The following is a 72,089-nucleotide window of genomic DNA, read 5'->3' as shown; positions in this document are numbered from 1 at the left end:
TCCAATTTTTGTTTTCCTGCCCAAAATTTTGTTTAAAATATTTTTAAATTTATAACCTTTTAAATTCTTTTTATTACTAAACAAAATAAAAGACTGCTAAGGATACCCTGACAAACCAGGTCAAAGCAGACTGAGAGCACTCACTGAGACTCCAGCCCCCACCCCAGTTGATGAAACATCTCACCACTGCAGGTCACTAAGCCATTGGGGAACTCTGCCTACACAGCAGTCTGGCCCATTCTTATATTAGGTTAAAGGTAGTCACCTGAAAGAATCCTAAACAGTAACACAGCTAAGGTTACCCTGGTCTCCCAGAAGCATGGGGCCTATGAAATGATCAAGGAAAAAAATCAACAGACCACATCACTCCCAACAAAAATAAACAGACACAAAACATAGTGGCAGAGATAACGTCTCTCATAGAAGAAATAGATACAGATCTACCACAGAAGGAAGTCTTCAGAAGTCTGCTCGCAGTAATACAGGAGCTAAGGGAAGTAACCCAGAATAAGGATGAAATTATAGAGGAGATGAAGTCCACAATAGAGGGGATGAAATCCACCCACCAAAAGGAACTGCAGGAGCTAACAGAGGAGGTAGCAGAAGCCACACACAAGATCACAGACTTTATGATTAGGCTTGAGTATGCAGAAAACCGTATTAGTGATCTCAAGGACACTCAAACAGACGTAAGCAAGCGAGAAAGACAGTCAGGAAAATTAAAGAAACAGAAGACAGCCTGATATCAATGACAGATGCTATGAAGAGGAATAATATTCGAATAATAATCTACCGGAGCACAACACAACACACAAGTTGACAGCCAAGATAGCAAAGGAATTTCTGGATGAAAATTTTCCCACCCTAACAAGGGAAAACCAGACACTCACACAGAAAGCAGAAAGGACGCCAACTAGACTAAATCCCAAGAAAAACACTCCAAGACATATAATAGTAAAAATATCCAACTTAGAGGAAAAAGAGAAGGTTTTATGAGCAGCAAGAGAAAGGAAGACAGTTACTTAAAAAGGAGCACAGGTAAGTATATGCTCAGACCTATCAGCAGATACCATGAAGAGGAGGAGAGAATGGAGCAACATTTTCCAAAAGCTGAAAGAAAAAGAATGCCTCCCCCAGAATCCTGTACCCTGCTAAGTTATCCATTAAGCTAGATGGTGAGATAAGGGTCTTCCAGGACAAGGAAAGACTCAAGAAATATTCTGCAAGTCACCCTACCCTGCAGAATGTACTCGCTAACTCACTATGGCCAGAGGATTAACCTCCACCAACAACAAAGAGGAGACCACCATATAGCCATCTCCATCTAGAAGCCCACCTGCAGCAACAATTACCAGGACAACAGAGTCTCAGACGAAAAAGAGGACAAGATAGAAACTCTCCACTCAGCCACAGCACAGTGATATGAAGGGAGAAAAGTAAAAACCCAAGACACAAAACAGGGTATGGAAAGTATGGATCCAAAGATAGTGACAATTACTGACTTCCAATAGACTCAATTCGTACATTAAAAGAAAAAGGCTTGAGGACTGGCTCAGAAAACATAATCCATCAATATGTTGCGTGCAAGAGACACATCGTAAGTGCACAGACAAGAATATACTAAGAATAAAGGGTTGGCAGAAAGTTTAGCAATAAAATGGTAACTCCAAAAAGGCAGGGGTGGCTATCTTAATCTCTGACAAAGTTGAACTCAAGATCCAAACCATAAAAAGAAACAAGGAGGGACACTACATAATGCTCAAAGGTTCAGTAAACAAGGAAGCACTTAGCATATTGAATATTTACACTCCTAATAATGATGCAGCAAATTTCATCAAACTGTTAAAAAGATGAAAAGAGAAATCATGGAATCAACCAAGTAGGTGACTTTAACACTCCACTATCAGAGAAAGACAGATCACTGAGAAAAAAAGCTCAGCAAAGAGGCCAGAGAGCTAAACAATGTAATTACGCAACAGGGTCTGATAGACATTAGAGCTTTCCAGCCAAAAGGGTTTCACATTCTTTTCAAATCCACATGGATCTTTTTCAAGAATAGACCACATGCTGGGACACAAGTCCAGACTGAGTAAATTCAAACACACAGATATTATCCAGACATCTTTCTCAGATCACCATGCCATAAAGCTGGAGATTAATAAAAGGATGTCCAGAAAAGCAGGATTAACCAATTGGAGAATGAACAACGATCTCCTGTGACATCAAGGGGTACAGACCTAGATCAGAAAGTATATTAGGAAGTTTCTAGAAACTAATGAGAATGACAATACAACGTATCGAAACTTATGAGACATTGCAAAGGCAGTTATCAGAGGTAGCTTGATATCATTAAATGCATACATGAAAAAAAGAAGAAAGGCATATGACAGATACACTAACACAAAACCTCCAACAACTAGAACAGCGTCAGCAGAAGAACCCCTCCAAAAGAAAGAGAAAAGAAATAATAAAAATCAGGGCTGAGTTAAACCAGTGGGAAGACAAGAGAACAATGCAAAAGAAAAATGAGCCTAAAAGCTGGTTCTATGAAAGATATAACAAAATGGAGCAAACATCAAAGCCAGGATGAGGGATTAATCAGGGGCAATAACAACAGACCCCAGTGAGATTAAAAAGATAACCACAAAGTACTATGAAGGTCTGTACTCTAATGAATTCAGAAACCTGGAAGACATGGATAAATGTTTGGAAAAACAGTCTCTCCCTAGATTATCTCAGACAGAGATCAAGAATTTCAACAAACCCATAGTGAAAGAAGAAATAGAGAGGGTCATCAAAAACCTACCAACAAAAAAGGCCACAGGGCCAAATGCGTTCACAGAATACTTCTACCAAGCATTCAGGGAAGAGTTGACACCAATCCTCCACAAAGTATTACATGACAGAGAAGAGGATGGAAAACTCCCAAACTCATTTTACGAAGCCAGCATTAATTTGATACCCAAAAAGGACAAAGACCCCACAGGTATAGAGAATTAGAGACCAATATCTTTAATGAACATAGATCCAAAAATACTTAACAAAATATTGGTCAATAGAATACAAAAGTATATAAAACAGAGCATCCACCAAGGCCAGGTAGGATTCAGCCCTGGGATGCAGGGATGAATCAATATTGTACATCACATCGAGAAGAAAAAGGATAAAAAAAACATCTGATAATATCCATAGATGCCGAAAAAGCATTTGACAACATCCAGCACCCATTCCTAATCAAAAGACTCATGAAGATAGGATTGGAAGGTATGTTCCTCAAGCTGATACAAGCTGTCTATGAAAGACCAAAGGCCATGTGCTCTGATCAGAGCACACGGGAGCAGATGAAGGGGCAGGAGGAGAGAGTGGAGCACAGCCTGGCCCACCAGGCCGTGATGATGATGTTCCTGAGTAGAGCAGCCAGTCCACAGAGAGAACAACATGGCTGGCCCTACTATGAGACATGATGCCCCTCAGTGACTGAGGGCGATACAGGGGACAGCACCGGAGACACAGTGTGGGAATTGCACCTGACCTGATCCCACCACACCGAGGCAAATCACTTGGGGAGTGCAGCGGAACAGCAAGGGAATGGAGTGGCAAGGTCCCCAGGGAATGCTGAAAGTGGACTTTGGGGCCAGGGCGTGGTGCCCCAACAGACTGGACTGGAAAACGCTCCTAAGGGCCAGCAAACGATCCCTGAACTAACTACAAGCTTTTCTCTTGTGAAAAAAAAAAAAAAAGAAAGACCAAAGGCCAACATCAGTCAATGGAGAAAAGACAAGAACAATCCCACTGAAAAACGGTACAAGACAAGGATGCCCCCTATCCCCACTTCTTTTCATTATCATTTTGGAGGTTCTTGCTAACAACATAAGACAGCGGAAGGTCATCAAAGGGATCCAAATGGGAGAGGAGGAGGTGAAACTATCGCTATTTACAGACGACATGGTCCTGTACATTAAAAACTGCAAAAGCTCAACAGCTGGAGTACTTACATGGATAGAGGAATATGGAAGAGTAGCAGGATATAAGATCAATAAACAGAAGTTGGTAGGTTTTCTATACACATCGGAAATTACCATGGAAGAGGGGATTAAGAAGGAAGTACCCTTCACAGTAGCTAAGAACAAACTGAAATACCTAGGAATATATTTAACAAAAAATACTAAAGACCTATATAAGGAAAACTATAAGACCCTACTACAGGAAACGAAAAGCAACTTCCACAAATGGAAGAACATCCCCTGCTCATGGATTGGAAGGCTCAACATGGTAAAGATAACTCCTTCCTAAAGCACATTAGAAGTTCAATACTATACCAATTTAAATACAATCAATCTTCTTCAAAGAATTGGAAAAATTAGCCACCAATTTCATAGGGAGAGGGAAGAAACCCAAAATTAGCAGAGAACTCCTCAAGAAAAAGGACACAGTTGGAGAACTCACCTTACCCAATTTTAATGCCTATTACACAGCTACAGGGGTCAAAACAGCGTGGTATTGGCACAACGACAGGCAGACAGGTGGAAAAGAATAGAAAGCCCAAGAGTAAAATCATCAGCATATAGACAACTGATCTTTGACAAGGGTCCTAAAACCATTAAGTGGGAAGTGGATGCCCTTTTTTTAAACTGGTGCTGGAAACAATGGATATCCACATGTAGAAAGATGAAACAAGACGCTTACCTCACCCCATGCACAAGAGTAAACGCAAAGTGGATCACAGACCTACAAGTTAAAGCCCAAACCATCAGGACCATCAAGGACAGAATTGAAACTAACCTCAGAGCACTGGCCCAGGGAACTCAGAGGCTCACTGCAATAGGGAAAGGTACACACACAGTGAACTGGAAAGCGACAAATGAGATTTAATAAGAATAAAGCACCTGTGCACCTCGAAAGACTTCAAGAAGAGGGTGACAAGACAACCCACAGACTTGGAAAGGATTTTTAGTAATGACACATCGGACAAAGGGCTCATTACTAAAATCTACAACACCATCATGACCTGCAAAAAGAGGAAAACCGTTAACCCCTAAGGAAGTGGGCAAAAAACTGAAAAGAACTTTCACTAGGGAGGAAACCCATTTAGCTAATAAGCATTTGAGAAAGTATTCCAGGTCCTTAGCCAAAAGAGAAATGCAAATAAAACAACCATGAGATACCACCTAACACCCCTGAGGCTAGCCCAGATCAGCAATTCAGAGAGCAACAAGTGTTGGAGGGGCTATGATGAAGTAGGTACCCTCCTCCACTGTTGGTGGTCATGTAGAATTGTACAGCCACTGCGGAAAACAACCTGGCAATACTTAAAGAAAATGGAAACTGATCTATCTTATGACCCAGCCATCTCTCTACTGGGCATATACCCGGTGGAAGCAGCAAATAAAACACGACGAATCATATGTGCTCCAATGTTTGTTGCAGCACAATTGGCAATCGCAAAGACTTGGAAACAGCCTATGTTTCCATCTATAGATGAGTGAATTTGTAAACTCTGGCACATACACACAATGGAGTACTATGCAGCACTGAAAAGCATGGACGATCCCATGAAACATGTTTCATGGGAAGAGCTGGAAGGAATCATGTTAAGCAAGGTAAGCCAAACTCAAAAGGACAGGTGAAACATGAGTGCCCTAAGGTAAGTACAATTAGCGTGTCAGGAATAGGAGAATAAACAATTATCTTGCAATAAATAGGTGGAAGCATAGATATTTGGAGTGAGGGCAGGCCACACCTAGGGAGGTACAGGAGAGCCCAACATAACGAAGAAGGAAGTGGGGCAGGTGAAAGGACAAACTGGGTGGGAAGAAACAGAGTGGATGGCATGGGGGGAACAGGGCACTAACCCACCTGGGGGAGAGTATTGGTTGTGTCCCCCACGGAACTGGAACATGCATACAAACCCCACCATGACACACGAAACCAGGAGGGCAACGTAAAGCGTGAAGGAATACACAAAGAGACAGGACAATACACCGGCCCTAACTAGAATTATCCTGATCACCACCACCAAAGGGAGTAGCACAGAAAATGAAAAGAGATTGTCTGGTGTGGGAAAGAAACTGACCTACCACACCACACCCAGAAAGAAGCTGAAGCAAGTGAAGGAGGAAGAACGGAGTAGAGCACACCTGAGAACCACCAAGCTCAGAGGACAATAGGCCAGCTCAAAGAGCCCAATGTACAGAGAGGACCATATAGCCGGCCCCACGGTGAGATGCGTCATCCTGCACTGACCCATGCCCTACACGGGACAACATAGTGGGAGATGTGCAACTGAGCTGACCCCACGACAATGAGGCAAAACACTGGGGGCATGCAATGGAGCAGCGGGGGAAGCAGAGAAAGGAGGTCCCGAGGGAGTATAAAAGATGGACTTTGGGGCCAGGACATGGCACCCCATCAGACTCATCCAGAAAACACTCCTGAAGGTCAACAAACAGACCTTGAACTACTTAACAGGCTTTGTTTTTTATTTTTTGCTGTCTTTTTGTTTTGTTTTTCTTTTTTTTTCTCTTCTTTTAAATTTTGTATGTCAGTAGCTTTTTGTTTGTTAGCGTGTTGGTGTTGCTGTTGTCGATGCCATGTGCTTATGTGCCACTTTGGTGCTCTCAAAGCCATCCGCATTTTTATGCACCTATTACCATATCTACAGGTCCACCTAGATAAGATAGGCTGGACAAACAATGTGAGAAGAAAATAATAGGGCCAATGGTCCTGGAGGGACATGAGAGTGTGGGAGGTAGGGAAGGGGAGGAAGTGTTGGCCAACCCAGGGACAAGGGAACAAAGAATGGTTCAAAACCAGTGGAGGGAGGGAATGGGAGGACTGGAAGGGAGTGACCAAGGGCAACGTAACAGAGGAATTACTGAAACCAGAATGAAGGCTGAACATGGTAGTAGGACAGGAGGAAAGCGTAAGGAAATAGAGGAAAGGAGTAGGAGGCAGGGGGGCATACATAGAAGCCTAAATACAGACATGTACATTTGTAAATATATTTATGATTATGGAGGAAATAGACCGATGTGCCTATATTTATAGGTTCAGTACTAAGGTAGCCGGTGGACATTGGGCCTCCTCACGGGTACTCCCTCAATACAACAGCACCTTGCTTAACTACACGGTCATTCCATGACACCCACCTTCCCAACATGATCGCTGAAGACAGACGTGTGCATAAGCAAACATGGTGAAGAAAGCTAATGGTGCCTGGCTATCAAAAAGATATAGCATCTGGGGTCTTAAAATCTTGAAGGCAAACAAGTGGCCATCTACCTCAGAAGCAACAAAGCCCACAGAGAAGAAGCACACGAGCCTAAGTGAACACGAGATGTTGAAGGGAGCAGGTAGCAGACACCAAAGAATAAAAACCATCATTGTGTGATCGCCTTCCCCACATAAACACTGAAGGCAAATGTGTGCATAAGTAAGTGTGGTGACGAAAGCTGATGATGCCCGGCTATTGAGAGATATAGCGTCTGAGGACTTAAAGGCTTGAAAGTAAACAAGCAGCTATCTAGCCCAGAAGCAACAAAGCCCACATGGAAGCAGCACACCAACATGTGTGATCATGAAGGGCCGGGGGAACCAGGTTTCAAGCCACAAAGGCAGGGGAAAAAATCATATCATTGTGAATGAGGCAAGTGCATGATGGGGACCCAATGCCTATCTGTAGACAACTGGACATCCCTTGCAGAGGGGTAGTAGGGAGGAGATGAGTCACTTAGTGTTCAGTGTAGCAATAATGAAACCCACAACCTTCCTCTAGTTCTTAAATGCTTCCTCCCCCCCAACTATAATGATCCCAATTCTACCTTGTAAACCTAGTTAGACCAGAGGATGCACAGCGGTACAGTTGGGATCTGGAAACACAGGGAATCTAGGACAGATGAACCCCTCAGGACCAACGGTAAGAGTGGCAATACTAGGAGGGAAGAGGGATAGAAAGGGGGAACCAATCTCGGGAATCTACATATAACCTGCTCTCTGGGGGATGGGCAACAAGAAAGTGGGTGAAGGGAGACACCGGGCAGTGTAAGATAAGAAAATAATAATTTATAAATTATTAAAGGTTCATGATGGAGGGGGGAACGGGGAAGGAGGGAAAGAAAAAAAGGAAAATGAGCTGCTTCCAGGAACCCAAGCGGAAGGTGAATATTTAGAATGATGAGGGCAACAAATGTATAAGGGTGCTTTACTCAATTGATGTATATATGGATTGTGATTAGAGTTGTATGGGCCCCAATAAAATGATTTTTTTAAACCATTGTACAATAACAACCTTGACAAGGTGGATTGACATGGTGGCTTTCACAGTGGGCTCAAACATTAAAAATAATTGTGAGGATGGACGAGGCTGTGTCTTGTTCTTTTATACATAGGGTTGCTATTGTTTTAGGGTCCATAAGAGACCCCCTTAAACATAATTTAAAGAGAACATTTCTTAAGTCTTGAGGCAAAGACACAGGCACACTATCCAGATGAGGAAAGCCACCAACACAAGGTCGAAATGGCATCCTAAGGTTCATTGAAATATTGAGCTTTTAAAAGGGAATGGGATTGTGTTAGTCTGGGTTGACTGGAGAAACAAATCCAGGGACGCTCATATATGTGTAAGAGAGAGCTTTATAGAAAAGAACAATTGAGAGAACATCCCGGCCCAATCTGGATCAAGTCCTCAAGTCCAATAGCACATGTAATGATGATGAATGCAGGAAGAGCACAGGCCAGTGAGTGAAAAGTCTTCTGGATCCAATGCCGGTGGAGGCATCTCTCCACACGGGCAGAGACCTCCTAGGAGGAAGGTGAACCAGAGAGTGTGGTCCACCTCCAGGGGTAAAGATAGGAAGTTCCCAGCATCATCATGATAAGGCTATGTCCACAAGGAGCAGCATCAGGCTATGACCTGATTGACAGGATAACCTCCACCCCTAAACACTTAATATTCTCACATTGATGTGAGATTATGTAACTATCACAGGAGGGCAAAGGAAACTCTCACAAAAGCATGTTGGGGGCAGAATACCTCCCAGTTACTGGTGAGATGACAGCAGCAGGAACAGGACCTTGATTGGGACAAGGGATTACAAGATTGCTCTAGGGCAGTGGTTCTCCACATTCATCATGGTGTGACCCTTTGATACAGTTCCTAATGTTGTGGTGACCCCACCCAACCATAAAATTATTTTCTTTGCTACTTCATCACTATAATTTAACTACTATTATGAATCACCATGTAAATATCTGATATGCAGGATGTATTTTCATTGTTATAAATTGAACATAATTAAAGCATAATGATTAATCACGAAAACAATATGTAATTATATATTGTGAAATATTTATTTCTAATTACAAATAAATGAAATTTTGGCTTGAAACATAGTGTAGCATGGGGAAAAATCTTCATGCCAGGTACTCTTATGGGGCATATCTGCATGTGAGCAGACCCACCTAGAGATGAATAGAGGATCATTGTCTCAGTTCCTAACATCTAAGACCATATGTTTTCTGATGGTCTTAAGATACCCCTGTGAAAGGGTCGTTTGACCCCCAAAAGGGTCACGACCCACAGGTAGAGAACTACTGCTCTAGGGACTTCCAACCAAGGCAGACAGGGCCAAACTAACTGATAGAGCACGACTCATAACTATTACAGTGAGCTCCATCAAGGACACACCATGAAAGCAACTGCCCCTCCCTGAGCTGGCTAGACAGGGGTGGAGGCAATCCACTCTCCAAGGCATTCTCCTCCCTGAGAGCAAGATTATCAATAACCTGGATTAAAGATCAAAAATCTTTCAGTGGAGGCATAATTTATGCTGGAACTCTGCAAATGGATTTGGGGCTTTCACTGCCATTCACACCATTTTGCAAAACAAGGTGCTCAAAAATGAAGCTCCAACACACTATCAATTGGAACCAACTTGATGGCATCTAACAACAACATCTTAGAATAATCCATCGTTGAACTATTTGGATAATCTACAGTCTTCAGCAGGGGCTTCAGCAATCTCCACTAATGACCAGTGCTCAGAAGTGGTCTTTAGACTCCTCATAGGATAATGGACGCTCTTGGACCCCATCTTTTGATATACAGGTAATGGGAAATGGCCAGTTAGCATTTTGACTCAGTGATGGGAAATGGTAGATTCACCCTGTGATATTTCTTTACTATCCCTGGTGTGAATGGTGGTGGCATCTATTGGAACTATCACTCATTGCCAGAATCATGGCTATAACAGACTTACCTGTATGTAATCTGTCATTAGCATTTGTAAGAGAAAATCTAAGTATAAAAACCTTGTTGCTTTATATAAAAAAATAATAAAAACCTTGTGGAAATTACCCTCAGTTATTATGAGAGCTTCTTTCCAGCTAGTGTCTAATAAATTCAGCTTCACTTTTCTCTCTGTTCAGCTTAGGGTGACTATTGATTGGATTCATTCATTCTTGGGCAAGGACTCTATATTTAGAGGTAATGATAGTGTGGATAAAACTTAAATATTATTGTGGTATGTGAAGAAATTCTACCCTTTTATTTTGCATGTCCTACATAAATAGTGACAAAAGACAGGGAGTGACACACAGCAAGGTTGTGAAGCTTTGGTGAAGGTATAGCCAGCATCTCCACCTCACTCTATTCTGGTTTCTTCACCCTACTGTTGGCCAGACAGAACTGGGAGGAGGGGGAGACAACATGACAATGAAAGGAATCCTAACACAAAAGGGAGGTGGAGGCTCACATCCTCCTTCCCTTCCCAGCATACAGAAAGGGGAAGGGCAGATAAGAGGCATTTCCTTATTAATGAAAAGACTGAGAGAATGAAACAGTATGGGCAGGGAATAGCAGGATATTCACACTACCCCACTATAGCTAAATTGACCCTTGGTTTCAGGGGGTGTAGGGACAAGGACACAGCATGAACTCTGAGGTTCAAGGGTGCATGTACCTGGAAAGAAGAGGTACACTACATTCAGTAGCAGAAGACCCACCAGGAAGCCAGTAAATTGTGGACGTCTGCCATTAGCACGATAAAAACCTAGCTCTCCATTCTAAGTAAGCCTCAGATTAACTGGGGGTTCTTTGGTGTTTTATACAGATAACACTGCTCAAGCTTCAGGGAACCTTCTGGATCCCTTTCTATTGCTGAGTCAGCGCCTCAAAACAGAGGCACCATGACAGAGCCTTGATTACATCCTAAGCCTTAAAATTGGTCCAAATGCCACCTAGAGTGTCCCACATTCACTTTCTGACTACCAACCTGCCAAAGTGAAGTCCAAGGAGAGAAGAAAGGACAGTAGCCCTGAGCAAACTCATGGGCAATCTAGGAAGGCAGGCAGGAACTGGTTTCTTTAGGGAAAGATAGATGAAGGAGCAGCATGCCTCATGAATGGACAGGAATATTGACAAAGAATAGATAGGCAAAGGGAGAACATACACAAAGGGTAAGCTTAGATCTAAAGAGGTTCCCCCTCAAAACCAAAATATTCAGATAGGAGAGAGCCTTCTCTTTTGTCCTCCCCAACTTTGGCCTGCTGGGTCAGCAAAAGACCCCTCCTGTTTTATCAGAAAGCCTTTGACAATGGCTTTGCAGAAGTTACTGTTTATGTTACTCATCTGTTTGAAAAACTGGACCAACTCTTCATAAAAGACCCAGCTGGGTCTACCTTCCTTTGGCACTCAGTCAGAGGAGACCTTCATGGGCTGTCAGTCTTTCTTTCTCCTTGACCAATATGCTGAATAAAATTCTCTTTTTTCCTCACCATTATAATCTTATGATAACTTTCCTCTAGGATAATGAACCTTAAGAATTTTCTATAATCATTTATAACATTTTCTAGAAGTCTCTCTTGCCAATGTGTCCATTTTCTTGAGTATTTACATTTTATAACTCTTATTCCTTTTGGTTGTCAATTTTTAGTTTTAAGTTCCTTCTTGAAGAGTTTTTCTCTCTCTTTTGCCTGCCTTTGAGACTATGTTTTTGGGAAAGCTCAGGAGCTTAATTGTCCCAGAGGAATGGAAACTTCTCAGAATTCTCTTAAGCGAATTCTAATTCAGGAATGTTTACATTACAAACTTGGAAGTTAGAAATCCACCCTTGTGCTACACGTAGTCATAATTATTGTATAAAATTTTACAAAATATCTTTATCCCGTTATCTCATTTCATCCACATAGCTCATGTTAGTCCTATGGGGAACACAAGACAGGTGAGCATCTGTTTGATACTTGAAGAAACTGGAATTCACCAAGCTCTTGCTTCTAGCACATGAAAATAATCAGGCTAGACCCCAAGTGTCCTATGTCTCAGTTGTCCCTCTTTACCCGAGGTCATCCATGGTAATAAAATGAGTAAAGAATCTTCCCCACCATTGCCCTGCCTACCCTAGGCCTATTTCAAAAGTTCCTCCAGTTGCTTAACTCCAACCCTGGTTGTCCAGATACGTAGATCTTAGTCTGAAATGATTTCTGGTTGTACAGTGAGTTAAGTGTTGGTGAGCTAACTCCATACTTGGCATTCCAAACTGTTACCTGAACATGTTTGCAACCAGCCTGATAAGCAGGTTTATTGGATGGAGAAGCACATTGGCAGGGGTGGGATTGGAATGGTGTTTTTTGTTGGGCGGAGAGGGGATGCAGCTGAATCAATGCAGACCACAACTCTCCCAACAAAGGAAAAGGGGAGGCTTTCAGGGGAGTCTAATTGGATAGAACATTACGTGTTTTCATAAAAACTCACTGCCATTGAGTCAATTCTGACTCAAGCAACCCCATAGAACAGTAGAACTACCCCTGTGGGCTTCCAAGACTGACTCTTTTTTTTCCCATTTGCTGAATTTATTTAAACAAATCAACTTAGAAGAATTACTGAGTTAAAATAAACTTCTGGCATGTAAACATACAGCCATGTTCCTGAAACAGATGTTAACACTCAACATCACCTACAGCTGAACTTGAGGTGCCATTTATCTCTACAAATATTCTTTTTTAAATTTTTTTAATTACTTTGTGAAACTTTTTTTTACATTTTATTAGGGGCTCATACAACTCTTATCACAATCCACACATACATCAGTTGTATAAAACACATCCGTACATTCTTTGCCCTAATCATTTTTTTGTTTTTTACATTTTATTAGGGGCTCATACAAATCTTATAACAATCCATACATATACATACATCAATTTTATAAAGCACATCTGCACATTCTTTGCCCTAATCATTTTCAAAGCATTTGCTCTCCACGTAAGCCCTTTGCATCAGGTCCTCTTTTTTTTTCCCTCCCTCCCCGCTCACCCCTCCCTCACGAGCCCTTGATAATTTATAGATTGATATTTTGTCATATCTTGCCCTATCCGGAGACTCCCTTCCCCACTTTCCCTGCCGTCCATCTCCCAGGAAGGAGGTCACATGTGGATCCCTGTAATCAGTTCCCCCTTTCCAACCCACTCACCCTCCACTCTCCCAACATCGCCCCTCACACCCTTGATCCTGAAGGTATCATCCACCCTGGATTCCCTGTGCCTCCAGCTCCCATATGCACCAGTGTACAACCTCTGGACCATCCAGTCCTGCAAGGTATAATTCGGATCATGGTAGTTGGGGGGAGGAAGCATCCAGGATCTGGGGGAAAGCTGTGTTCTTCATCAGTAATACATCACACCCTTAGTGACCCATCTCCTCTCCTAAGCCTGTCTGTGAGGGGATATCCAGTGGCCGACAAATGGGCTTTGGGTCTCCACTCTGCACTTCTCCCTTTATTCACTATGGCATATATAGATATATGCACACACACACATTTTTTTTGTATGATGCCTTATACCTAGTCCCTTTGGCACCTCGTGATCACACAGGTGGTATGCTTCTTCCATGTGGGCTTTGTTGCTTCTGAGCTGGATGGCCGCTTGCTCACCTTCAAGCCTTTAAGAGCCCAGACACTATCTCTTTGAAAGCCGGGCACCATCAGCTTTCTTCACCACATTTACTTGTTCATCCACTTTGGCTTCCGCAGTTGTGTTGGGAGGGTGAACATCGTAGAGTGCCAATTTAATTAAAGAAAGTATTCATTCATTGAGGGAGTGCTTGAGTAGAGGCCCAAGATCCTTCTGCCACCTTAATACTAAACCTATAAATATGGACACATAGATCTATTTCCCCAACCTCATATATATATTTGCATGTACATGTCTTTGTCTAGATCTCCATAAATGCCCCTTGACTCCTAGCTCTTTCCTCCATCTCCCTTGACTTTCCTCCTGCCCTACCACCATGCTCCGTCCCCACCTGGGCTACAGCTATCCCTCTTCTCTATGCAACCTTACCCTTGCTCATTCCCCACCAGGCCTGCCACTCCCCCCTCACTACCAAATTGGTTCCCATGTTGTTCCCTTGTCCCTGTGTTTGTTGACACCACTTCCTTCCCCCTCTACCTCCCCCCACCCCAAGTCCCCCAGGAACTGTCGGTCCCATTGTTTGTCCTCCATATAGTTCATCCAGCCTGTCCTATTCAGACAGACCTGTGGAGGCACTAACATGCACGAAGCCAAGAGATGAAAACAAAGCAATAGTATATAACCAGACAACAAAACAAACCACTGACAGAGAACAAAACAAAACACCTCACGAAAGAAAAGCTTGTAGTAAGTTCAAGGATCATTTGTTGGCCCTTAGTAGTGTTTTCCAGTACTGTCTGTTGGGCACCACGCCCTGGCCCCAAAGTCCACTTTCAGGATTCCCTGGGGACCATGCCACTCCATAACTGGCAACAGTAAACAGAGAAAGGAGGGCATATTGGAGCAATGGTTCTTAGAAAGCTGAAGTTTTCCCTTAAAAATCATAGCAAATCCTGTTTCCTAGTTGCAATGGATAAATATTCAATGGTCCACCCAAAAGTGCCCAGTTTGAACCTAGGAGCCTCTCAGAAAGAAACAGATAAGACCGTCTGCTTCCATTACAACTGCAGCCATGGAAACCAGGTGAGGTGGTTCCACTCTGTCCTGCAGTGGTAGAATCAACTTGACAATGATAAAGAGAGGCTATTCCATAGTAGAAAGAGCTCTGCTGGGCAGTGGTTAAAGCACTTGGCCATTAAGCACAAGACTGGCAGTTCAAATCTAGCAGCAGCTCCAAGGGAGAAAACATTTCCATTTGCATCTGTCAAGTGTACAGCCCTGGAGCAATTCTCTGTTCTATAGGCTCACTCTGGGCCTGGACTGACTGGGCAGCACCAGGCTTGTTCGACAGCAAACACATATTCCCAGTGATAGAAAATGATCTCCTCTAAAACTGACCCCTCAGGAAAACTTCCAACTTGGAGGTTTGTGCACCTCGCGGCACAACATCACTGCACGTGAGGGGCGCTGAAAGATGCATGCAGTCTCTCAAGAGCTAAAGTCGCGGATTACTGTTCAAATCCTGAGGGACCAAATTATCAAAAGATTGAACGAAACCCCAAGGAAAAAAAATAAGAAAGTCCTGAGGGAAAACAAGGAAAGTTACAGGAGACATGAACATTCTCCACTGCGGCTAAAATGAAGCATAAATTGAGGCTAGATCATCGTGGCGATCCACTTTATGGGGAAAGTGGCTGCGAGAACCTCAGGGAGCCGGGCAGGGAAGTAAGATAGGCGTGGAGCTCTCGCGCAGGGGTTCACAGGAGAGCCAAGGTCTTGGTGACGTCGCTATGGACTCTTTTCAAGTTGAACTAGGAAAGCTTCCAGGTATGCAGGGACATCGCTGGTGGCCATGGCTGCTGTGATATAGCCCAGGCGAGCCTAGCCCTGTGCGTTTGATTACTCAAAATGCTCAAGAGTTCAAACGATACTGGTTTCCCTTACAGCTACATAACAATTTGTTGTTGTTGTTTTAATTCCTCCAAGTACTTAAGCCACTCAGCAATTAACACTCACCAAAATAAGCACACTAGAGGGAGCCAACACATTCCCCCAACTCAGGGAGCCTCCGAGATACCAGAAATGATCTGATGGTCCTAGATTCTTGAGCAAAAAGGATGAAGCTCACTCTGTCTACTGAGATTGAAAATGAAGAGAAAATTGGAATTTGTGTCTTTGTTTGTTTGTTTCCTCTCTCCAGCTTTCCCCCTTTGCCCATTGTATTCCTCAATGATACTTTCTATTGAGGTGACAGAAAAATTTGCAAAACATTGACATCAAGCCTGAGTAATAGGTCTATAGGGTTATATGTTGAATATATTGGGAACAGTTTCCTCCAGGTAAATTGGCAATTGTCTGTGAAATTCATTTTATTATGCTCCCCCTGTTTGCTAATAGTTTTCTGGAAGGTTGTTTGTATGTCACCCAGAGTGGTCACATTTTGGGTCAAAGTCTATGACCCTAAACTCAGGATTGTTGCTTAGGCTGCTCTGTTCCAGGGATAAATGATTGTTCACTGTTTCTCAATCTGGTTAAGAAGTTGAACTTCTTGCTTAGAAAAATGAAGAATGCATGCAGCTCCTGTAGTGGGGGACGATTTTTCATGAAACTTCACCACAATGATCATCAAGACAGGTTACTTTACTGTTCATGAAAATCCTAGTCTAAAAAAAGGCATTTTGAAACTGAGGGAAAATTAGATTGACTGATGATCGATAAATAGACAAATAGAGACAGATAGAGCATTGATAGATAGATACATAGATACATAGATGTATAGATACATTGATGTGTGTGCATATATAACCCAAACACACATATATAATTACAATCTTCCAGTTCCCTCTTGTTGGTTTCTTGCTCACTAGACCACAGCCCGCTATGGCAGAACCAACACAGTAGGAAGGGTGTGTGTACTTTTAGAAATATGTGTTAGTAGCTTATAAATTACTAATTTGCTGCGCCTGCAACCACTATGTACAGTATTTCTTATATTTCATGCAACCACATTGAATAGAATGACTTTTTCCAATTTGACTATTTTCAGTGAATACTATTATTTATATACCTCCATTCTCTATTCAATACAGGAAACTACATTAATGTATTCACAGAAAAGATACTACTTCTCTGAGAAAGTTTTGAAGGCAAATTTTCCCCCCATAGGCATCGCCTGGGAAATTTCTCTTGGTCACAGTGAGTTTTATATTAAAAGCAGTTTAATTCAAATCTTTTCTTTTCTTTTTTTAAATCATTTTATTGGGGCTTTTACAGCTTTTATAAGATTAAATTCATCAATTGTATCAAGCATATTTGTACATGTGTTGTCATCATTTTCTAAATGTTTACTTTCTATTCGAGCCTCGGACTAAAGTCTTTTTTCACTCCATCCCCACTCTCCCACCCTCATGATCCCTTGATAAATTATACATTATTGTTTTCATTTCTTACACCAACCACTCTCTCCCTTCACCCATGTTTCTGTTGTTTATCCCACTGGTGGAGGGAGAGGGTTTTGCATCGATCATTGTGATCAGTTCCCCCCTCCTCTTCTCCTTTCCCTACATTTCCCAGACCCTCCTATTATCTCCACTCCCATTTCTGTTCCCCAGTGGTTTATCTGACCTGGATTCCATGTGTTGTGACCTCTTATCTGTACCAGTGTACATGCTCCGGTCTAGCCAAAACTGAAACTCAGAACTGGGGTCATAATAGTGGGGGGGTGAAGAAGCCTAAAGAATCAGAGAAATATTGTGTGTTTCATCGGTGCTATACTGGGCCCTCATAGACTCATTAATTCCTCGTGACCCTTCTGTGAGAGTATGTCCCATTGTCTACAGATGGGCTTGGGGTCTCTGCTATGATCCCCCTCATTCTCAACAGTATAGTTTTTTTTTGTTTGTATGTTTGTTTGTTTGGGGTCTTGCTAGTGCCTGTTACATTATTCCATGAATACCTCATGATTGCATAGCTGGTGTGCTTCTCCATGTGGGAGTATTGCTTCTCTGCAAGATGCCCCCTTGTTTAACTTCAAGCTTTTAAGACCCCAGATGCTACATCTTTTAATAGTCGGACACCATCGGCTTAATCCTCCACATTTGCTTATGTGCCCATTTACCTTCATTGATTGTGTTGGGAGGGTGAACATCACAGAATGCCAGGTTGTTAGAACAAAGTGTTCTTCTGTTGAGGGAGGCCTTGAGCAGAGGCCCAAGCTGCATCTACCTCCTCAATGTTTTGTCTTATAAACATTTGTACATATGCCAATACCTCTATTTTTATGAATTAATATGTTTACATGAGGGCACACTTATGTTTATACCTATATCCATAGTTTTGATTCCTAGATCTTTCCTCTGTTTCGTTCACCTTCCTCCTTTCTGACCATCATGCTCACCCTTCTTCTGCCTCTTAGTAATTCCTCTCAGCAAGATGGCTGTTGCTACAATTCCCCCAGGATCTCTATGTCCTCTGCATTGCTGCCTTTAATTCCCTACTTGTTCCCCTGCTTTTGGCTTTGTTTTTCACCTCTCCTTTCCCCACCACCTCCTCCCCACACGTCCTTCCACCATGGGTTATGTTGCTTTCTCCTCGGGCTTGCTTCCCATGACTATCTTATATAAGTAGGCAGTCTACCAATAACAGAGAAAAAAGAAAAGCTTGAATTAAAAGGAGGGTAAAAATTTTTTTAAAGTAGAAAAATCTAGCAAAAATAAGCATACATAATTCCTGGTCTGCCCAGTGACCTTATTGACTATCTCCCCAATGGACCTGAGGGAAGAGGTGGTTCTGAATACTGCCCCTCCTAGCCTGAAGGCTAATTGTGAGGCCTCTCAAGGGTCTTGTGGCTTGGCTTTGCTCCTCTTGCTGATCTTTTATGTTGCATTCTTGTGAACCATATTTTTTAAGAGAACAGTGTATGGCTATGAAATTGCTTCCTACTCCAGAAAAATGCCGCAGAAACTCTAGTGATGATAAATGCAACTTACAAGGACAGAACTATGGGAAAAACTCAAGTGGACAAGTGGGTTTCTCATTTCAAGGAGAGTGAAATGTCAATTGAAGATGTCTGTCAACTTCACCAATGGACAAAAATGTAAACTCATAGTGCATTTGGAGTTTGTTCCACAGGGTCATACTGTTAATCAAGCTTTCTATTTAGAGGTTCTGAAAAGATTGTGCAGCAGGGTGTGACAAAAAAGACCTGGTTTGTAGCAGACAAGGGGGAAACTGGTTTCCCACCACCACAATATACCTCACGCAGCTATCTAAGTGCACAGGTTTTGTGCAAAATACCGCACGCCTCTCTTGGCCCACACACCTTACTAACCTGAACTTCCTCTGAGTGACTTCTTTTTATTTCTGAGAATGAAGAGGGACATGGGAGGACAGCGATTTGATGACTTAGAAGAGGTGAAGAAAAAAAAAAGAGGTGCTGTCAGCCATCCAAACAGATGAGTTTGAAAAATGTTTCCAAGAATGGCATCACAGATTTAACAAATTTATTAAGTGCAATGGAGAGTACTTGAAATGTGATAGGGTGGTTTGATTAAAAAAAAACTAAAATACATATCTTTGGGGGAAAGAAAATTTTTTTGTGTTTTCGTGTGTGTGGGTGTGTGTAGTGTGTGTCCGTACATTTGCCTAAATGAATCAAACACTCTGTCATAAAGAAAGTTTCAGGCTGCCGCAGCAACAAAGTCAATTGTCATTATCTATCTGTCTTTTCTCCACAATCTGAGAGCCATGAATAAGTCAGAGGTATCTACTGTAACACACTTTGTCCTGCTAGGCTTTCCTGGCCCTTGGGAAATGCAGATTCTTCTTTTCTGGATAATTTTGTCTATCTACATCTTGACTCTGACTGGGAATATGGCCATCATTGGTGCAGTGAGATGGGACCCACGACTCCATACTCCCATGTATGTGCTCCTGGCCAACTTCTCCTTCCTTGAGCTTTGTTATGTGACCTGCACAGTTCCCAAGATGCTGGCTAACTTTCTTTCCAAAACCAAGACCATTTCGTTCTCTGGCTGCTTCACTCAATTTTATTTCTTCTTTGCCCTGGGAACAACTGAATGCTTCTTCCTTTGTATAATTGCTTATGACCGGTACCTGGCCATCTGCTACCCACTGCATTACCCCTCCATCATGACTGTGCGGCTCTGTGGTATTCTGGTGTCTCTTTGTTGGCTCATTGGTTTCCTTGGACATTTAATTCCCATTTCATTCATTTCTCAACTACCTTTCTTTGGTCCTAATATCATTGATCATGTCCTATGTGATATGAACCCATTGATAGCTCTGTCCTATGTCCCTGGACCCATCATAGAGCATGTATTTCACTTTGTGTGCACTCTGTTTATCATTGTCACACTTTTCTACATCCTTGGATCCTATGTCTTAGTGCTCAGATCTGTACTTCAAGTTCCTTCTTCAGGGGGTCGGCGAAAGGCCTTCTCTACCTGTGGATCCCACCTGGTGGTGGTGTCCCTGTTCTACGGAACCATAATAGTGATGTATGTGTCTCCCACTTCTGGCAATTCAGTTGCTGTACAAAAGATCATCACACTGATATACTCTGTAGTTACACCTGCTTTAAACCCCATAATCAACAGCTTCTGAAACAAGGACATGAAATCTGCTCTCCATCATATAATCTGTGGGATGAGAATGATCCAAGGCTCATAAGTAGACTTTCTATAACCTAATGAATCTATAACTCTAAATGGGAAAACAATTCTCTTTCTCCAATTCAAATTAATTTTGTTTTATTGACAACCATCACAGAAATTTAGTCCAAAACAAAATTTATCATATATTGATCACATGTTGATGTCCTTTTAGTTACAAAATCATGTTTCCATGGGGAAAAATACTAGTTACATAAAAGCATTAAAAATAACTCTTTAAAATCTTAATATTTACTTTCAGAAAGATTAAAAACAACATGAAACATTAAAAACAGAAATTAATCAAATCAATTATTTTCATACATAGTTTTCTATCACTGTTTTAGGAATGTAAAAATCTGCCTATTGACTTATATTGGGGGCTGAAACTCCATACATCAATATTAAACATGTTGGAAGATTACGAATTGGTGTCACCAATCTTGTGGTAGTTACATAATCTTGGGTCAGCTTGAAGGTATAAGAGTGAAGGGGTGGGCTATGATAGTTGGGTTTCTTCTGCCAACATGGCTGCTGTAGGAATATGTGGACAAAGTTTAGCCTGTGAATCAGGGTGAAGCTTCACTGGACGTCTACTGAGATTAATGGCTCTTCGAGGCCTGACTCTTCCTCTTTCTCCCTGTAAGCAGGCTGCACTCTCTCTGCCTTCACCTTCATGTTGACACTGCCTGGAGACCAACGAGAGCCCTCGGGATGCTTCCACCACCACTGTACCCACATGACTTTGCACCCACTGGCCTGTGATCTTCCTGCATTTCACATCATTGCATGTGCTGCATGAGTCTAAACAGGGATTTATGGACTTGTATTGGACTTATGTGCTAATATTGGATTTATGGACTTGATCTTGACTGTGCTGCAGTGTTTTCTTAATATACAATTACTCTTTCATATAGATCTCTTTCTTATACGTATATGAATGTCTCTGAATTTGTTTCTATAGTCAACCCATTGGAAGACAAAAGTCTTGGCTTCTCATCCCCCTCAGCAAGAATATTTTTGGTGAGAGTTGTTAGTGTGCTATATGATGTCCCTAAGAAATGTGAGCAGTGCACAAACACACACACTTGACCTTGTTCCCTGGAGTTTGTGGGATGCTTTAACTCCCTGTTTTCTATTTAAGGAGGAGAAATAAGTGTAAAGCCTAGTGTGGAACTGGCTCTGACAGCACAGCAGGAAAAGATGGACTATAGCAGAAACAACTGCAGTCTGTCAAGAATAGAGCAAAAATAGAATACCTACTTACAGTCTAGGTTCACCCATGGTAGGTGATCCATTTGAGCCATCTTAAAAGAGATTTCTTCAAAAAATACTATCAGAAGTACAGCAACCCCAAAAGAGAGTCTGTGTGGAGTAGATCCCTGGACAGGAATGAGGAGGGAATCATAAGTAGCCAGCAGGAAAAGCAATATCCACCTCAGGGAATTGCAGTTGGGGCATTCCTACCTCGCTAGCAGTACACACACACACACACACACACACACACACACACACACACACCGTACTATGTGAAAGAAAGCTCAAAGTGCACTTTAGAATGTTGCCGCCACAGTATATGACTGGATAGTCCAGGGAAGAACATTTCAGGCCTCGTTTTCTGAGTGGCAACAATTGGAACAGCAAATGAAAGAAGCAAATCAACCCTGAATCAGACCTACTAACAAGTTTCATTTTGATAAAAAATTACCATTTGGGATTTAGGCTGTACTGGAATTTCCAATATATGAATAAGGAGATTACATATTAATAATAAGACACCAGAAAAGCTATCGTATTTTCTAAAAGTAGAAACAAATAGGAGATCAAAAAATGTTTGGCATGATCAGTACAATGAATTCCTTTGTTTTTGCACGCTACCAACACCAAATCACCCAACAATGCAGTTGCAAGTGAAATATTTAAACATTGCTATAACTTAAGAGTTGAGCCCTGGTGGTGTCATCGATTACGTGTTGGGCTGCTAAATTCGGGCTTAAGAGTTCAAGCCACTAACGCTTTCTTGAGGGAAAGATGACGATTTATATTTCAGTAAAGAGTTAACAATCTAAAAACCCACAGCAGCAGTTCTACTGTTCTATATGTCCCCATGAGTCAATTATAACTCATGGGAGAGCGTTTACATTGTTATTACCCAAGTGAGGATGAAAACCCTCACCTGGAATACCTAGTACTGCCTTGTGGAGTTCCCCAGGCAACAGGAGAGCACACTGCCCTTCAAACGGTTGCTATTGCTGCTGCGGTTGCAGTTAGGTGCTATGATTAGACAGGGACAAACTGTCCCGTAGGGGTTCATGAACTGTAACATCTGCAGGAGCAGATACCCAACTCATTTTCTGCAAAGTTATTGGGTAGGTTCAAATTGCCAACTTTTCAAATAGTTACTGAACACTTAACTACTGCATCACTGATACATCTGACTATGAGGAAAGGAGGTCTGAAATCCAGCTTCAGAAGATACTCGAAGAAACCTTGAACGATGACCATATTTTTCTGCCTGAAGTCAGTCTTCATGCCTGAGTCATTCAACAGAAAAAAACCACAGGAAATATTTTGTATATAATTCAATAACTAGCATATGTCCTACTATTGTAACTTTTAACTTTGTAACTTCTAACTATGTAACTTCTCCTGCCAAACACCTACTTTTTAATTAAGATCCAACTCAGGAATCACTTCTATCAGAAAGCCTTCCTAAAACCTGAGGCTGAACTTGTGTTTCTCCTTCATCATAAGACTACACCAAGTGCATATTCCAATCATTGTGCATATAGACTCTTAGATATGAGTCTATGTCCACATCTCTTCCCCTAGTTTATGAGCCCTTGATCCCTTCCTTTTTTCCAACAGTCTAGCATAATGTCTGACTTGCAGTAAGAACAAGGAAAAGAAGCATTTGTAACATTGGATGAATGGGCTAGGTCTTTAATCCTGGAGCCCTGGTCGTGGCATACTGGTTACACGTTGGGCTGCTGTCCAAAAGGTGAGTGGTTTGAAGCCACCAGCCACTCTGAGGAGAAAGATGGTGCTTTCTACTCCTATAAACAGTTACAGTCTCAGAAAAACACAGTTTTACCTGTGAGCTCCCAAGGTTTCCTGTGAGGAAATAGCAGTTCTACCGTGCCCTATAGGGTCACAAGGAGACGCATTCGACTCTATGGCAGTAAGTTTGGGTTTCAGCTTGGAAATTATATATATTTTAGAAGATGTTAAGTGATTATTTATTTTAAATATTGAATAAACGTACCTATTTTCAAACCCGCATTTTGATATGTATCTTATCATAAAAGGAGTACATGCTTTGTATGATTTCATATATATATATATATATATACACATATATTTATTTATTTATTTATTTATATTTCCAACCAATAGTAGGGTTGTTAACAAACCAAGGGACGAGGGAACACAAGTGATACAAATCGGTGGAGAGGAGAATGTAGGAGGCCTGGTAGGGCGTGATCAAGAGCAATGTAACCAAGAGGAATTACTGAATCCCAAATGAAGACTGAGCGTGATAGTGGGACAAGAGCAAAGTCAAAGGAAATAGAGAAAACAGCTAGGAGGCAAAGGACATTTATAGAGGTCTAAATAAATGCATGTACATATCCAAATATATTTATTTATGAGAATGGCAAAATAGTTCTATATGTATATATTTAAGTAACACAGGAAATTAGGCCTCCATTCAAGTTTTCCCTCAATGAAAGAATACGTTCTTCTATTAAATTGGCATTGTGTGATGCTCTCCTTCCCGACAAAACCACTGAAGAAAAAGTGGGTAAATAAGCAAATGTGGTGCAGAAAGCTGATGGTGCCCAGATTTCAAAAGATTTAAAGGCTTGAAGGTAAACAAGTGACCATCTAGCTCAGAAGCAACAAAGCCCACGTGGAAGAAGCTCACCAGCCAGTGTGATCACGAGGTGCCAAAGTGATCAGTTATCAGGCATCAAAGAACAAAAAATCATATCATTGGGTGCTCACCTCACTGATACCATCACTGAAGACAAAGGAGTGCATAAGCAAATGTGGCGAAGAAAGCTTATGATGCCCAGCTATAAAAAAATATAGCATCTGAGATCTTAAAGGCTTGAAGATAAACAAGAGCCCATATAGCTCAGAGTCAGCAAAGCTCACGTAGAAGAAACATACCAGCCTGAGCATTCACGAGGTGTCACAGGGATTGAGTATCAGGCGTCATCAGAACAAAAAATTATATCATTGTGAATGAGGTAGGAAGTGCGGAGTGGAGACGCAAAGCCCATTTGTAGGCCACTGGACATCCCCTTACAGAAGGGTATCAGGGAGGACACGAACCAGTCAGGGTGCGATGTAGCAACAATGAAACAGACAACTTTCCTCTAGTTACTAAATGCTTCTTCCTCCAAAACTATCATGATCCCAATTCTAACTTACAAACCTGGCTAGACCAGAGGATGTACACGGGTACAAATAGGAAGTGAAAGCACATGGAATCCAGGTCGGAGGATCCTTTCAGGACCAGTGGTATGAGTGGTAATAGTGGGTGGGTGGAGGGAAGGTTGGTTGGAAAGGGGGAACCAATTACAGGGATCTACATATTACTTCCTCCCTGGGGGATGGACAACACAAAGTGTGTGAAAAGACGTTGGACAGGGCAAGATATGACACAATAATAATTTATAAATTATCAAGGGTTCATGAGGGAGGGGAGGGGAGGGGGAGGGGGGAAACTGAGGAGCTGATGCCAGGGGCTTGGGTGGATAGCAAATATTTTGAGAATGATGAGGACAATGAATGTACAAATGTGCTTTACACAATTGAAGTATGCAAGGATTGGGATAAGAGTTGTATGAGCACATAATAAAACTATATTTAAAAAAAAAGAATTAAGGTAGCAGATGGACATTGGGCCTTGACTCAAGTACTTCCTCAACACAAGAGCAATTTGTTCTAACAACCCGACATTCCGTGATGCTTACCTTCCCGACACAATCGCTGAAGCCTAAATCAGTGCAAAAGCAAATGTGCTGATGAAAGCTGATGGTGCCCAGCTATCAAAAGAAATAGCATCTGGAATCTTAAAGGCTTGAAGATAAACAAGCGGCCATTTAGCTGAGAAGCAACATACACTGCATGGAAGAAGCACACCAGCCTATCTGATCATGAGGTGTCAATGGAATCAGGTGTCAGGCATCTAAGACCCAGAACAAAATCATACCAAATGTGAATGGGGGCAGGGGGGAGGTGAGGGGAATGGAGTCACAAAACCCATGTCTAGACAATTGGACATCACCTCAAAGAGGGGTCACAGGGAAGAGATGAGTCAGTCAGGGTGCAATACAGCACCAATGAAACACACAACTTTCCTCTAATTCTTTGGTGCTTCCTTCACCCCACTACCACAACCTCAATTCTACCTTACAAATTGGATTAGACCAGAGCATGCACAGTGCTACAGATAAGAGCCCACAACACAGGGAATCAAGGATAGATAAGCCCCTGAGGAACAACAATGAGAGTAGGGATACTAGAGGATTAGGGTAGGGTAAGGGGAGAAAGGGGAGAAAGAGGGAATCCATCACAAGGATCAAACTATACCCCCTACCACAGGGTAGAACAATGGAGAAGTGGTTGAGGGGTGACAGAAGACAAGGTAAGATATAAAAATAATAATCTAAAACTCATCAAGGGTTCATGAGGGAGGGCAGGAGGGGGAACGAGGGAGTGGGAAGAAATTGGGAGCTGATATCAGGGCTCAAGTGGGAATAGAATGCTTTGAAAATGATGATGGCAGCATATGTGCAAATGTGCTTTACACAGTGGATGAATGTATGGCTTGGGATAAGAGATGTAAGAGCCCCCAATAAAAGAATTTTTTTAAAAGAATATGAACCAAAAAGCTCACTCACTGTCATCAAGTCTATGTGACTCATAATGACACCCTGTGGATTTCTGAGTCTGTAAGAATTAGTGGTATTAGAAAGCGAAGTCTTTCTCCCATGGAGCTGCTGGTGGTTTTGGACTATTGACCATGAAAACTGCAGCCGAACACATAACCACTACAAAAAAGCTCACAGAGAGAAAAAAATGAAATTATTTAAATGGTTCAAAATAAGACAAAGGGAATAAAGAACAAATAGGACAAATTAAAAAGAGAGAGGCTATCAATAACTAGTGTCTCCCAGCAAAATTAAAGATGTTAATTGTGTGAAGACCCTTCCTCAGAGAACATAAACACTGTTCATTTATAGCGTTCTCTACATTCCCAATGGAAAAGAACTTTCCTGGAAACAAAAAGTGCTCTGTACATCCACACAGACATCTCCCCATTGCTTGTTAAAAGCATTCTTCCAGCCATCACACAAGGGGTCAATTTACCCTGAACGAGATGCAGACTGTGGATGGAAGAAAGGGTGCTACCCAGGGACTCTTGAGGGAGTCACAAACCAGCCCAAAGGGACACAGACAGCTTCACTACAATTTCTAAGGTGCAGCGTTAATTGTACCCCTTGAGAGTCTCAACAACACGCTCTTCCTCTTCTATCACCTGCAACGCCCACCCCGTTTCAAATTGCCTCATGAATTCATACCCCAGTATTTCCATCAACACCAGAGCAAAAGTAACTAAGAGATAAAAATCTCATCTGGTGAACTCTCTCTACTGGGACACACAAGAGCAAGTCTGGGTGCCTTCAGGTGACTGAGGTCTGAGTTGTGGCCCATAGCTCACCCACTGTTTGCAGGACTGTATTTCTTCCCATTGGCCATCACTACTGCCCAACAGAAGGGCCCTCTTGTAACATTTTTTTGAGCGCCTCTGGAAGGGAGGAATCCGGAGTTCAGTGTTTAGTTTGTGCATCCTGAGGTTTGGAATATCATCCAAGTGCACACCTTTACTCAGGAGAGCTCTCAAGGCTGAGATTCCTGGATTTGGGTTCCAACTGAGGCATCAATGAGGGCATCCAGGCAGTGTTCTTCCCAGCTCTGTTCACATTTAGTCCTATCATGATGGGTAAGTAGCTTTCTACCTTTTCTTCCCAGGATTTCTCCGAAGACCTCCACACATGGAATCCTCTTTTACTATTAGTATGGATGTGGACTTTGTATATTTATGTGTGATTTCACCCACAGTAAACTATCTCCAGTAACATAATAATAAAGAATGTTGTAATAACCTGCTGGCTGAGGATCCAATTGCTCAAATATTCCTCAGTTCCCTTAAACTTTCGTGACTCATCGCTTACAAGGAAATGACCTCATTACTCAGAAAATTGATAACTTTTATAATTTTGTTTTAGAAGCTCATTTAGTTTGACACATACCTGACCTTTTACAATCTCTCCAGTTAAGCACTCTCTTCCCAGTTACTCGTGTGTGTGTGTGTGTGTGTGTGTGTGTGTGTGTGTGGTTTTTTAAATTATACATTAGGTTGGGGAGGTTTAATTTTATTTATTATTTTTTGTTTTTTAACATTTTATTAGGAGCTCATACAACTCTTATCACAATCCATACATATACATACATCAATTGTATAAAGCACATCTGTACATTCTTTGCCCTAATCATTTTTGAAGCATTTGCTCTCCACTTAAGCCCTTGGCATCAGCTCCTCTTTTTTCCCCTCCCTCCCCGCTCACCCCTCCCTCATAAGCCCCTGATCATTTATATGTTATTATTTTGTCATATCTTGCCTTGTCTGGCGTCTCCCTTCACCCACTTTTCTATTGTCCGTACCCAGGGAGGAGGTCACATGTACATCCTTGTAATCGGTTCCCCCTTTCCAACCTACTCACACTCTGCTCTCCTGGTATCGCCTCTCACACTCCTGGTCCTGAAGGTATCATCCACCCTGGATTCCCTGTGCCTCCAGCTCCTACATGCACCAGTGTACATCCTCTGCTCTATGCAGACATGCAAAGTAGAATACGGATCATGGTAGGGTGGGAGGGGGGGAGAGGAAGCACTTAGGACCTGGAGGAAAGTTGTATTCTTCATCAGTGCTACGTCGCACCCTTACTGACTCATCTCCTCCCCTAGACCCCTCTGTGAGGGGATCTCCAGTGGCCAGGGAGGTTATATTTTATATAATCAACACTATATCCAACAATTCAAACCACTCAGCAACACCCACATTAACCTAATATTCTCTCCCACCACCACACTCCTCCATTCTCCCTTTCACTCAACTCATTACTGTCAACTGTCTAGTTCATCGCTTCATGTTGCCCCCCTGGGCTTCCTTCCCTTGGAAACCTCCAAAGTATGTTCCCTTTGGTAAGTCTTTGTCTGGGTTTTTATCTCATACAATATTTGTACTCTTGGGATTGGCTAATTTCACTCAATATAATAATCTTCAGGTATATCCAAGTCTTGTGATTGTTTTATCATTGTTTTTCAAAATAATATACCGTTGTGTGTATATACCAAAGATTCTTCGTCCATTCTTCTACTAATAGACATTTGAACTGTTTCCAACTTGTTGCTATTGTGAAGTGTTGTCATTAATATTAAAGTGTATTTCATAAGGGTATATACCTAGCAGAACTATTGCTGGGTCATATAGCATTCCTACTCCCGGTTGTTTTAAGTAACACCATATACTCCCCACAATGGTCATATATATTTACATGCTCACCAGCAGTGCATGAGGATTTCAATCTCTCTACACCCTCTCTGGCATATGTTGTTTTCTTTTTGGGTTTGTTTTTCATTGAACTGGCCTTGTCTGTGTAAGATGATAGCTCATCATTGCTTTTGATTTGCATCTCCTGGATAGCTAATGAGAGTGAGCATTTTTCAAATGTGTGCTAGGATTTGGATGTCAGTTTCGGTGGACTGTCTGTTCATGTCCTTTGCCCAGTTTTTAAATTGTTATTCATTGCTCTTCTTATTGAGATCTGTATATTTTAGAGTTCAGCCCCTTGTCCATTGTCATAGCCGAAGACGTTTTTCCCAGCCCTTGCTTCCCTTTTACTCTTGTAATGCCATTAACTCTTATGCACGCCCCAGCTAATGTACTGCCTGTCCTTTAATCATGTACCTTCTGCATATTGGATTTCAAACACTAGTGTGGTTTCCTACGGAGCCGTGGTGGTGTAGTGGTTATGCATTGGGCTCTGATAAGCATGGTCTCAAGGTTGCAGTTCAAAACCAACAGAAAACTGAGCTTTCTATTCCTGTAAACAGTCTCAGAAAGCCACGGGAGTGGTGGGGGATGCTATGTATCACCATTGACTCAATGGCAGGGAGAGAGACAGAATGTGATTTCATATCTTGTTCCCAGTATAAAATCAAGCTGTATATTCTGAGTGTCAGAATATTCAAGGATAGCAAAATAAATCTAGAGTAAGCTAGAGAGTTGCTTATAGCTCTTAACAAAATCTACTAAAATTACTTACATTTATTGTATCACATTTAGGTTCTTAAGTGATATTTTAAACTAAGTTATTGTGCTAAACATTAGTACTCCAGTTACCATGGAATCTTGGTGTGTAGCAAACTTCATTTCTCAATACCTTCTTATCTGACATTTCATATTTAGCCTAATCAGTACATTTTTAACAATCAAATTCATTTTCAAGTACAAATGTATCGAGTTCAATGTGGCCATTGAACTGATAAGGTAAAAGCATATTGTTTTAACATGGAAAGAAGACTAAAATGTATTTTTCTAAAGTTATAAAACAGTGTATTTTGAAAATCTCATTTTCTTTTTCTTCTTTTTCTTTTTTAAGACAAGAGAGGCACAATACTCCAAAAAGGTAAAACAGCTTTTTCCTCTGGGAAGTGAAGTTACTTTGCCTTTCTGTTGTTGCCTTCTGTTGTTGCCTTTCTGTTCTAGCAATGTGGCCCTGGTGACATAGATTACATGTTGGACTGCTAGGTGTTAGGTCAGCAATTCGAAACTACCCGCCACTCAGTCGGGAAAAGATGTGAGTTTCAAAAACCTAAGGAAACAATTCTTCCCAGGAATCAGAATCAACACAATGGCTATTAGTTTGGTTTTGAATTTTCTATTTTTATCTTTTTAAGAGGGTTTCCTACTTTAGAAAAATACACTTTAAGTACTATGCTGCTGTAAACTAAAATAACAGTGCACATACATATAAGATTATCTGAAATTTTATACTAAAGAACTTAGAAAACATCTTTGCATTTGGATAAGGTTCATTGAATGTTTTACTTTGCGATATAAATTTTACTTCTTGGTATCACCAATATGAAAGAAAGGATGTTCAACAAGAATAATCTATGCTATAGAGAAACATTTAGACATATTCTATGCTTATTTGTTTGAGCTTTGATCAATGAGCTTTCTGGACTTATTAAAACTCAGTTACCTTGCAGATGGAATTACAGTAAGAAACGTGGAAAGGCATCATGTGAAATATCTGGAGAGCAAAAGTATGATTGTTTGTAAGTAGCCCACCTATATATTTTTAAGAGAATTATTCATTTTCATGTGATTTCTGGTAGATTTATTTAAAACACTGTATTTGTTTAGGGGAGCAGACTCTAGTGTTAGATTTGAGGGGTGTAAAATTAAAGTTTGAAGTAAAGTAAATTCAAGATGTATTTTGAGGTTACTATTAACTGTCATTCTCTAGAAAATAGTACTATTATATTTCCTTTTGCTCTCTATTTTGTGACTTACAGTTTACTAAAATGTCACAAAAATATTCTGATATAAAACAACTCAGATCAATGGATTTTCACAGCTCTAAATTACCTGAGAAGTGTGTAAAGTATTTTCAACTTGGTGGAAAAAATCAAAAGAGTGTAATCACTCCACTACTTATTCTTGGTTTAAAAGTCATTTAGACTATTAAGGTAGCAGATGGACATTGAGCCTCCCCTCAAGTATTCCCTCAATGCAAGAACACTATGTTCTATTAAACTGGCATTCTATGATACTCACCTTCCTGACACGATCACTGTAAACAAAGCAGGTGCATAAGCAAATGTGGTGAAGAAAGCTAATGGTGCCTGCTATCAAAAGATATAGCATCTGGGGTCTTAAAGGTTTGAAAATAAACAAGTGGCCATCTAGCTGAGAAGCAACAAAGTCCACATGGAAGAAGCGCACCAGCCTAGGTGATCAAGAGGTGTCCAGAATCAGGTATTAGGCATCACTGAACAATAAAATCACATAATTGTGAATGAGGGGGGGTGCAGAGTGGGGACCCAAAGCCTATCTGACCATCGCCTTACAAAAGGGTCACAGAGAGGAGACGAGCCAGTCAGGGTGCAGTGTAGCAACAATGAAACATACAGCTTTCGTGTAGTTCTTAAATGCTTACTCCCCTCCCCCATCTTCACTATCAAGATCCCAATTCTGCCTTACAAATCACACTAGACCAGAGGATGTACACTGGTACAGATAGGAACTGGAAACACAGGGAATCCAGGACAGATGAACCCCTCTGGACCAGTGGTGAGAGCGGCGATGCCAGAAGGGTGGAGGGAAGGTGGGATAGAAAGCGGGAACCGACCACAAGCATCTACATATAACCCCCTCCCTGGGGGACAAATAACAGAAAAGTGGGTGAAGAAAAACATCGGTCAATGTAAGACATGACCAAATAATAATAATTTATAAATTATCAAGGGTTCATGAGGGAGGGGGAGGGGGCAAGAGGAAGAAAAATAAGGAGCTAATATTAAGGGCTCATGTAGAAGGCAAATGTTTTGAGAATGATGATGGCAACAAATACACAAATGTGCTTCACACAATGGATGGATGGATTGTGATAAGAGTTTGTACGAGCCACCAATGAAATGTTTTTTTAAAAAAATAATTTATACTATGAGCTGTTCTATCAAAATAAATAACTATGGAGGGGGGTGAGGGGAGGGAGGGGGGAAAAGGAAAGAGGACCTGATGCAAAGGGCTTAAGAGGAGAGCAAATGCTTTGGGAATGATTGGGGCAGGAAATGTGCAGATGTGCTTATACAGTTGATGTATGTATATGTATGGATTGTGAAAAGAGTTGTATGAGACCCTAATAAAATGTAAAAAAAGAAAATGAAAAAAAAAAAGAAAATGATTAGGGCAAAGAATGTACAGATGTGCTTTATACAATTGATGTATGTATATGTATGGACTGTGATAAGAATTGTATGAGCCCCTAATAAAATGGTTAAATAAAAAAAAAGAAATGCAAACTGATAGTTACCTTGTTGCCTTTTACGGACATGAGAGAGGGTGATTATTTCTGCGTTTTGAAATATTTAAAGAGAAAAATTTTAATACTAAATCATTAATACAGAATAACTATAAAACAAAGATTCTGTTGTTATGAACTCAATTTTATTGAAATTTAGAACCAGTAGAAGCATTAAATGGTGATATTTAGGAATTGAGTCAATGAATAGATTGCCAAATGGCTAACATGTGTGTCAGGCATAGGTTTTCTATAGCTTTCTTGGGTAGCAAAACAACTTGTGTAACAGTGTTCTCTCTTTTGTCTACAGCCCTGGGATTCATGAACAGTTCAGTGACAAGCACCGTAACTGAGTTTGTCCTCCTAGGCTTACCTGGTGGCCAAGACATGCAAATCTTCTTCTTCTCCCTGTTCCTCGGAATCTATGTGTTCACCATCACAGGAAACGGTGCCATTGTCTGTGCTGTGAGGTGGGACCAACGACTCCACACCCCGATGTATATTCTCCTAGGGAACTTTGCTTTCCTGGAAATCTGGTACACGACTTCCACGGTGCCCAGCATGCTGGCGAATTCCCTCTCAGAGACAAAAACCATCTCCTTTGTTGGCTGTTTCCTTCAGTTCTATTTCTTCACTTCCCTTGCTACAACTGAAACATACTTTCTCTGCATCATGGCATATGATCGATACCTTGCCATCTGCCACCCACTACACTACCCTGCCATTATGACCCTACAGTTCTGCTGTATTTTGATGTCCCTTTGCTGGGTATTTGGGTTTCTTAGTTACTCAGTCTCCACAGTGCAACTCTCCCAATTGGTTTTCTGTGGGCCCAACATCATTGATCACTTTTTGTGTGACATGGACCCACTGATGGCTCTATCCTGTGCTCCATCTCCTGTCACGGAGATTGTGTTCTATATCCTGAGCTCCCTCATTATCATCCTCACTCTGCTGTATATCCTTGGCTCCTATACCCTTTTACTGATAGCTGTATTCAAAGTCCCTTCAGCAGCTGGCCGAAGAAAGGCCTTTTCCACCTGTGGATCACATCTGACAGTGGTGTGTTTATTCTTTGGGGCGCTCTTGGTAATGTATATGAGCCCCACATTTGATATCCCAGCTGAAATTCAGAAGATTATAACTTTGTTCTATACTGTGATCACTCCCTTCTTAAACCCTCTGATTTACAGCTTACGAAACAAGGAGATGAAGGCTGCACTGAAGAAACTCTTGAGGTTAGAATGAGCATAATCTACCAGATGCCAAGCAAACCACTGTCCACCCAGAGGAGATCATGTAAAAAAGACTTGATTTCAGTTGCCACTGTAAAATATTTTCCCCTCAGTGGAGTCCCTCACTAATTTATTCCTCAACTAACCAGGAAGAGCTACATCATAAACGACTTACATAGAAAGACAATGTTTTCAATATGCACCAACCCAGTAGATCTAATGCATGATATCTCTGGGATTTTTCTCTGTTTTAGGCTATGGGAGAAATGGGTATAGAAGGTAGAAGAGCATTTAAATTCATACCATTGTGAATAAGGGGGAGTGTGGAGTGGAGACCCAAAGCCCACATGTAGGCAATTGTACATCCCCTTACAGAAGGGTCGTGGGGAAGAGATGAGCCAGTCAGGGTGCAGTGTAGCAATGATGAAACATACAACTTTCCTCTAGTTCCTAAATGCTTCCTCTCCCCCTCCGCCCCCACTATCATAATCCCAATTCTGCCTTAACAATCAGGCTAGATCAGAGGATATACGCAGATCCAGATAGGAATTGGAAACACAGGGAATCCAGGATGGATGAGCCCTTCAGGACCAGTGGTGAGAGTGGCGATACTGGGAGGGTGGAGGGTGGATAGGAAAGGGGGAACCGATTACAAGGATCTACATATAACCTCCTCCCTGGGGGAATGGACAACAGAAAAGTGGGTGAAGGGAGAAATCAAACAGTGTAAGATATGACAAAATAATAATTTATAAAATGCAAGGGTTTATTAGGGACAGAGAGCAGGGAGGGAGATGCTGAAAATGAGGAACTGAAGCCAGGGGCTTAGGTGGAAGGAAAATGTTCTGAGAATGATGATAGTTATGAATGTACCAATGTGCTTTACACAAGTTATTTATGTGTGGATTGTGAGAAGAGTTGTATGAGCCCCCAATAAAATGATTTTAAAAGTAAACAGTAGAAGAGCAGTTGTGTCTCCAGGTCTGTCACCTTGATGTCCTCAAGGCATTTCTTAGCAAATCTAATATTTTAGTGAATAAAGGATCAAATTTTAATAACTAACAACTACAGACATAAAGGATTTAGTAACAGAACAGCTTTCTAGTTGAGGGTCTTCTAGACTTGGGACCAACTGGAAGTCTTAGGCTTTCAAGAGTGGTGGATATGTTAGCATTAGATTAAACAGTAGTCATTCTTTCATTGAAAATTTACTATTGTGTGCCTGCTATGTTCTGGGCACTCTGTCGGTCACTGGAGACACTCTAACCAAAATGGCTACAGTCCACTGCCCTTGTAGAGCGGACATTTTAGTTGGACAGAGAGAAATAATAAATAAGTGAAATATTCAGCATGTCAGAAAGAGAGGTGCTATGGAGAAAAGGGAAAGGGAGTAGAACGTGTAAGAAGGCTGAAACCTTAAACAGAGTGATAAAGGAAGCCACCTGGAAAGGCAATGCCTAATCAAAAGCTCAAAGAAGGTGCGGAACGAGCCAAGTAGAGACCTGAGAGAAGAAGAGCATTCTACGCTGAAGGAAGCAGCTTCTCTACAAAATTCTCTAAAAAGAAGTGTGTTAACGGAACACCAAGGAGTGAACAGGGAGACAAGACCTTGGGAATCATTTTAAGAATTTTTATCCCTACATGAGATGAGAAGCCTTTGGAAACGGTTTGAGCAAAGGAGTGACATCATCATGTTTACATCGCAAATCACTCATCTCCTGGACTATTTTGTTGATAATGGACTACAGGAAGATATGGTCAAAAACCAGTAACCAACTGGAAGGTTATTATAAGATTGAATCTGACATAAAAACCCACAGAAGACCTTAGTCATCCTGTTTTACTCTTATTTCTACTATAAAATAGCAACAATATTAAATGACAAACAAAATGTAATCATTTCACAAAGTAAATCTATTTTAATTTGAACCCACTTAAATTACCCCCATGAAACCTTACTATTATGATGGATTAAAACAGAAAGTTGGAATTTTCATATATATGACTCACATTTTACTCCTTAATACATACACAATAAATGTGATTCGTGATCCTTGTCTTCATGCTTTAATCCTTTTTTTCCTCATATTACTGACATACATAGTGGTTACTGGTCATGATGAGATGTACTACTGAAACATCCTGGACTCTAAACCGTAACTCCTGACTCCTGAGTCAATCTGATTGATGGTGTTACCTAGTAGAAATGCTCCAGAGCATTGTTATCTTGCAGAGATGTGGGTAAGTATATTCAAAGTCATCTTTCAGAGGTGTGGGTAAGTAGAATCAAAGTTATCTTGCAGAAGTCTGGGTAAGTAGATTCAAGGTTATCTTGCAGAGGTGTTGGTAAGTAGATTCAAATCACCAGTATTTATTTAGTTTAGTAGCCAATCACAAACCAATGCATCAGCCAGTGGTCTAGGACTCTGTCATTGAGGTTGATTAATTCTTTATAAACATGGTGCCTGGTCTTCCAAAAACACCCATCTTGGATAATGAAGCCAAGCACAGTGAGATGAAGCTCACTGCCATCTAATTGACTTTGACTCATAGAAACCCTTTAGAGTAGAAGTGACTCTGTGGATTCTGAGTCTGTACCTCTTTTGGGGAGTAGAAAGCCTCATATTTCCCACAGGGAGCAGCTTATTTCCAACTGCTGACCTTGAGATTAGCAGCCCATCACAACCAACTATGCCACCAGGGTTCCTCCAGTCCCGGGAAATTAGGCTAAAATATAAAAGGATACATTTATATCTCACTATTACATTTAAAAGGAGCCCTGGCAACCCTGTGGATTAAGTATGGGCTGCTAAATGCAAAGTCACAGGTTCAAGCTCACCATCTGTTCTGATATGGTGAGAGATGTTTGCACCCATAAAAATCAACAGTCTTGGAAACATTCTATAGTATCGCTATGAGTATACTTAGATTCGGTGGCAGGAGGTTTCATTTTTTTATGATCACATTTACAGGAATTCTTTAGTCAATCCCTTAAATGAAAAGGCCACACCCATTGCCATCAAGTCTAATCTAACTCATACCAACTCATAGAGGTTCAGAGACTGTAGATCTTTCTGGGAGCAAAAAATTTCACCTTCCTCCTGCAGACTGTCTAGTGTATTTGTACATGACTTTGTATTTAGCCTTCCAACACTTAAACCACAGCGCCACCAGAGCTCCTTTTATATAAAAAAAAAAGTGAAATGTGTGTACAATACAGTTGGTTTTGCTATCTTTGTCTAAAGAAAAAAAACTTCCTCTCATAATAGTGTGCATAAATCATACACAGTAAACCATTGTACATAATCTGGGAAGATGGCGGACCAGGGGATCAGCATACTCTGAGAGCTATTTCAAACAAAGCGTCTTTGGTGTCTAGGTAGCTAGTGGTAGGAGTCTGGTGAGTGAAATAACCCCCTTCCCGAGACAGCACCCCACCCTCACCCTACTCATTTGTCCTGAGCAGGGGCCTTGGTGATACAGAACCCGATTCATGGGACATCTCCGGTCGCTAGGATGCCACCATCATGGAGCCACTAGCTATAGGCCCACTCCATCCCCAGACCGGGACCCCAAGCCCAGAGTCGCTTAGCTGCCCTGCGGAGATATGAGCAGCAGTAGCGGGACCCCCTACAGCAGGTGCCCACTCACAGAACCCCACTAGGAGAGAAGCTTCCATTTCCCACAGTTCCCCTCTCCCGACATGGCAGTGATCTGCCCTTGAACCCATGTCCCTCACTCCATTCTTCCAAGGCCCGGGGAACTGACCTGCAAGAGATTGGTGGCTGCCTGGAAACCCCATGGGGGACCATCCACCCCCAACGCTGCCTGGAACCTCTCCACCAGCACTCCGTTTGGCCGGCCGCCCACCCCAGTCAGCTTAGCGCCCACTCCACTCCTGGCTGTGAACCTGCCGCTGAGCACTTCCTGCCCAGCGTGAGTCGCACCATAGCCCATCCTGCTTCTACCCTCACACTGCGCTTCCCGGGGAGCCACTTCAGGCTGGCCTGCGGAGACCTGTAGCCGCGGCCAGGGACTCTAAGTCTGCCTGCTGAGCGTGCCCCTTCCAGTGTCGACAGTGCCAGGCACAACAGTGGGTGCCCATGCCTGCTGGGACCACGAGCAACAGGCTCCTGAACTCCTGCGGGAGTGGTATTGCCCTCCTGGGTGTTCTGAAGGGATTCCAGCAGCAGGCGGCTCTGAGCTCTGAGCCTGGGTGGAGGACAAGCGCCATTGCCCACAGTTTCCTGCCAGAGCCCCCACTGTCCGATTCGGCTCCAACCACCTCGATGAGGAGCCTGCGCCACTCAAAAAGCTGGCAGATTAAGCAATAAATATCCCCGCCTGCTGAAGAGCCTAGGACACGGCTTTATGGTCCCTGCTGGAGTCATCTGTGTGCTCCAGCCGGCTCTCACCACCAAGAGGTCCTATGGGGTCCCCAGTGCCAGCTCCTAAGCCTGCCCCAGCCCTTCTTAGCTGCCATAGGAGGTGGGTGCTGGGCTGTGCCTCTCTCAGCACCCGTAGTGGCCCCAGCATTTTCCAGTCGGTGCAGGAGGCTCGCCCTTGGGGAGCGATTCCTGCCTGTGTAGCCTCTTCCCACAGACTCAACTCTACAGGCCTGCAGGGACCTGGGAGTGCTTGCTGATCTGAAGAATATTTGGCCCCACATAGCCGGGCACCGGAGCCCAGATCAGCACCACGTCCTGTGACAGCAAGGCCTCCCCCACCTTCACGTTCTATTAGACATCACTAGAACTTAGAGGGAAAAGAAGGGGGGGGATATATATATATACACACACACACAAAATACATCTTTTATCACGTGCTGGTTTTTCTCTTTGCTTTCTTTTACTTTCTGTGTTGCCTTTTCTCTCTTCTTTCTTCCCTTTTCATTATTGCTAGTACTTCTCTTCTGCTCCTTTTCTATAGGTTTTCCTTCATTCTCATTTTTATTCTTCTTCAACTTCTACTATTATCACTTTTTTACTCTCCTTTTTTATACATTCTCCTCCTTCCTCTCTCTCTCCAATTTTTGTTTTCCTGCCCAAAATTTTGTTTAAAATATTTTTAAATTTATAACCTTTTAAATTCTTTTTATTACTAAACAAAATAAAAGACTGCTAAGGATACCCTGACAAACCAGGTCAAAGCAGACTGAGAGCACTCACTGAGACTCCAGCCCCCACCCCAGTTGATGAAACATCTCACCACTGCAGGTCACTAAGCCATTGGGGAACTCTGCCTACACAGCAGTCTGGCCCATTCTTATATTAGGTTAAAGGTAGTCACCTGAAAGAATCCTAAACAGTAACACAGCTAAGGTTACCCTGGTCTCCCAGAAGCATGGGGCCTATGAAATGATCAAGGAAAAAAATCAACAGACCACATCACTCCCAACAAAAATAAACAGACACAAAACATAGTGGCAGAGATAACGTCTCTCATAGAAGAAATAGATACAGATCTACCACAGAAGGAAGTCTTCAGAAGTCTGCTCGCAGTAATACAGGAGCTAAGGGAAGTAACCCAGAATAAGGATGAAATTATAGAGGAGATGAAGTCCACAATAGAGGGGATGAAATCCACCCACCAAAAGGAACTGCAGGAGCTAACAGAGGAGGTAGCAGAAGCCACACACAAGATCACAGACTTTATGATTAGGCTTGAGTATGCAGAAAACCGTATCAGTGATCTCAAGGACACTCAAACAGATGTAAGCAAGAGAGAAAGACAGTCAGGAAAATTAAAGAAACAGAAGACAGCCTGATATCAATGACAGATGCTATGAAGAGGAATAATATTCGAATAATAATCTACCGGAGCACAACACAACACACAAGTTGACAGCCAAGATAGCAAAGGAATTTCTGGATGAAAATTTTCCCACCCTAACAAGGGAAAACCAGACACTCACACAGAAAGCAGAAAGGACGCCAACTAGACTAAATCCCAAGAAAAACACTCCAAGACATATAATAGTAAAAATATCCAACTTAGAGGAAAAAGAGAAGATTTTATGAGCAGCAAGAGAAAGGAAGACAGTTACTTAAAAAGGAGCACAGGTAAGTATATGCTCAGACCTATCAGCAGATACCATGAAGAGGAGGAGAGAATGGAGCAACATTTTCCAAAAGCTGAAAGAAAAAGAATGCCTCCCCCAGAATCCTGTACCCTGCTAAGTTATCCATTAAGCTAGATGGTGAGATAAGGGTCTTCCAGGACAAGGAAAGACTCAAGAAATATTCTGCAAGTCACCCTACCCTGCAGAATGTACTCGCTAACTCACTATGGCCAGAGGATTAACCTCCACCAACAACAAAGAGGAGACCACCATATAGCCATCTCCATCTAGAAGCCCACCTGCAGCAACAATTACCAGGACAACAGAGTCTCAGACGAAAAAGAGGACAAGATAGAAACTCTCCACTCAGCCACAGCACAGTAATATGAAGGGAGAAAAGTAAAAACCCAAGACACAAAACAGGGTATGGAAAGTATGGATCCAAAGATAGTGACAATTACTGACTTCCAATAGACTCAATTCGTACATTAAAAGAAAAAGGCTTGAGGACTGGCTCAGAAAACATAATCCATCAATATGTTGCGTGCAAGAGACACATCGTAAGTGCACAGACAAGAATATACTAAGAATAAAGGGTTGGCAGAAAGTTTAGCAATAAAATGGTAACTCCAAAAAGGCAGGGGTGGCTATCTTAATCTCTGACAAAGTTGAACTCAAGATCCAAACCATAAAAAGAAACAAGGAGGGACACTACATAATGCTCAAAGGTTCAGTAAACAAGGAAGCACTTAGCATATTGAATATTTACACTCCTAATAATGATGCAGCAAATTTCATCAAACTGTTAAAAAGATGAAAAGAGAAATCATGGAATCAACCAAGTAGGTGACTTTAACACTCCACTATCAGAGAAAGACAGATCACTGAGAAAAAAAGCTCAGCAAAGAGGCCAGAGAGCTAAACAATGTAATTAGGCAACAGGGTCTGATAGACATTAGAGCTTTCCAGCCAAAAGGGTTTCACATTCTTTTCAAATCCACATGGATCTTTTTCAAGAATAGACCACATGCTGGGACACAAGTCCAGACTGAGTAAATTCAAACACACAGATATTATCCAGACATCTTTCTCAGATCACCATGCCATAAAGCTGGAGATTAATAAAAGGATGTCCAGAAAAGCAGGATTAACCAATTGGAGAATGAACAACGATCTCCTGTGACATCAAGGGGTACAGACCTAGATCAGAAAGTATATTAGGAAGTTTCTAGAAACTAATGAGAATGACAATACAACGTATCGAAACTTATGAGACATTGCAAAGGCAGTTATCAGAGGTAGCTTGATATCATTAAATGCATACATGAAAAAAAGAAGAAAGGCATATGACAGATACACTAACACAAAACCTCCAACAACTAGAACAGAGTCAGCAGAAGAACCCCTCCAAAAGAAAGAGAAAAGAAATAATAAAAATCAGGGCTGAGTTAAACCAGTGGGAAGACAAGAGAACAATGCAAAAGAAAAATGAGGCTAAAAGCTGGTTCTATGAAAGATATAACAAAATGGAGCAAACATCAAAGCCAGGATGAGGGATTAATCAGGGGCAATAACAACAGACCCCAGTGAGATTAAAAAGATAACCACAAAGTACTATGAAGGTCTGTACTCTAATGAATTCAGAAACCTGGAAGACATGGATAAATGTTTGGAAAAACAGTCTCTCCCTAGATTATCTCAGACAGAGATCAAGAATTTCAACAAACCCATAGTGAAAGAAGAAATAGAGAGGGTCATCAAAAACCTACCAACAAAAAAGGCCACAGGGCCAAATGCGTTCACAGAATACTTCTACCAAGCATTCAGGGAAGAGTTGACACCAATCCTCCACAAAGTATTACATGACAGAGAAGAGGATGGAAAACTCCCAAACTCATTTTACGAAGCCAGCATTAATTTGATACCCAAAAAGGACAAAGACCCCACAGGTATAGAGAATTACAGACCAATATCTTTAATGAACATAGATCCAAAAATACTTAACAAAATATTGGTCAATAGAATACAAAAGTATATAAAACAGAGCATCCACCAAGGCCAGGTAGGATTCAGCCCTGGGATGCAGGGATGAATCAATATTGTACATCACATCGAGAAGAAAAAGGATAAAAAAAACATCTGATAATATCCATAGATGCCGAAAAAGCATTTGACAACATCCAGCACCCATTCCTAATCAAAAGACTCATGAAGATAGGATTGGAACGTATGTTCCTCAAGCTGATACAAGCTGTCTATGAAAGACCAAAGGCCATGTGCTCTGATCAGAGCACACGGGAGCAGATGAAGGGGCAGGAGGAGAGAGTGGAGCACAGCCTGGTCCACCAGGCCGTGATGATGATGTTCCTGAGTAGAGCAGCCAGTCCACAGAGAGAACAACATGGCTGGCCCTACTATGAGACATGATGCCCCTCAGTGACTAAGGGCGATACAGGGGACAGCACCGGAGACACAGTGTGGGAATTGCACCTGACCTGATCCCACCACACCGAGGCAAATCACTGGGGGAGTGCAGCGGAACAGCAAGGGAATGGAGTGGCAAGGTCCCCAGGGAATGCTGAAAGTGGACTTTGGGGCCAGGGCGTGGTGCCCCAACAGACTGGACTGGAAAACGCTCCTAAGGGCCAGCAAACGATCCCTGAACTAACTACAAGCTTTTCTCTTGTGAAAAAAAAAAAAAAAGAAAGAAAGACCAAAGGCCAACATCAGTCAATGGAGAAAAGACAAGAACAATCCCACTGAAAAACGGTACAAGACAAGGATGCCCCCTATCCCCACTTCTATTCATTATCATTTTGGAGGTTCTTGCTAACAACATAAGACAGCGGAAGGTCATCAAAGGGAACCAAATGGGAGAGGAGGAGGTGAAACTATCGCTATTTACAGACGACATGGTCCTGTACATTAAAAACTGCAAAAGCTCAACAGCTGGAGCACTTACATGGATAGAGGAATATGGAAGAGTAGCAGGATATAAGATCAATAAACAGAAGTTGGTAGGTTTTCTATACACATCGGAAATTACCATGGAAGAGGGGATTAAGAAGGAAGTACCCTTCACAGTAGCTAAGAACAAACTGAAATACCTAGGAATATATTTAACAAAAAATACTAAAGACCTATATAAGGAAAACTATAAGACCCTACTACAGGAAACGAAAAGCAACTTCCACAAATGGAAGAACATCCCCTGCTCATGGATTGGAAGGCTCAACATGGTAAAGATAACTCCTTCCTAAAGCACATTAGAAGTTCAATACTATACCAATTTAAATACAATCAATCTTCTTCAAAGAATTGGAAAAATTAGCCACCAATTTCATAGGGAGAGGGAAGAAACCCAAAATTAGCAGAGAACTCCTCAAGAAAAAGGACACAGTTGGAGAACTCACCTTACCCAATTTTAATGCCTATTACACAGCTACAGGGGTCAAAACAGCGTGGTATTGGCACAACGACAGGCAGACAGGTGGAAAAGAATAGAAAGCCCAAGAGTAAAATCATCAGCATATAGACAACTGATCTTTGACAAGGGTCCTAAAACCATTAAGTGGGAAGTGGATGCCCTTTTTTTAAACTGGTGCTGGAAACAATGGATATCCACATGTAGAAAGATGAAACAAGACGCTTACCTCACCCCATGCACAAGAGTAAACGCAAAGTGGATCACAGACCTACAAGTTAAAGCCCAAACCATCAGGACCATCAAGGACGGAATTGAAACTAACCTCAGAGCACTGGCCCAGGGAACTCAGAGGCTCACTGCAATAGGGAAAGGTACACACACAGTGAACTGGAAAGCGACAAATGAGATTTAATAAGAATAAAGCACCTGTGCACCTCGAAAGACTTCAAGAAGAGGGTGACAAGACAACCCACAGACTTGGAAAGGATTTTTAGTAATGACACATCGGACAAAGGGCTCATTACTAAAATCTACAACACCATCATGACCTGCAAAAAGAGGAAAACCGTTAACCCCTAAGGAAGTGGGCAAAAAACTGAAAAGAACTTTCACTAGGGAGGAAACCCATTTAGCCAATAAGCATTTGAGAAAGTATTCCAGGTCCTTAGCCAAAAGAGAAATGCAAATAAAACAACCATGAGATACCAACTAACACCCCTGAGGCTAGCCCAGATCAGCAATTCAGAGAGCAACAAGTGTTGGAGGGGCTATGATGAAGTAGGTACCCTCCTCCACTGTTGGTGGTCATGTAGAATTGTACAGCCACTGCGGAAAACAACCTGGCAATACTTAAAGAAAATGGAAACTGATCTATCTTATGACCCAGCCATCTCTCTACTGGGCATATACCCGGTGGAAGCAGCAAATAAAACACGACGAATCATATGTGCTCCAATGTTTGTTGCAGCACAATTGGCAATCGCAAAGACTTGGAAACAGCCTATGTTTCCATCTATAGATGAGTGAATTTGTAAACTCAGGCACATACACACAATGGAGTACTATGCAGCACTGAAAAGCATGGACGATCCCATGAAACATGTTTCATGGGAAGAGCTGGAAGGAATCATGTTAAGCAAGGTAAGCCAAACTCAAAAGGACAGGTGAAACATGAGTGCCCTAAGGTAAATACAATTAGCGTGTCAGGAATAGGAGAATAAACAATTATCTTGCAATAAATAGGTGGAAGCATAGATATTTGGAGTGAGGGCAGGCCACACCTAGGGAGGTACAGGAGAGCCCAACATAACGAAGAAGGAAGTGGGGCAGGTGAAAGGACAAACTGGGTGGGAAGAAACAGAGTGGATGGCAGGGGGGGAACAGGGCACTAACCCACCTGGGGGAGAGTATTGGTTGTGTCCCCCACGGAACTGGAACATGCATACAAACCCCACCATGACACACGAAACCAGGAGGGCAACGTAAAGCGTGGAGGAATACACAAAGAGACAGGACAATACACCGGCCCTAACTAGAATTATCCTGATCACCACCACCAAAGGGAGTAGCACAGAAAATGAAAAGAGATTGTCTGGTGTGGGAAAGAAACTGACCTACCACACCACACCCAGAAAGAAGCTGAAGCAAGTGAAGGAGGAAGAACGGAGTAGAGCACACCTGAGAACCACCAAGCTCAGAGGACAATAGGCCAGCTCAAAGAGCCCAACGTACAGAGAGGACCATATAGCCGGCCCCACGGTGAGATGCATCATCCTGCACTGACCCATGCCCTACACGGGACAACATAGTGGGAGATGTGCAACTGAGCTGACCCCACGACAATGAGGCAAAACACTGGGGGCATGCAATGGAGCAGCGGGGGAAGCAGAGAAAGGAGGTCCCGAGGGAGTATAAAAGATGGACTTTGGGGCCAGGACGTGGCACCCCATCAGACTCATCCAGAAAACACTCCTGAAGGTCAACAAACAGACCTTGAACTACTTAACAGGCTTTGTTTTTTATTTTTTGCTGTCTTTTTGTTTTGTTTTTCTTTTTTTTTCTCTTCTTTTAAATTTTGTATGTCAGTAGCTTTTTGTTTGTTAGCGTGTTGGTGTTGCTGTTGTCGATGCCATGTGCTTATGTGCCACTTTGGTGCTCTCAAATCCATCCGCATTTTTATGCACCTATTACCATATCTGCAGGTCCACCTAGATAAGATAGGCTGGACAAACAATGTGAGAAGAAAATAATAGGGCCAATGGTCCTGGAGGGACATGAGAGTGTGGGAGGTAGGGAAGGGGAGGAAGTGTTGGCCAACCCAGGGACAAGGGAACAAAGAATGGTTCAAAACCAGTGGAGGGAGGGAATGGGAGGACTGGAAGGGAGTGACCAAGGGCAACGTAACAGAGGAATTACTGAAACCAGAATGAAGGCTGAACATGGTAGTAGGACAGGAGGAAAGCGTAAGGAAATAGAGGAAAGGAGTAGGAGGCAGGGGGGCATACATAGAAGCCTAAATACAGACATGTACATTTGTAAATATATTTATGATTATGGAGGAAATAGACCGATGTGCCTATATTTATAGGTTCAGTACTAAGGTAGCCGGTGGACATTGGGCCTCCTCACGGGTACTCCCTCAATACAACAGCACCTTGCTTAACTACACGGTCATTCCATGACACCCACCTTCCCAACATGATCGCTGAAGACAGACGTGTGCATAAGCAAACATGGTGAAGAAAGCTAATGGTGCCTGGCTATCAAAAAGATATAGCACCTGGGGTCTTAAAATCTTGAAGGCAAACAAGTGGCCATCTACCTCAGAAGCAACAAAGCCCACAGAGAAGAAGCACACGAGCCTAAGTGAACACGAGATGTTGAAGGGAGCAGGTAGCAGACACCAAAGAATAAAAACCATCATTGTGTGATCGCCTTCCCCACATAAACACTGAAGGCAAATGTGTGCATAAGTAAATGTGGTGACGAAAGCTGATGATGCCCGGCTATTGAGAGATATAGCGTCTGAGGACTTAAAGGCTTGAAAGTAAACAAGCAGCTATCTAGCCCAGAAGCAACAAAGCCCACATGGAAGCACCACACCAACATGTGTGATCATGAAGGGCCGGGGGAACCAGGTTTCAAGCCACAAAGGCAGGGGAAAAAATCATATCATTGTGAATGAGGCAAGTGCATGATGGGGACCCAATGCCTATCTGTAGACAACTGGACATCCCTTGCAGAGGGGTAGTAGGGAGGAGATGAGTCACTTAGTGTTCAGTGTAGCAATAATGAAACCCACAACCTTCCTCTAGTTCTTAAATGCTTCCTCCCCCCCAACTATAATGATCCCAATTCTACCTTGTAAACCTAGTTAGACCAGAGGATGCACAGCGGTACAGTTGGGATCTGGAAACACAGGGAATCTAGGACAGATGAACCCCTCAGGACCAACGGTAAGAGTGGCAATACTAGGAGGGAAGAGGGATAGAAAGGGGGAACCAATCTCGGGGATCTACATATAACCTGCTCTCTGGGGGATGGGCAACAAGAAAGTGGGTGAAGGGAGACACCGGGCAGTGTAAGATAAGAAAATAATAATTTATAAATTATTAAAGGTTCATGATGGAGGGGGGAATGGGGAAGGAGGGAAAGAAAAAAAGGAAAATGAGCTGCTTCCAGGAACCCAAGCGGAAGGTGAATATTTAGAATGATGAGGGCAACAAATGTATAAGGGTGCTTTACTCAATTGATGTATATATGGATTGTGATTAGAGTTGTATGGGCCCCAATAAAATGATTTTTTTAAACCATTGTACAATAACAACCTTGACAAGGTGGATTGACATGGTGGCTTTCACAGTGGGCTCAAACATTAAAAAATAATTGTGAGGATGGACGAGGCTGTGTCTTGTTCTTTTATACATAGGGTTGCTATTGTTTTAGGGTCCATAAGAGACCCCCTTAAACATAATTTAAAGAGAACATTTCTTAAGTCTTGAGGCAAAGACACAGACACACTATCCAGATGAGGAAAGCCACGAACACAAGGTCGAAATGGCATCCTAAGGTTCATTGAAATATTGAGCTTTTTAAAGGGAATGGGATTGTGTTAGTCTGGGTTGATTGGAGAAACAAATCCAGGGCACTCATATATGTGTAAGAGAGAGCTTTATAGAAAAGAACAATTGAGAGAACATCCCGGCCCAATCTGGATCAAGTCCTCAAGTCCAATATTAGCCCATATGGCTGATACGAGTCCATTAGTTCCTCTTCGGTTTCACGCAGCACATGTAATGATGATGAATGCAGGAAGAGCACAGGCCAGTGAGTGAAAAGTCTTCTGGATCCAATGCCGGTGGAGGCATCTCTCCACACGGGCAGAGACCTCCTAGGAGGAAGGTGAACCAGAGAGTGTGGTCCACCTCCAGGGGTAAAGATAGGAAGTTCCCAGCATCATCATGATAAGGCTATGTCCACAAGGAGCAGCATCAGGCTATGACCTGATTGACAGGATAACCTCCACCCCTAAACACTTAATATTCTCACATTGATGTGAGATTATGTAACTATCACAGGAGGGCAAAGGAAACTCTCACAAAAGCATGTTGGGGGCAGAATACCTCCCAGTTACTGGTGAGATGACAGCAGCAGGAACAGGACCTTGATTGGGACAAGGGATTACAAGATTGCTCTAGGGCAGTGGTTCTCCACATTCATCATGGTGTGACCCTTTGATACAGTTCCTAATGTTGTGGTGACCCCACCCAACCATAAAATTATTTTCTTTGCTACTTCATCACTATAATTTAACTACTATTATGAATCACCATGTAAATATCTGATATGCAGGATGTATTTTCATTGTTATAAATTGAACATAATTAAAGCATAATGATTAATCACGAAAACAATATGTAATTATATATTGTGAAATATTTATTTCTAATTACAAATAAATGAAATTTTGGCTTGAAACATAGTGTAGCATGGGGAACAATCTTCATGCCAGGTACTCTTATGGGGCATATCTGCATGTGAGCAGACCCACCTAGAGATGAATAGAGGATCATTGTCTCAGTTCCTAACATCTAAGACCATATGTTTTCTGATGGTCTTAAGATACCCCTGTGAAAGGGTCGTTTGACCCCCAAAAGGGTCACGACCCACAGGTAGAGAACTACTGCTCTAGGGACTTCCAACCAAGGCACACAGGGCCAAACTAACTGATAGAGCATGACTCATAACTATTACAGTGAGCTCCATCAAGGACACACCATGAAAGCAACTGCCCCTCCCTGAGCTGGCTAGACAGGGGTGGAGGCAATCCACTCTCCAAGGCATTCTCCTCCCTGAGGGCAAGATTATCGATATCCTGGATTAAAGATCAAAAATCTTTCAGTGGAGGCTTAATTTATGCTGGAACTCTGCAAATGAATTTGGGGCTTTCACTGCCATTCACACCATTTTGCAAAACAAGGTGCTCAAAAATGAAGCTCCAACACACTATCAATTGAAACCAACTTGATGGCATCTAACAACAACATCTTAGAATAATCCATCATTGAACTATTTGGATAATGTACAGTCTTCAGCCGTGGCTTCAGCAATCTCCACTAATGACCAGTGCTCAGAAGTGGTCTTTTGACTCCTCATAGGATAATGGACGCTCTTGGACCCCCTCTTTTGATATACAGGTAATGGGAAATGGCCAGTCAGCATTTTGACTCGGTGTTGGGAAATGGTAGATTCACCCTGTGATATTTCTTTATTACCCCTGGTGTGAATGGTGGTGGCATCTATTAGAACTATCACTCATTGCCAGAATCATGGCAATAACAAACTTACCTGTATGTAATCTGTCACTAGCATTTGTAAGAAAAAATCTAAGTATAAAAACCTTGTTGCTTTATAAAAAAAATAATAAAAACCTTGTGGAAATTACCCTCAGTTATTATGAGAGCTTCTTTCCAGCTAGTGTCTAATAAATTCAGCTTCACTTTTCTCTCTGTTCAGCTTAGGGTGACTATTGATTGGATTCACTCATTCTTGGGCAAGGACTATATTTAGAGGTAATGATAGTGTGGATAAAACTTAAATATTATTGTGGTATGTGAAGAAATTCTACTCTTTTATTTTGCATGTCCTACATAAATAGTGACAAAAGACAGGGAGTGACACACAGCAAGGTTGTGAAGCTTTGGTGACGGTATAGCCAGCATCTCCACCTCACTCTATTCTGGTTTCTTCACCCTACTGTTGGCCAGACAGAACTGGGAGGAGGGGGCAGACAACGTGACAATGAAAGGAATCCTAACACAAAAGGGAGGTGGAGGCACACTTCCCCCACCCCTTCCCAGCATACAGAAAGGGGAAGGGCAGATAAGATGCATTTCCGTATTAATGGAAAAGACAAAGAGAATGAAAGAGTATGGGCAGGGAATAGCAGGATATTCACACTACCCCACTATAGCTAGATTGACCCTTGGTTTCAGGGGGTGTAGGGACAAGGACACAGCATGAACTCTGAGGTTCAAGGGTGCATGGACCTGGAAAGAAGAGGTACACTACATTCAGTAGCAGAAGACCCACCAGGAAGCAAGTTAATTGTGGACGTTCTGCCATTGGCATGATAAAAACCTAGCTCTCCATTCTAAGTAAGCCTCAGATTAACTGGGGGTTCTTTGGTGTTTTATAAGGATAACACTGCTCAAGCTTCAGGGAACCTTCTGGATCCCTTTCTATTGCTGAGTCAGCGCCTCAAAACAGAGGCACCATGACAGAGCCTTGATTTCATCCGAAGCTTTAAAATTGGTCCAAATGCCACCTAGAGTGTCCCACATTCACTTTCTGACTACCAACCTGCCAAAGTGAAGTCCAAGGAGAGAGGAAAGGACAGTAACACTGAGCAAACTCATGGGCAATCCAGGAAGGCAGGCAGGAGCTGGTTTCTTTCGGGAAAGATAGATGAAGGAGCAGCATGCCCCATGAATGGACAGGAACATTGACAAAGAATAGATAGGCAAAGGGAGAACATACACAAAGGGTAAGCTTAGATCTAAAGAGGTTCTCCCTCAAAACCAAAATATTCAGATAGGAGAGAGCCTTCTCTTTTGTCCTCCCCAACTTTGGCCTGCTGGGTCAACAAAAGACCCCTCCTGTTTTATCAGAAAGCCTTTGACAATGGCTTTGCAGAAGTTACTGTTTATGTTACTCATCTGTTTGAAGAACTGGACCAACTCTTCATAAAAGACCCAACTGGGTCTACCTTCCTTTGGCACTCAGTCAGAGGAGACCTTCATGGGCTGTCAGTCTTTCTTTCTCCTTGACCAATATGCTGAATAAAATTCTCTTTTTTCCTCACCATTATAATCTTATAATAACTTTCCTCTAGGATAATGAACCTTAAGAATTTTCTATAATCATTTATAACATTTTCTAGAAGTCTCTCTTGCCAATGTGTCCATTTTCTTGAGTATTTACATTTTATAACTCTTATTCCATTTGGTTGTCAATTTTTAGTTTTAAGTTCCTTCTTGAAGAGTTTTTCTCTCTCTTTTGCCTGCCTTTGAGACTATGTTTTTGGGAAAGCTCAGGAGCTTAATTGTCCCAGAGGAATGGAAACTTCTCAGAATTCTCTTAAGCGAATTCTAATTCAGGAATGTTTACATTACAAACTTGGAAGTTAGAAATCCACCCTTGTGCTACACGTAGTCATAATTATTGTATAAAATTTTACAAAATATCTTTATCCCGTTATCTCATTTCATCCACATAGCTCATGTTAGTTCTATGGGGAACACAAGACAGGTGAGCATCTGTTTGATACTTGAAGAAACTGGAATTCACCAAGCTCTTGCATCTAGCACATGAAAATAATCAGGCTAGACCCCAAGTGTCCTATGTCTCAGTTGTCCCTCTTTACCCGAGGTCATCCATGGTAATAAAATGAGTGAAGAATCTTCCCCACCATTGCCCTGCCTACCCTAGGCCTATTTCAAAAGTTCCTCCAGTTGCTTAACTCCAACCCTGGTTGTCCAGATATGTAGATCTTAGTCTGAAATGATTTCTGGTTGTACAGTGAGTTAAGTGTTGGTAAGCTAATTCCATACTTGGCATTCCAAACTGTTACCTGAACATGTTTGCAACCAGAGGTTCTTTTACCAGCCTGATAAGCAGGTTTATTGGATGGAGAAGCACATTGGCAGGGGTGGGATTGGAGGGGAAGCGGCTGAAGCAATGCAGACTACAACTCTCCCAACAAAGGAAAAGGGGAGGCTTTCAGGGGAGTCTGCTTGGAATGAACATTACGTGTATGCATGAAAACTCACTGCCATTGAGTCAATTCTGACTCAAGCAACCCCATAGAACAGTAGAACTACCCCTGTGGGCTTCCAAGACTGACTCTTTTTTTTTCCCATTTGCTGAATTTATTTAAACAAATCAACTTAGAAGAATTACTGAGTTAAAATAAACTTCTGGCATGTAAACATACAGCCATGTTCCTGAAACAGATGTGAACACTCAACATCACCTACAGCTGACCTTGAGGTGCCATTTATCTCTACAGATACTTTTTAAAAATTTTTTAATTTATTTGTGAAACTATTTTTTACATTTTATTAGGGGCTCATACAACTCTTATCACAATCCATACATATACATACAACAATTGTATAAAGCACATCTACACGTTCTTTGTCCTAATCATTTTCAAAGCATTTCCTCTCCACGTAAGCCCTTTGCATCAGGTCCCCCTTTTTTTCCCTCCCTCCCGCTCACCCCTCCCTCACGAGCCCTTGATAATTTATAGATTGATATTTTGTCATATCTTGCCCTATCCGGAGTCTCCCTTCCCCACTTTCCCTGCCGTCCATCTCCCAGGAAGGAGGTCACATGTGGATCCCTGTAATCAGTTCCCCCTATCCAACCCACTCACCCTCCACTCTCCCAACATCGCCCCTCACACCCCTGATCCTGAAGGTATCATCCACCCTGGATTCCCTGTGCCTCCAGCTCCCATATGCAACAGTGTACAACCTCTGGCCCATCCAGTCCTGCAAGGTATAATTCAGATCATGGTAGTTGGGGGAGGAAGCATCCAGGATCTGGGGGAAAGCTGTGTTCTTCATCGGTACTATATCGCACCCTGACTGACCCATCTCCTCTCCTAACCCTGTCTGTGAGGGGATATCCAGTGGCCGACAAATGGGCTTTGGGTCTCCACTCTGCACTTCTCCCTTTATTCACTATGGCATATATATATATATATATATATATATATATATATATATATATATATATATATATATACACTTTTTTTTGTATGATGCCTTATACCTAGTCCCTTTGGCACCTCGTGATCACACAGGTGGTATGCTTCTTCCATGTGGGCTTTGTTGCTTCTGAGCTGGATAGCCACTTGCTCACCTTCAAGCCTTTAAGACCCCAGACACTATCTCTTTTGATAGCCGGGAACCATCAGGTTTCTTCAACACATTTGTTTATGCACCCTTTTGTCTTCATCGATCATATCATGGAGGTGTGCAGCCAATTATATGATTTGTTGTTCTTTGATGCCTGATAACTGATCCCTTCGGTACACCTCGATCACACAGGCTGGTGCTGGTGTGTTCTTCCATGTGGACTTTGTTGCTTCTGAGCTAGATGGCCGCTTGTTTATCTTCAAGCCTTTAAGACCCCAGACACTATCTCTTTTGATAGCCGGGCACCATCAGCTTTCTTCACCACATTTACTTGTTCACTCACTTTGGCTTCAGCAGTTGTGTTGGGAGGGTGAACATCATAGAGTGCCAATTTAATTAAAGAAAGTATTCATGCATTGAGGGAGTGCTTGAGTAGAGTCACAAGGTCCTTCTGCCACCTTAATACTAAACCTATAAATATAGACACAGATCTATTTCCCCAACCTCATATATATATTTGCATGTACATGTCTTTGTCTAAATCTCCATGAATGCCCCTTGACTCCTAGCTCTTTCCTCCATCTCCCTTGACTTTCCTCCTGCCCTACCACCATGCTCCATCCCCACCTGGGCTACAGCTATCCCTCTTCTCTACGCAACCTTACCCTTGCCCATTCCCCACCAGGCCTGCCACTCCCCCCTCACTACCAAATTGGTTCCCATGTTGTTCCCTTGTCCCTGTGTTTGTTGACACCACTTACTTACCCCCCTACTTTCCCCCACCCCAAGTCCCCCAGGAACTGTCGGTCCCATTGTTTTTCCTCCATTTTGTTCATCCTGCCTGTCCTATTCAGACAGACCTGTGGAGGCACTAACATGCACGAAGCCAAGAGATGAAAAAAAGCAATAGTATATAACCAGACAACAAAACAACAAAAACAAACCACTGACAGAGAACAAAACAAAACACCTCACAAAAGAAAAGCTTGTAGTTAGTTCAAGGATCATTTGTTGGTCCTTAGGAGCGTTTTCCAATCCAGTCTGTTGGGGCTCCACGCCCTGGCCCCAAAGTCCACTTTCAGCATTCCCTGGGGACCTTGCCACTCCATTCCCTTGCTGTTCCGCTGCACTTCCCTAGTGCTTTGCCTCCATGTGTTCGGATCAGGTCAGGTGCAATTCCCACACTGTGTCTCCGGTGCTGTTCCCTGTATCGCCCTTAGTCACTGAGGGGCATCATGTCTCATAGTGGGGCCAGCCATGTTGTTCTCTCTGTGGACCTGCTGCTCTACTCAGGAACATCATCTTCACGGCCTGGTGGGCCAGGCTGTGTTCCACTCTCTCCTCCTCCCCCTTCATCAGCTCCGGCGTGCTCTGATCAGATATGTCCATCTCCCAGAGCTGCAGAATCAATATTGTCCTTTGAAACAAATTCTTCTCGGGGGAAGGGCTGGAATCCACTTAATTTTTGGTGCTGGGGCCAGCCTCCCAGACCTCCCCACTGGTTCCCTACTCCACGCCGGAATATTGCCTTCACACCTTGCGGCACTGGATTGAAGTCTGGTCCCACTTTCCCTGTGGAGATATAAACAATACCCTCCCTTTGGGTGGATTAGTGCCCCATGCCCCCACTCTGCTTTTCTTCCTTATATTCATCCTTTTATTTTCCTTTCCCCACATCCTCCACCATTGTACTTTGTGAAACTTTAAGAAACACTGGATATAAAGACTATAATTCAAGTGTGGTCCCTGGATTGGATACAATTTTAACATAGTTGCGTTCCAATATAAAAGTTATTATAAGTGAGACCATGAAATTTCTTAACACTTTATTTTAATATGTTGTGCTCATTTTCTAAATCAAAGGAATCTCTATTTATAGTTTGGGGAGTACTTACGCAAAAGCTGGCATCAAGGATATTTTATAGGTATACATACAGATATATATATATACCTATAAAATATCCCTGATGCCAGCTTTTGCATATATATATATATATACAGGTATATGTGTGTGTGTTATCCTAATAAAGAAAGAGAGAATCAGATTATATAAAGGGCATTCATGGAGGTCTAGACAAAGACATGTACATGCAAATATATATAGGAGGATGGGGAAATAGATCTATGTGTCTATATTTATAGGTCAAGTATTAAGGTGGCGGAAGGACCTTGGGCCTCTACTCAAACACTCCCTCAATGCATGAATACCTTCTTTTATTGAATTGGAACTCTATGATGCTCACTCTCCCGACACAACGGCTGGAGCCAAAGTGGGTGAACAAGTAAATGTGGTGAAGAAAGCTGATGGTGCCCGGCTATCAAAAGAGATAGTGTCTGGGGTCTTAAAGGCTTGAAGATAAACAAGCGGCCATCTAGCTCAGAAGCAACAAAGTCCACATGGAAGAACACACCAGCCTGTGTGATCGAGTGGTCCCAAAGGGATCAGTTACCAGGCATCAAAGAACAAAAAATCATATCATTGACTGCACACCTCCATGATAGGATCGCTGAAGACAAATGGGTGCATAAGCAAATGTGGTGAAGAAAGCTGATGGTGCCCGGCTATCAAAAGAGATAGTGTCTGGGGTCTTAAAGGCTTGAAGGTGAACAAGCGGCCATCTAGCTCAGAAGCAAATAAGCCCACATGGAGGAAGCACACCGGCCAGTGCGATCACGAGCTGCCCAAGGGACCAGGTATAAGGCATTATGCAAAAAAAAAGATAGAAGTGTGTGTATGTATGTGTATATGTATATATGTATATGTATGTATGTATATATATATATATCATATTAAATGAAGGGGGAAGTGCAGATTGGAGACCCAAGGCCCAAGTGTCGACCAATGGAGATCCCCTCATAGAGGGGTTTAGGAGAGGAGATGGGTTAATTAGAGTGTGAGGTAGTATCGATGAAGAACACAGCTTTCCCCCAGATCCTGGATGCTTCCTCCCTCCAACTACCATGATCCGAATTCTACCTTGCAGGGCTGGATAGGACAGAGGCTGTACACTGGTGCATATGAGGGTTGGAGGTACAGGGAATCCAGGGTGGATGATACCTTCAGGACCAAGGGTGTGAGGGACGATCCTGGGCGAGTGGAGGGTGAGTGGGTTGGAAAGGGGGAACTGATTACAAGGATCCACATGTGACCTCTTCCTTGGGAGAGGGACAGCAGAGAAGGGGGGGAAGGGAGACTCCGGATAGGGCAAGATATGACAAAATAACGATGTATAAATTACCAAGGGCATATGAGGGTAGGGGGATTGGGGAGGGAGGGGGGGGAAAAAAAGAGGACCTGATGCAAGGGGCTTAAGTGGAGAGCAAATGCCTTGAGAATGATTGGGGCAGGGAATGTATGGATGTGCTTTATACAATTGATGTATGTATATGTATGGATTGTGGTAAGTTGTTTGAGTCCCTAATAAAATGTAAAAGAAGAAAAGAGAAAAAAATGATTAGGGCAAAGACTGTACAGATGTGCTTTATACAATTGATGTATGTATATGTATGAACTGTGAAAAGAATTGTATGAGCCCCAATAAATTGTTAAAATTAAAAAAATAAAATAAATAAAAGAAAAAAAATAAAAGAAAAGATGAACCTATAAGTCTAGAGGTTCTAAAACAAAAATAAACAATTCTACACCAAGAGAAAAATAAAATAAAATAAACAGCAGTAACAGAGTAGAAAGTTTGAGACACAGGATTCTGAACACGTAACATGTTGAGTGTCTGCTAATACAGGTCCAGTTGATTGGGAGAATAGGCAGTGCTACTCTGACTTACACACTGAGCAGGTTCGGGAGGGGAGATAATCTGGGAAGGCGTTATGCTGACCACAGGTTCCAAGGGACTACGCTGATATACTGCGTCTACAGGGATGGTAGTACTTTGAGCAATCTGCAGCAATTCAGTGCAGTGTTTAATTGATTCGGCCATGCTACTTGTCTCTTCGAGGGTTTCCATTTTGTTTTCCTCTGCTCATCATCTTGGTGGTCTTGAAGTTTGTCATCGAAAAGCTTTCATTGTTCTTTCAAGATTTGTAGAGAAGCATCAGCTGATGGTGGTAAGTGTCTTATCAGATGGTGGAAGGAAGGAGGCACAGAGCAGAGAAACATTTATGCCCATGGCCTCACCGAGAGCAAGCAGCAAAAACTCTGTGGGCTAGCCTCTCTCCAAGACCCTCCCACTCTACTCACTCCAAAGTGATCAGCAAGAAAGCCATTGGCCAGCCCCTTCCGTTGCCCTCTGTGCTTCCAGGGAAGAAAATGAAGGGCTGCACCTGAACACCCCTTGTTCTTTTCCCATAACTGCATCACCAGGCTGCAGCACGGTATTAATAGCCTTAACCTTCTTTTCACACTAGGCTCAACGGACTCCTGATTCTCCTGACTCTGGTGCTCTGTCTTCTACCACAGTCGTGGTCAAAAGTTCGTGTGCATCACAAAGCTTGTGAGCCCAAATCTTGGACTGCTCGGGCAGAGAGTCTGACTCTGCAGGTCAGGGGTGGGGGGAGCCTGAAAACGTACATTTCTAACAAGCTGTGGAGTGATGTAGTGCATGGACTACATTCTGAGAAAGCTTACTGTTCCTCATCCTCACTCTACGCTTAGCCATGGACTCTACCTGAGCTCTCACTGAGATTGAATTCACCTTTCTCTCGAGTGTTCAGGTTCTCTGCCTCCTGTTTGACCTCTTGCCATGCTCCCCACCTCCAAACCATTGACAGTGCCACACTTTCAGCAGTAGGACATCCTGCCCGCCAATGCTCTTACAACTCTGCTTCTAGAGAAGACTATTTTCTTTTCAAATAGATGTTTTCTAGCTATATCTAATTTTTTTAAAGAGGCTCTTTAAAATGGATATAACGAAATTAAATTAGGTTCAGACAAAGATTTTGTATGTGATTGTTGGTTAGACTACTAATGTGAGTGTTGTCAGAATGATGGTGTGAATCTGAGTGTGTGCAGTTTTTTTTAAACATTTTATTAGGGGCTCATACAACTCTTATCACAATCCATACATACATCAATTGTGTAAATCACATCTGTACATTCTTTGCCCTCATCATTTTCAAAGCATTTGCTCTCCACTTAAGCCCTTAGCATCCGGTCCTCTTTTTTCCCCCTTCCTCTTTGCTCCCCCCACCCTCATGAGCCCTTGATAATTTATAAATTATTGCTTTGTCATATCTTGCCCTGTCCGATGTATCCCTTCACCTCTTTTCTGTTGTCCGTCCCCCAGGAAGGAAGTCACATGTGGATCCTTGTAATTGGTTCCCTTTTTCCAACCTCTGAGTGTGTGTTTTAGCTTCTCCCCCATGAAGCAACACTTCCACCTTCCACACCACCTTCTTCATTCCCACTCTTCACCTTTCTCCCTTCCCCCCAGTAGATGTTTTCCTTAGAGAATGATGTCTCCACAAAGAGAAAAGTTTCCCTGGCTTCCCCAGAGAGACATCCTGATCGCCGTGTAGCACTAGTTGAGCGCCTGGGGAAATATGAATAAACAGAGATCTGATTCGATGTATGCACAGCGAGGGATGCCTCCCAAGGAACACACTGGGGACCTTGGGTCCTGTTCAGAGGAGACTTGTCAACTCTTGATAACCACGCATTGGAAAATAAATTTCATTTTCTTCAGAGTAATAAAAACTCTTTGCACATTAAGGAAGCAAGCCTCTGGAAACACAATGTTCTCCATCTATGACTCTGTTTTTAGATCATGTTAAAAGCAGAAGTTTGTGGACAGAGTTTCTCGCGCAACTTCCTCTTGGAGTTAGAAACACCAACAGGTATGTAAGGAAGGTGCATGAATCGAGGTGTAACCACTTCTGCGCACCACTGCTGTCAGAGTCCTTCAGGGCCCATGCAGGGCCGTCTGTCAACCGCCTGTCTATACATACCCTTCTGTCAACCTTCTGAATCTTCATTCTTTTGTTCTTTGTGCAACTTTTCAGTGCTCTTCTCCCAACACACTCCTGAGAAGTCACCTTTAGGGGTCCCAAGACATCTATCACAGAGGGCCTACTAGGTAGTTCATTTGGGAAAATGATGATCAAACAACTTTGGTATAATTATTTGGCTATTAAATATTCTACCAGAGTGTAATCAGCTTCTGTTCACTGGGGCAGTTGCTGTAGGGTCAGGCCTCACTCAGGTGGCCCCATGTATGTCAAAGAGCTGAACTCCACTGGTTTGTCAGAAGCTGGTTTTTGTTTGTTTGTTTGTTTGTTTGTTTTTCAGATAGAAACCACCAGGCCTGTCTTCTTCAGTATCTCTGGGTGGGCTCCAACCCCTAACCTTCTAGTATGAACTGCTTGACCTACCTTGGGGATATGATAGTGCTTTCTTTTATTGATTGATTGCTCTTTATCAAGAACAATTAAAAGTGGTGAGTGTTTTTTTTCCAGTTGATGATTGGAAATTAAGGAAAGAGTAACACAGCAGATTCACTTGTCCTTTAGATTTCCTCCAAGGTTACCTATATATTCATATATGTGTAAAGGAAGAAGAGTGCTTTGGCAGCAAGTGACCGATCTGATCAGGAATTGTCTGCCTCCCTTTCTAGTTTGTACAGGATGGATTGTCCAGACTTCTTGTTTTCTTTCTTCTCCACAACTGTCCATTTATACTAACTCTTGAGGTGAGTAAAAAAGTGGAAAGGGTAAATTTCATTTTCCATTTAAGATACTAATAGACAGACTTAGGAGTTAGGTGCAATATGATCAAAGGCAGTAAGCTTTCAAATTACTTGTGAAGTTCATTTCCCTGCCTCATCCATCTTTCTCTCATGCTGTGAGATTTCTCTGCAGCACAAACCAGAACACCAAAATCTCAGACATAAAGTCAAGTGGCCTGGTAGCGCTCAACATGTACAAGATCTGGTTCCAGAGCACAGACCATGAGTTCAGATAGTATTTCTGGCCTTAGAGGCCAGAATTGCTTGGACGGTAATAGAGTGAGTTAATTTATGGCTCCTCTTTCTACCTATTACCTCAAAAGTTCCAATACATCCATTGAAGGACGCACAACTGTGCTGTATGATAAATACCCATTCACTATCTCCTGTCTGAGAATGGATAGAATAGCTACTAATGAGCTTAAAGTAAGCTATGTGTTTTAATTTGTCCTCTAAAGAAACCCAGAACTATGTTAAGCTCTCTGGGTGAGGTTAAGGAGCAAGGGCTATTATCTGGTACAAAATAAGTCTGGCTCACTTTGAACCAAACCAACAAACTCAAACAATGCTGTCAAGTCAGTGCTGACGCATAGAGACCCATTAGACCTAGCTCACTTGAACAGGCCTCCATTTTATCTATGGGGGAGGGGAACTTCCAAATATTTTTACCTTCTATTATAACCTACCCCCACTCTGCTTTTATTGTCCCTTCTATGTAATCTCTCTACACGCTATTTGGAATATAGACAAAGCTGCCCAACTAGTATTTAAACTTCGGGGAGAAGACGTTTGGAGATTCCTCCAAAGACATGAACTGAGGCAAACTTGGATGGGAGCTAGTTCTGTGGAAAGGAGCCTAACTTCAGGGAACCTGGGCTGATAATAAAGTGTGCTGTTTTCCTCATCCCTGCCCTGTTTACTCGGGGAGAACCTTCATCACTCTAGTTCTGGCCGTGAAATGTGTCTCATCTGTGCTCTACTCAGGAAAGACCTTCGGTAAGAATTTGTGAATATAATGTCATCACATTCACATTATGAAAAAAATAAGTCTGTTAGCCTGCCACTCTCACCATATGCACTTATCTAAATTGCTTCTAACGAGAATAAATATTGGTTTCCAGGTGTACAGATGACATCTGGGTATGCTTTCGAAGCACACTGCTCTGGGAAGCTCAATCACATGAACACGCAACTGGAAAGATGTGGTGGCAGCACTGATCATTTTTCCAAGCCATAATTGCAAAAGGGAGAAATTTTGTCTTTCATGTTCACCCTTGTACCCAAGAACTCACCATACTTCTAGGAACATAACACTAAAAAAACTTTTGTTGTTGTTAAATGTCTGAATGAATAAATAAATGGAGGAAGTTCTGCCATCTATATTCAGTGTTTGATTTTCTGTATTAATTTTAGAGCCCAGTAAACATAATTTTCAACAACAAAAAATGTCAGCATGTAGTCTAGCAAATATAAGTACACTTGTGGAAGAATTTTTTAAATTGTGACTCTCCTAGAAATGTTGTTGCATATGATCACAATTATCATCTCATCAACCAAATCTCTTGAACCAAATTTACATTTTCATAAGGCAGTTTTCCTTCTCACTCTGAAAAAAAATAGATAAGAATACATATATTCAAAGCAACCTTAGCAATAAAAGAATTCTCATCTCAGATTCTTCCAGGTTTGATCGAGTATTTAAAATGTGAATCTCCCACTCTCTGCAGATGGTATTAACGGCATAAGAATGGAATTAGGTGAGTGGTCTAAGTAGGTAATACAATCCTTTATTCTATTTTTAAAGTTAATATAATGCTGCACTTAAAATATTGAGGTTGGTTTACCCAAACATTCCGAGTTTTAGTTGGCAATGTTTAGGATCTAGAAATCAAAAGAGACTTGTTAGAAAAATCCACGTTAATAGTTTTGTCTCAAATCCGGTTCAGCCATCATCAGAAAGATCTTTATGGTCTCTGTATACCCTACAGAGATATTTATTAAATATTTTATTTAACTTAGGTACATCAAATATTCTTTGGGAAATAAATACAAATGATACTAATAAATGTAATAAATATTTTATACCATGATGATGAAAGGACTTTGTTCCTTTCAAAACTTGAAGGCACATGATTGTGTATACTAGAGAAATTAATTAACACAGCAGGAAAGCATCAAGCTGTCTCAGGGCCCCACCAGGACTGAGGTATACAGAATGGTATAAATTCTGAGGGAAACACCAGGTAAAATGAAGACAAAACAAACTATGTATAGGTCACATAACAGCTGTCTTCAGTATCTTCAGTCACCTCCATGGTGAGAAATTTGACTTATTTTTGGTAGCTGCAAAGAGAAGCTCTGGGATCTGGTGTTATAGAAGTAATAACAGAGACGGTGTGTGCAAACTAAGAAAGTGCTGTGAGAGAACCAGGGATCCTCGATCATGAAATGAACTAAAATCCAAATGCCTCGTAAAGAGATGAGATCTAGACGGAACCAGATATGGTGATTTGCAACACATTTCTACAGAATTCTAAGGTGCTCTGGTGGCATAGGAGGTTGTAAGTTGGGCTGCTAACTGCAAGGTCATTAATTTGCAACCACCAGCCCCTCTGCAAGAGCAAGATGAGGCTTTCTACTCCCAAAAAGAGTTACAATCCCAGGAACCCACAGGGGAAGTTCTACTCAGTTTGAAAGGGTCACTATCAGGCAGAATCAACTTGATGGAAATGAGCTTGATTTTTGGAAGGATTCTGTAGCTCCTTAGAAGTAGCAAAGTAGCCAAAGCTTGTTACCACCAAGCTCCATTATCATCTGCTTTTACTAGACTTCTATACATGAAACCATGACTGAGAAGGCAACTTAACAGCTATTTGTCTTTCAGATCCATACTCAATTTTGTGTCAAAGTTAAAAAAAATAGGCCTTTTAATACTTTTATGGAGGAGATCCATGAGGCACCGATTCTACCCTTAAAGTTGAAACTGAATCTTAGGGTTATAGGAACAGTTTAGATGTTGCATATCCCAACCAGCTTCTAACTTGGGCCTGCAGATCTAGAAAGTATTGGCTTGGCACATTCAAATAAACTCCTTAAATTTCCCTCAAGTTCAGTTTCCTTGTCTGTAAAAATTAGATGAAGGAGGCACACCTTCCCTACCTTCCCGGAGGTTCAAGGGGACATGAAGTAAATGGAATGAGACAATGCATGTGAACATACTTAATGTATTTTCAAGCACCTATTAGCATAACCTACAGATGTTCATTGTTATTCATTCTTTGTTCTCTTCTCTTTCTGGAATAGCTTTGACACCCAGGAATAGAACCATACATGTTGTCACTGAATTTGTCCTCCTGGGTTTCTCTTGTCAAAGGGAGACTCAAAACCTCGTGTTCTCGCTGATCCTCCTGGTCTACCTCCTGACCCTGCTAGGGAATGGAGCTATTGTCTGTGCAGTGAAATGGGACAGCAGGCTGCACACACCCATGTACATCCTCCTGGGAAATTTTGCCTTCCTAGAGATCTGGTATGTTTCCTCCACTGTACCAAACATGCTGGTCAATATCTTCTCTGAAACCAAGACCATCTCTTTCTCAGGCTGCTTCCTCCAATTCTACTTCTTTTTCTCACTGGGTACAACTGAGTGTTTCTTCTTGTCTGTTATGGCCTATGATAGGTACTTGGCCATTTGCCGCCCACTGCACTACCCCTCTATCATGACTGGAAAGTTCTGTGTGATCCTGGTCTGCATTTGCTGGGTGAGTGGATTCCTCTGCTATCCAGTTCCCATTGTCCTGATCTCCCAACTTCCTTTCTGTGGGCCCAATATCATTGACCACATCGTGTGTGACCCAGGTCCATTGTTTGCACTGGTCTGTGTTCCTGCACCATCTACTGAGCTTATCTGCTACACCTTCAACTCCATGATTATCTTTGGGCCCTTCCTCTCCATTTTGGGGTCCTACACACTTGTAATCCGAGCTGTTCTGCGTATTCCCTCTGGAGCTGGTAGAACTAAAGCTTTCTCCACATGTGGGTCCCACCTGATGGTGGTGTCTCTGTTTTATGGGACTCTTATGGTTATGTATGTGAGTCCAACATCCGGGAACCCAGCAGGGATGCAGAAAATCGTCACTCTGATATATTCAGCAGTAACTCCACTTTTAAACCCCCTTATTTACAGTCTACGGAACAAGGACATGAAGAATGCTCTAAAGAAAATCCTGGGATTGACAATTGGCCAAACCTGAGACATCTTTGATAACTCCAAAACCAACCTGCTATCAAGTCCATCCTGTCTCACAGTGAGCCTATAGGACAGAATAGAACTTCCCTTTTGGGTTTCTTAGACCATAAATCTGTACAGGAACAAAAAGCCCCATCTTTTTCTGATGGAGTGGCTGTGGATTTGAACTACTGACTTTGGAGTTAGCATCCCAACTTGTAACCAACTACACCACCAGAGCTCCAGAGACATCTTTGAAAAAGAAGCTGAGTTTGTCACTTTGGGCTCTTCTATTCATGATAGCAACAGAGAATTACTTCAATAAATCATATTCTGGCTCACACTGGAGAAGAGAAAGCACATTATCTTTCACTTGTCCCTAACTGCTCAAGTTCAGCTCATTGATGAGCTCCTCAATAAAACGTTTTAAATGTGCACGTCTCATCAAGTACTTATATGGAGTTGTTGTATAAATATACTTTGGCTGGGATGCTTCTTTGCTGGTTTTAATTTTTACTGATAGAAGGAATCAATTGCATGTATTCCTGAAGAATTTCAAAGGAGGGAGGAACCTTGTAAATTCAGAAAACAAATATTTTTTATGACAATGGGTCAGGGGACCTAAAAAAAAGGAAACATTTATAATGGTTATCGTTCAATTTTTGAAATTATTTTTCACACCAAAAACATCTCTATCGAGTAGAAATGATGTACATACTTATGCCATTCAAAACCCATTCAATAAACTGCTCTCAAAACTCAGTGCCCTCCCTCAAGGGGAATGAATAACAGATTGGTAGGAGAATGAATACATTGCATGGTGTAAGTGATGGAATAATAATAAAGAATATAACAACAAGGTTTCCTGGAGGTAAGGTTGGGCAGGGATAAAGAAGAGCTGATATGAAAGAGTTCAAGAAGAAAGAAAATGTTTTGGAAATGATCGTGGCAGCAACTGTACAATTATGCTTGATCTAATTGATTTATGTATTGCTTTAATATCTGTAAGAGCTCCCAATAAAATGTAAAAAAAATTTAATGCAAAAACTCTCACCACCAATCAAATCATGTATGATTAGAGCCTTGTGATTCAGCTTGATGGCAGACCCTATAGTGTAAAATTACCCCTGTGAGTTTCTGAGACTAACTCTTTAGGGGAGTAGAAAGCTTCATCTTTCGCTCATCGAGAGGTAGGTGGGTTCGAACTGCCGACCTTTGGACCTCTGTCCAACAATTAGCTACTAGTCACCAAGGCTGCCGGCAACAGACTGCTAGACCCAGTCTTTTTTTCTACTGCTCTGATACATGATCCTGCCCTTCATTTTTTTTGGATGTTTAGTAGCCTTTATTAGGTACAACTTAAAAACTAAATGTAATATTATAAGGGATGTTAAAGAGATTAATTTAAGTTTCCATTTATTACTTTGATGACAGATTTCTAGAATACTTGATCCTGACCTTCATAATGCTCAACCTTCTTACTTCTCTTCAGCACATTTATCCGCAATTGAGTGTTTCAGCTTAATGTTTCCTCTAACCATGTTCCCCTGACTATGACTAAGAATAGAGGAATTTAAATTATAATGTTGTCAAGGAATATAGAATGCATCGTGGGCTGACAGAAGAACAAACAAATGTGTCTTAAAAGATGCTAAGGAGCCAGCATGCTCCTTAGAAGGGAGGTTTTCGTGAAACTTCATCTCACATGCTTTGGACATGTTATCCAGAGGGATCAGTCCCTGGAAAAGGACCTTAGGCTTGGTAACATGGAGGGTCATTGATAAAGAAGGTCCTTGAAGAGATGGATTGATACAATGGCTACAACAAATGGCTCAACCATAGCAACAACAGTGAGGATGGCGCTAAGCTGGCCGTTGTTTGACTGGGATCCAGAGCTGACTCCACGGCAACTGCTGAATTAAGCAAATCTTGAGCCACCCTTTCTTTTCCATAAGACAATACCTAATATTCCATGAACTCTCCTTTCCTGGAAACATATCTATCTATAATTTGGTCATTTAATTGTGTATTATTTTGTAGGGATCCTTAGTAATTGTTTTGTGGACAAGACTAAAATGTAGATATCTTCTGCCTCCTCTCCACCCAAATCAGGAAAAGTACACAATAGACACAAGCCAGTACCTATCAAATAAATTTTCAAATATCTGGAGTAAAATTTTAAAATGCTGTTTAAATAGATTGAATTTTGACCAAGAAGTGGGAAATATATATATACACACACACATATCTGTACTCTGAAATGATATGAAGTGGTCATATAAAAAAGTGCATTTTTGGTGGTCCCGAAGGGATCAGTTATCAGGCATCAAAGAACAAAAAATCATATCATTGGCTGCACACCTCCATGATAGGATCGCTGAAGACAAATGGGTACATAAGCAAATGTGGTGAGGAAAGCTGATGGTGCCCGGCTATCAAAGGAGACAGTGTCTGGGGTCTTAAAGGCTTGAAGGTGAACAAGCGGCCATCTAGCTCAGAAGCAAAAAAGTCCACATGGAAGAAGCACACCAGCCAGTGCGGTCACGAGGTGTCAAAGGGACCAGGTATAAAGCATCATGCAAAAAATATATGTCATCGCTTCTCGGCCTTTTGGCTAAGATCAAGTGTAGTATCTGTTCTTATCAGTTTAATATCTGATACGTCTTCTATCCGAGGACAATATATTAAATGGATTTTTGGAGCAGGGAGTTGGAATAGGAGCTTGCTCCGTCCACTCCACGCATCGGGAACGGTGCACCCCCTCGGGGGACTTCTCGTAAAAATATATATATATATGTATATATATTTGTGTGTGAGTGTGTGTGTGTATACCATATGGAATGAAGGGGGAAGTGCAGAGTGGAGACCCAAGGCCCAAGTGTCGGCCAATGGAGATCCCCTCATAGAGGGGTTAGGAGAGGAGTTGGGTCAGTCAGGGTACGAGGTAGTAACGATGAAGAACACAGCTTCCCCAAAATCCTGGATGCTTCCTCCCCCCAACTACCATGACCCGAATTCTACCTTGCAGGGCTGGATAGGGCAGAGGTTGTACACTGGTACATATGGGGGCTGAAGGCACAGGGAATCCAGGGTGGATGATACCTTCAGGACCAAGGGTGTGAGGGGCGATGCTGGGAGAGTGGAGAGTGAGTGGGTTGGAAAGGGGGAACTGATTACAAGGATCCACATGTGACCTCCTCCCTGGGAGGAGGGAGGGTGGGGGGAAAAAAAGAGGACCTGATGCAAAGGGCTTAAGAGGAGAGCAAATGCTTTGAGAATGATTGGGGAAGGGAACGTGCAGATGTGCTTTATATAATTGATGTATGTATATGTTTGGATTGTGATAAGAGTTGTATGAGCCCCTAATAAAATGTAAAAAAAAGAAAAGAGGAGAAAAAAAGTGCATTTTACACTTGTTTGGTAAAAGAGATGAGGTGATATTGTTATATCATTATTGAAAATATTTCGAGGTTACTTGCTCCATTTAAATTGATAAATTGTAGCAGAATAAAAAAAGATTGACTAAATGTATATCTAAACTGTTCTACTTGTAAATTCTAGCTTTGTAAGTTATTCATGTAGTGCATAGTCCTATAAATAAACATTAACTTATTCTTCATAAGTACTTAAAAGATCCTACCAATATTGGAATTGTCATACATTGCCTTATCCTTGTCGGGAGAAAGCTGGATAAGTCATACTAGAATGTGTCTGTGGGAAAGAAGATTCCAAAGAAGGTTCGCAGTGAAGAGTATTCAGTATTGAAAAGAATACCACAAAATCTAGCACTCATTTATACTAGATTCAATCTTATATAGCCTTGTAATTACTTCATGTGATTTTTATACCTTGGGTTGTAAACTATGTAAAGGTATAATCCATATTGTCTATTTGAAATAGTCTCCTAGTCGTGTCTTCAAAAGGAGCTTAATTACCAATGTGATGCATGTAGCAAAATTCTGCTAAGCTATTTGATTAACATGGCAACTTGAGCAGCACTCCCTTTGGAATGTCCTTTGGTGACAACCTGTGATCATAACGGTGACGTTAATCCACTCCATGGAGAGGGAAAATACTTATGAATCACAGACTAATATGAGAATCTACTTTGATCTCAAACAGAGATCTTATATGCTATGCAACTTGATGATTGAAACATCACTTTGTAGTTGATACCATGGCACAAAATGTTCAACAGCTTTCCTGAGTTCTGCCTGTTGTAATTCTCACAGACTGCCCTGTGTGATAACCATAATGATATTCCTTATCCATACCACAGTAACACACAGTAAATTAATTTGGGTAGGAAGAATTTTAAAGTGTGCCTTCCCATAAAACCCTGCTGGAACGCTATATATTTTGATAGCCAGGGACCATCAGCTTTCTTCACCACGTTTGCTTATGCACCCATTTTTGTCTTCAGTGATTGTGTTGCGAAGGTGAGCATGACAGAATGCCAGATTGTTAGAACAAAGTGTTCTTGTGATGAGGCAGTACTTGAGCCACGGTCCAATGTCCATCTGCAACCTTAATATTTAACATACAGATGTGAATGCATACTTCTATTCATACATATATATATTTACATTTGTACATGCCTGTATTTAGGCCTCTATCAATGTCTTTGGCTCCTAGTTCTTTCCTCTACTTGCTTTTACTTTTCTCTTGTCCCAACATCATGTTCAGCCTTCATTCAGATTTAGTAATTCCTTGCTGCTATATGCCCATGTTTGAGCCCCACTAGGTATCCTATGAACTTCCTTCCATTGATTTTAGTTTACTTGTTGTTCCTTTGTCCTTGAGTTGATTCCTCCTGCCTTTCTTTCTCCCACATCCCCTTCTCCTGTATTCCCCTGGAACCACTGGTCCCATTCTTTTCATCTCTGAATTATTTATCCCACCTATCTTATCTAGATAGATATCCAGATACATTAATAAGTGCAAAACCCAGGAAAACCCAAATAAAACAACAAAGTCAAAACCGACAAAGGAATAACAACCAAAAAACAACATAACCATAAAGAAAGCCACTGACAAAAATGGGAAAGCCTATAAATAGTTCAAGGTCTGTTTGATGGCCTTTACAACTGTTTTCCTGTTGAGGCTGATGGGGAGCCACACTCTGTCTCCAACATCTATTTTTTGAATTCCTGGGGGGTTCGTCACTCTGCTCCCCCTGCTGCTCTGCTGCACGCCCTCAGAGCCTCACCCCAGCATGATGGGCCGGACAGCGCACTATGCCCGCACTGTGTCTCCAATGCTGTCCCCCACAGCACCATAGTTCAGTGAGGGATGCCAGGTACTGTGGTGGGGCCAGCGTGTGTTGTCTGCTCCAAGCAAGAACATCATCCTTGGGACTTGGTGGACCAGGATATCCTCTCCATCCCTTTGCATTTCTCCTGTGTGCTCTAATCCGACATTCCCCTCTATCCAAGCTGTAGTCCCAGTGCTGTCCTCTGAAGTGCATTCTTCTCAGGAGGGGGTGGTGTCCATATAGTTGGGATTGGGGCTGGCCCCGCAGTCCTCTATATTGGTTCCCTGGCACATGCCGGTATGTTGTATTCATGTCTCGGTGCATTGGGTTGAAGCCTGGTCTCTACCTCACTCTCCTGTGGAGATATAAATAATATCCTCCCTTGGGGTGGGTTAGTACCCTGCTTCCATGTTTGGGGTCTTAAAGGCTTGAAGGTAAGCAAGCAGCCATCTAGCTCAGAAGCAACAAAGCCCACATCGAAGAAGCACACTAGCCTGTGTTACCATGAGGTGTCAACGGGAGCAGGCATTTAAGACCCAGAACAAAACCATACCCAAGATGAATGGGGTGGGGGCATGAATTGGAGACTCAATGCCCATCTGTAGACAACTGGATGTCTCCTCACAGAGGGCTCACAGGGAAGAGATGAGGCAGCCAGGGTGCAGCGTAGCATCAATGAAACATAAAACTTTCCTCCAGTTCTTTGGTGCTCCCTTCACCCCACTATCATGACCTCAATTCTACCTTACAAATCAGACTGGACCAGAACATGCACCCTACTACAGATAAGAACCCGAAACACAGGGAATCCAGGATAGATAAATTTCTCCGGGAAAACTATGAGAAAAAATTACCAGGAGGATTAGGAGAAGGTGGGGGAGAAAAGGGAACTGATCACAAAGATCAATCTAGAACCCCCTCCCAGGGGATGAATAATGGAAAAGTGGGTGAGGGGTGGCAGAGGACGATGTAAGATATGGAAATAACAATCTTTAACTTATCATGGGTTCATGAGGGAGGGGAGGGAAGGGAGGGGGAAGAAATGAGGAGCTGATATCAGGGCTCAAGTGGGAAGAGAATGCTTTGAAAATGAAGATGGTGGCATATGTGCAAATGTGCTTGACACACTGGATGAATGTATAGATTGTGATAAGAGATGTAAGAACCCCAATAAAAGTATTTTTTGAAAAAAAAAACCTGCTGGAATGAGTAGCAAATCCATCACAGAATACGTGAGTCCACCCATGCAGGCTCCAGCTCTCTTGCACACATGGCTCTCTCCCATGTTCCAGGAGACCCAGCTCTCTCCTTCCCAAAACAATGATGACAGCGCTAAAAACGCTTGGATGCTAGAAGATGAGACTAACCTAAGTATATTCACACATGCACAGTGTTTCCATGTTGGCCACAGAGAACTGCCTGCCTCTCAGGCAGTGGGGCAAAGCCTCAGAGAGAAAAGCACGCAGAGAAATTAAAATGTCAAGAAAAAATGCCACGTGTGTGTCCAAACTCCAGACTGAGATACCTACCTACATACTTTGAGAGAACTTGGTCATTATGCCATCCTGGGCATGAAACGGTATGCCCAGCCTGTGCGATCATGAGGTGTCGAAGGGATCAGTTATCGGGCATCAAATAACAAAATATCATATCATTGTGAATAGGGGTGGGTGCGGTGTGGAGACCCAAAGCCCATTTGGAGGTCACTGGACATCCCCTTACAGAACGGTCTCGGGGAGGAGATGAGCCAGTCAGGGTGCGATGTAGCAATGATGAAAAAGACAACTTTCCTCTGGTTCCTAAGTGCTTCCTCTCCCGCTACTATCGTGATCCCAATTCTATCTTACAAGTCTGTCTAGACCAGAGGACGTACACTGATACAGATAGGAAGTGGAAATAGGGAATCCAGGGTGGATGATCCCTTCAGACCCATGATGAGAGTGGTGATACAAGGAGGGCAGAGCAAGAGAGGGGTAGAAAGGGAGAACTGATTACAGGGATCTACATGTGAATTTCTCCCTTAGAGATGGACAAGAGAAAAGTGGGTGAAGGGAGACGTCGGATAGTGCAAGATATGACAAAATAATTTTTTACAAAATTTGTAAATTATCAAGGATTCAAGAGGGAATGGGATCAGGGTGGGAGGGAAAAAATGAGGAGATGATGCCAGGGGCTTGGGTGGAGAGCAAATGTTTTGAGAATGATGAGGGCGATGAATGTACAAATATGCTTTACACAACTGATGTATATATGGATTGTGATACGAGTTGTATGAGCCCCTAATAAAACAACTAAAATTTTTTTTAAAATTTTTTAAACATACTGGGTGTGTAAGGAAGATGGACTAGCTGGGTACCAGATGAAGCAATGCTTCAGCAAAATGCTTCTCAACCTTCCCGCCAAAGCATGCCTGGCAACAGTAAACAGAGAAAGGAGGGCATATTGGAGCAATAATTCTTAGAAAACTGAAGCTTTCCCTTAAAAATCATAGCAAATCCTGTTTCCTAGTTGCAATGGATATTCAATGGTCAGCCCAAAAGTGCCCATTTTGAACCTAGCAGCCTCTCAGAAAGAAACAGATAAGACCGTCTGCTTCCATTACAACGGCAGCCATGGAAACCAGGTGAGGTGGTTTCACTCTGTCCTGCAGTGGTAGAATCAACTTGACAATGATAAAGAGAGGCTATTCCATAGTAGAAAGAGCTCTGCTGGGCAGTGGTTAAAGCACTTGGCCATTAAGCACAAGACTGGCAGTTCAAATCTAGCAGCAGCTCCAAGGGAGAAAACATTTCCACTTGCATCTGTCAAGTGTACAGCCCTGGAGCAATTCTCTGTTCTATAGGCTCACTCTGGGCCTGGACTGACTGGGCAGCACCAGGCTTGTTCGACAGCAAACACATATTCCCAGTGATAGAAAATGATCTCCTCTAAAACTGACCCTTCAGGAAAACATCCAACTGGGAGGTTTGTGCACCTCGCGGCACAACATCACTGCACGTGAGGGGCGCTGAAAGATGCATGCAGTCTCTCAAGAGCTAAAGT

The 72,089-nt window shown here is 42.2% G+C and overlaps 3 protein-coding genes and 1 pseudogene across 3 annotated transcripts; all 4 read left to right on the top strand.

Annotated features, from left to right (window-relative positions):
• The first annotated feature begins 19,647 nt into the window (after nucleotides 1-19,647).
• LOC142426180 (olfactory receptor 11H7-like) lies at nucleotides 19,648-20,526 on the top strand. The gene has a single exon (XM_075531641.1). The coding sequence runs from the start codon at nucleotides 19,648-19,650 to the stop codon at nucleotides 20,524-20,526; it is 879 nt and encodes a 292-aa protein (XP_075387756.1).
• A 12,433-nt stretch (nucleotides 20,527-32,959) lies between these two features.
• LOC142426107 (olfactory receptor 11H4-like) lies at nucleotides 32,960-33,988 on the top strand. Its single transcript, XM_075531587.1, has one exon. The coding sequence runs from the start codon at nucleotides 32,960-32,962 to the stop codon at nucleotides 33,986-33,988; it is 1,029 nt and encodes a 342-aa protein (XP_075387702.1).
• Nucleotides 33,989-62,825: 28,837 nt separating this feature from the next.
• Nucleotides 62,826-63,818, top strand: LOC142425614 (olfactory receptor 11H6). The gene has a single exon (XM_075530915.1). The coding sequence runs from the start codon at nucleotides 62,826-62,828 to the stop codon at nucleotides 63,816-63,818; it is 993 nt and encodes a 330-aa protein (XP_075387030.1).
• A 2,569-nt stretch (nucleotides 63,819-66,387) lies between these two features.
• On the top strand, nucleotides 66,388-66,556 carry LOC142426934 (U2 spliceosomal RNA; annotated as a pseudogene).
• The last annotated feature ends 5,533 nt before the right edge of the window (nucleotides 66,557-72,089 follow it).

This window comes from Tenrec ecaudatus, chromosome 14 (assembly GCF_050624435.1).
Source record: "Tenrec ecaudatus isolate mTenEca1 chromosome 14, mTenEca1.hap1, whole genome shotgun sequence".
NCBI classification, from domain to species: Eukaryota; Metazoa; Chordata; class Mammalia; order Afrosoricida; family Tenrecidae; genus Tenrec; species Tenrec ecaudatus.
This window is presented reverse-complemented; position numbering and strand designations above follow the sequence as displayed.

Coding starts and splice junctions, on each gene's coding strand:
- LOC142426180 (XM_075531641.1), top strand. CDS start 19,648: ATGAATAAGTCAGAGGTATCTACTGTAACACACTTTGTCCTGCTAGGC.
- LOC142426107 (XM_075531587.1), top strand. CDS start 32,960: ATGGCTAACATGTGTGTCAGGCATAGGTTTTCTATAGCTTTCTTGGGT.
- LOC142425614 (XM_075530915.1), top strand. CDS start 62,826: ATGTTCATTGTTATTCATTCTTTGTTCTCTTCTCTTTCTGGAATAGCT.